At 43.0% G+C, this 72,089-nt stretch overlaps 2 protein-coding genes, 2 long non-coding RNA genes and 1 pseudogene across 10 annotated transcripts in view; 2 read left to right on the top strand and 3 right to left on the bottom strand.

The window, feature by feature from the left end:
* Window positions 1-22,765: 22,765 nt before the first annotated feature.
* On the top strand, window positions 22,766-25,562 carry LOC107279236 (uncharacterized). Its single transcript, XR_010737086.1, has 5 exons — window positions 22,766-23,164; window positions 23,271-23,414; window positions 23,676-23,770; window positions 24,046-24,159; window positions 24,625-25,562. It is a non-coding gene; the product is annotated as an uncharacterized lncRNA (long non-coding RNA).
* A 3,402-nt stretch (window positions 25,563-28,964) lies between these two features.
* On the top strand, window positions 28,965-33,412 carry LOC112936628 (uncharacterized). Of its 6 annotated transcripts, none has more exons than XR_010736894.1 (4): window positions 28,965-29,420; window positions 29,495-29,609; window positions 31,584-31,639; window positions 33,045-33,412. It is a non-coding gene; the product is annotated as an uncharacterized lncRNA (long non-coding RNA). The 6 variants fall into 6 exon arrangements; XR_010736892.1 differs by having other exon boundaries at window positions 28,966-29,420; window positions 33,106-33,412; XR_010736893.1 differs by having other exon boundaries at window positions 28,968-29,420; window positions 29,498-29,609; window positions 33,106-33,412.
* Window positions 33,413-49,163: 15,751 nt separating this feature from the next.
* On the bottom strand, window positions 49,164-52,704 carry LOC107279164 (disease resistance protein RPM1). Its single transcript, XM_066304484.1, has 2 exons — window positions 49,703-52,704; window positions 49,164-49,426 (listed from the first exon to the last, which is right to left on the bottom strand). Exon 1 carries the CDS (start codon window positions 52,702-52,704, stop codon window positions 49,954-49,956), a length of 2,751 nt encoding a protein of 916 aa, XP_066160581.1. The 3' UTR covers window positions 49,164-49,426; window positions 49,703-49,953.
* A 14,198-nt stretch (window positions 52,705-66,902) lies between these two features.
* LOC136353710 (zinc finger BED domain-containing protein RICESLEEPER 2-like) lies at window positions 66,903-69,476 on the bottom strand (annotated as a pseudogene).
* Window positions 69,477-72,056: 2,580 nt separating this feature from the next.
* The window catches only part of LOC136353793 (disease resistance protein RPM1-like), a 4,751-nt gene continuing 4,718 nt past the window's right edge, over window positions 72,057-72,089 (bottom strand). For both annotated transcript variants that reach the window (XM_066305022.1, XM_066305023.1), the window contains exon 2: window positions 72,057-72,089. This exon is cut by the window's right edge. The gene's annotated coding sequence lies outside the window, so the exon portion shown is untranslated.

Here is a 72,089-nt window from a genome sequence, read left to right as displayed (position 1 = left end):
TAAAAAAAATCAAATAAACCCGTTCTCCAAGTTTATAGTAGTATACTTAATTACCAATACACTAATCACTCATCTTGTTTTGCATGCCTATTTGATAAGATCAGGCAATCCTTCTATTTGAACAGAGCCTTAAACATCAATAGAGCCTAGCTAATAAACGAGGTTGTTGCGAGGGAATAGCATAACCAAAATGTGGTTAGCTTTTGGCCTTTTGCCGCCTTAGAGCTGCGGTTTGTTATACTATATATGTGGCATTTTCTTCGCGCAAAAACAAAACAGTCTTGAACAAGTTTAACACAATAAAACTGATATGGTATTTTAAATTTCGTAAAAAGTAAATATTGTAAAATAGAAATAAAGGTGGGCATACAATATCATACTATCATATGCACGAGAAGATGACATGACCATCGCTATGACTACAACGGCTGCAAAGAACACAGAATCCTATCAGCCTTGTGAAGTAGCGCCATGTGAGGAGATATATATGTGTGGAGATTATGGATACCCCATATCTACACGGCAGGTATAATCTAGCTGGGTACAGGGTACCAAATTTAGATAGAATATCTGTATGAGGACTCGGGTTGGTTTCTAAACTTGTATGTCGAGGAAATACCCAGGATCCTAGTCGGTTACGATTGTATTTTATCTGTAATCTCATATTCCGTTAGGGATATGGACTGTATTTTGTAATACGGACCCCTTCCTTTATATAAGGAGGGGTCCGGGTCCCTTTGGGACATGATTTTTCTCCCAGATCATACGTTCAATAACAGACTCAGCGGATCAATCCCCGGACAGGAGTAGGGTATTACTTCTTGAATAAGAAGGCCTGAACCTATATAAAATTCCTTGTCTCCAAACTCATCTACTATTCCAGCTTGATAGCCACCCCCTTTTAGTATTGCCGAAATCTTGTTTCGACAGTTGGTGCACCAGGTAGGGGTAGCGTCAAGTTCTTCGCCGACTAGTACGATGGGTTCTGTCTCCGGCATCGACGACTTCGTCTTCCCTCCCGGGCAGGTGTTCCGATTCGGCAGCCTCGACTTCATCACCAACGACTTTGGCAAGATTTCTCTCCTCGACTCGGATTCAAACCAGTCGGGAAGAGGTCGGATCTCCGCTCCGTTCGGTATCCCGAACTCAGCCGAGGTCTACCCCAAGATCATCTCTCCCAAGTTGGCTCCAAACCACTCGGACGAGATCCAATCTACTTCAACACGACCAGATCAAGATGATGGGTCCTATCCCCCAATCCTGATGAGACTCCCCGATGATCTAGCTGCTGTCTTCACGACCAAGGCGTCTCCAACCCGAAGACCTAGACGGGGTCCGGCTTCGGCACAGATCCAATCTAGCTCTAGGGAGGTCGGCGTCATACTCCAACCCCTCGGGACAGTCTTGACGGAAGAATTGGATGGCTACCTCAGCTCCCCCGGTGTCAGTTCCTGACCAACGGAGATCCTCGAGTACGACGACTTTGGCTATCACTACGACTACGGTGACTTCGACGACTTTGACGACAGCTACGAGGACGACTACACACCCCTTTTCTTTGGCGTATTCATGGCTGACAATGAGACGGCAGAATAGCGCCGAGCCCGAGAAGCAGAAGAAGAGCGCACCCGACAAGAAGCTGAACGTCGCCGACTGGAGGAAGAACAACAACGACAAGAGCAAGAATGACTACAGCGTGAACAACAAGATCGTGAACGGGCTGCAAAGGAGGCTGAGGATCGACGACAGCGCGCCTTGGAATCTGGGCGACGAGCACGTGATCTCATCGGACAGCAAGACGTCGATGGGACAGCGGTTTTCCGCACGCCCCAGCAAAACGCGGTTGTAGCAATCACCCTCCTCGACACCCTCCTCTAGGAAGATGCGCTCAATCAGGCTGATCACGTCGTCAACATCTTGAATCAGACGAAGACCATGATCGCCGCCTCAGTCCCGGCTAACTCCACAAGCACTCGCACGCCGACTGGTAGCTGAGTTCCCGCTCTTCGATCTCAAGATTATCACCAACCAAGCCTCAGCATCGCCGGTGCAGGATCCAGTCGTAGGGACAGGGGTCACGATGAGCGATCCGTCCACTCACCTCCCGAACGACACAGGTAGCGCCGAGTCGAACGACCTCACAGGCACCCCATCGATCTTCGCAAAACTATCAACCAGCGCCGTGCGGCAAGAGGCTATGCTCCCTACCGTTCACCAGACCGCTACGACGATGATGCGGATGGAGTTGCTGCCTTCACAGCCGACCTGCGTTGAGTGGATTGGCCAGCCGGCTTCAAACCGACTGGAATCGAGAAGTATGACGGCACCACTAACCTGGAGTCTTGGCTCACCGTCTACGGGCTCGCAATCCGTGCAGCAGGAGGAGATAGCAAAGCCATGGCGAATTATCTGCCTGTGGCCCTAGCAGATTCCGCCCGGTCCTGGCTCCACGGGTTACCGCGTGGCACAATTGGATCTTGGGCGGAACTTCGCGAACACTTCATCGCCAATTTCCAGGGCACCTTCGAATGCCCTAGTACCCAGTTTGATCTCTACAACGTTGTCCAGAAGTCTAGAGAATCCCTGTGAGATTACATCCGACGTTTCTCTGAACAGCGCAATAAGATCTCCGACATCACCGATGACGTCATCATCGCCGCCTTCACCAAGGGCATTCGCCACGAAGACCTAGTCGGCAAGTTCGGGCATAAGCCTCCGAGGACAGTCAAGCAGATGTTTGAAAAAGCTATTGAGTATGCCAAAGCCGAAGATGCTATTTCTGCGTCCAAGCAGTCGGGCACCACCTGGAAGCCGAAGAAAGATACGCCGACTACTGGAGGGAGTGGAAGTACCAGTCACAAGGACCGCAAGCGTAAGCCCGAGGAACTCGTGGCAACTACTGCACCATCCTCCCGACAACGTTCGCGCATCAACACCTTCGATAAGATCATGAACTCCCAATGTCCGCACCATCCAAATTCTAATCACGTAGCCAAAGATTGCTTCGTCTACAAACAATTTGCAGAGCAGTATGCCGAGAATACACACAAAAGTATTGACGGAGATCAAAGTACGTCAAAGAAGAAGGATGACGAAGATGATGCCTCGACTGGTTTTCAGGACTATTGCAAGGAACTCAACCACATCTTTGGCGGACCCCTGGCATATGAATCCAAGAGAAAACAAAAGTTGACTGAACGAGAGATCAATGCTGTCCAGCCCAACACGCCCCAATATCTTCGGTGGTCAGAAACGACAATCAAGTTTGACCGCTCGGATCATCCCGACCGAGTGGTCCACCCGGGGCGGAACCCCCTGGTACTAGACCCAGTGATTCGCAACGTCAAGCTCCGCAGATCCCTCATCGATGGTGGCAGCGCAGTCAACATCCTTTTTGCCAAGACCTTGGACGACATGCAGATCCCTCGTGAAGAACTATCTGCTACACTACTCGGCCAGATCACTCTTCCGGTTACTTTTGGCACTCGGGAGAACTACCGCACGGAAAACATTTGTTTTGAGGTTGCTGATTTCGAGACGGCGTATCATGCCATACTTGGTCGACCAGCGCTAGCCAAGTTCATGGCCGTTCCGCACTATACCTACATGATGATGAAGATGCCGGGTCCTCGAGGAGTCATATCCCTTCGGAGTGACATCAAACAAGCCGTCACGTGTCATATCCCAGACCCATGAGATCGCGCTCTCCCGAGAAGAAATCCGACTGGCCGCGTCCACAGCAGGCGAAGGAGAAGTGCCCGCAACCAAGATGCCCAAGAGCGGAGAAAGCGATGCCAAGACCAAAAAGATTCCTTTAGATCCCTCTGATCCAACTAAGACTGCTGTAATAGGCGCTGAGTTAGATTGTAAATAGGAAAGCGCGCTCATCACCTTTCTTCAAAATAATAAAGGTATCTTTGCGTGGAAACCATCTGATATGCCTGGTATTCCTAGAGAGGTGAATGAGCACTCTTTACACGTTAAGGAAGACGTTAAACCCATCAAGCAACGACTCCGCCGTTTTGCACAGGATAGGAAGGATGCGATCAAGGAGGAATTGACCAAGCTGTTAGCAGCGGGCTTCATTAAAGAAGTCCTTCATCCCGACTGGCTGGCTAACCTAGTCCTGGTTCGGAAAAAGACGGGGCAATGGCGCATGTGTGTCGATTATACCGACCTCAACAAGTCTTGTCCCAAAGATCCTTTTGGGTTACCTCGCATTGACCAGGTAGTTGACTCAACGGCCGGCTGCGAGCTACTCAGTTTTTTGGATTGCTACTCAGTTTTTTCGACTAAAAGAATCCAATTGCTTGAAGACCCCATTTATTACGCCTTTTGGGGCTTACTGCTACATCACCATGCCCTTTGGATTGAAAAACGCGGGAGCCACCTATCAACGCATGATTCAGAGATGTTTTTCAACTCAGATCGGCCTCAATGTTGAAGCTTACGTTGATGATGTAGTCGTCAAGACCAAGCAGAAGGATGATCTGATTGCGGATTTAGAAGAAACCTTTGCTAGCATCCGCGCTTTCAAGATGAAACTAAACCCTGAAAAGTGCATCTTCGGAGTACCGTCAGGGAAGCTGCTTGGATTCATGGTGTCTCATAGAGGCATACAGGCCAACCCAGAGAAAATCAACGACATTCTCAACATGAAACCGCCGAGCTCCCAGAAAGATGTCCAAAAGCTGACTGGTTGCATGGCGGCGCTCAGCCGGTTCGTTTCACGACTCGGAGAGCGGGGGATGCCCTTTTTTAAGCTGTTGAAAAAAGCCGACAATTTCCAGTGGGGACCCGAAGCAAAAAAAGCCTTTGAAGATTTCAAGAAACTTCTCACTACTCCACCAGTTTTGGCCTCACCACATCCGCAAGAGCCGCTGTTGTTATACGTGTCGGCGACTTCCCAAGTTGTGAGCACAGTCCTGGTTGTAGAGCGTGAAGAAGAAGGCCATGTTCAAAAAGTCCAACGACCAATCTACTTCGTTAGTGAGGTTTTGGCCGACTCCAATGCAAGATATCCTCAAGTTCAAAAGCTATTATATGGTGCCTTAATTACCGTTAGGAAATTATCTCACTACTTCCAAGGTCACTCGGTCACGGTGGTCACATCATTCCCACTTGGGGATATACTTCATAATCGCGAAGCAAATGGACGAATTGCAAAGTGGGCCTTAGAATTGATGTCCCTGGATATATCCTTCAAGCCACGAACTTCGATCAAATCCCAAGCTTTAGCCGACTTTGTCGCCGAGTGGACCGAGTGCCAAGAAGACATACCCGAGGAGAAGGTGGAGTATTGGACTATGCATTTTGACGGGTTGAAGAGGCTTTCAGGCAGTGGAGCGGGGGTCGTCTTAATCTCCCCGATTGGAGAAAGATTCAGCTATGTATTGTGGATACATTTTTCTGCATCCCATAACGTGGCAGAGTATGAGGTGCTTCTTCATGGATTAAGTATTGCGATCTCTTTGGGCATTCGGCGTTTGATCGTCCGTGGAGACTCTCAGTTGGTTGTCAATCAAGTCATGAAGGAATGGCCCTGCCTTGATGATAATATGGCTGCTTATCGGCAGGAAGTATGCAAGTTGGAAGACAAATTCGATGGACTTGAGCTCACCCATGTTCTTCAACACAACAACGAAGCAGCTGACAGATTGGCTAATTTCGGTTCAAACCGAGAAGCAGCTCCTTCTGACGTATTCGTCGAACATCTTTATGAGCCGACTGTACGAAGGAAAGAAATAATCGAGGCTACGGACACCCAAGATGTAAGCATGATTGAAGCCGACTGGAGAGAGCCCCTCATAAGATTTTTGACCATGCAAGAACTCCCTTCGGATAAAGACGAAGCCGAGCGGATCTCCTGGTGCAGCAGACTTTATGTCATACATGAAACCGAGTTATACAAGAAAAGTCCATCAGGAATCCTGCAACGCTGCGTGTCTTTGGAAGAAGGAAGACAATTGTTAAAGGATATACATTCAGGCATTTGTGGCAATCACGCTGCCGCGCGAACCATCGTTGGCAAGGCTTATCGGCAGGGTTTTTTCTGGTCTACAGCTGTATCCGACGCCGACAAAATTGTGCGAACATGCGAGGGTTGTCAATTTTTCGCCTGACAAACTCATTTACCAGCCTAGGAGTTGCAAACCATCCCATTGTCTTGGCTGTTTGCAGTTTGGGGGCTTGATATGGTTGGCCCGTTCAAAAAGGCAGTCGGCGGTTATACTCATCTCTTTGTGGCTGTCGACAAATTTTCCAAGTGGATCGAAGCTAAACCGGTCATTAAAATTACGGCAGACAAAGCTAGAGATTTCTTCATTAACATTGTACACCGGTTCGGGGTACCCAATCGGATCATCACTGAGAACGGCACCCAATTTACGGGCGGAGTATTCAAAGATTTTTGTGAGGACTTCGGCATCAAAGTTTGTTATGCCTCTGTAGCGCATCCCATGAGCAATGGATAGGTTGAATGTGCTAATGGCATGGTACTTCAAGGAATAAAACCGCGAGTTTTCGACCGGCTGCGTCCTTACGCCAGCAAGTGGGTAGAACAGCTGCTGTCCGTACTTTGGTCCTTGCGCACCACCCCTAGTTGAGCTACTGGCCAGTCGCCTTTTTTCCTAGTTTATGGAGCAGAAGCAATGTTGCCGAGTGAAGTGGAATTTGAATCGCTACGATTTCGGAACTTCAACGAGGAGCGCTATGAAGAGGACCGAGTAGATGATATGAACCGACTGGAAGAAGGCTGTCACGCCCGGAATTTCTATCCAAAATTCCAAACGCTTACATGTGTGTGAACCCTCGTCCAGGAATCAGCCGAGGCACACAATAACAAATTGATAATAGAGTACAATTATTACTCTAATTAATAAGCGAATAAAATGTCATTACAGAGGTAGATAGTTCCTCTCAATCAATAAAGATCTAAGCAGCGGAAAATAAAATAAACGGCGCAGACGGCTCCACTCCACAGGCAGCTTGACCAAGGCTACACCTAATCCTCCACGCCATCAGCCTCATTGTAGAACTCTTCCTCTGATGAATGATTGCAAGGTGAGTATATGACATACTTAGCAAGCCACGCAGCAAATATGCAAGTGCACAGGATAACAAAGGATGGCATAATAGGGTTTCATTTGCAGAAGCAGCATTTAGCAAACATTTGAGAATTTAATAAAACAGTTAAGTAATTAAATAATATTAATCCAACGCTATACAACATACCCTGTTGCATAGGCCCAACCATTCTGAACAACCATCCCGGCTGCACAGTTCTATCTCCAAACCAAAAATGTACCATTCCAAACCAGGAGCTAATCAAATTATTACCAGTTAAAGCATCTTTTATTATGATGAGAAGGGTGAGACTAATCACGAAAGACATTGTTAGACCTGCCCATAACCGCGGGCACGGCTATTCGAATAGTTTTACTCTGATCAGAGGTGTACCACTGTACCCACAAGACACAACTCCACATCATGTCACCATGTGCCTCAATACCACCACGGTACCTCGGAAAGGAGTTGTGACAATACCCCTTATACAACACAATCCACTGCAGCGCACCTTCCTGGATCATAATCACCCCCTTATAAACAAGGCATGGACTCCCCAGCGACCCCCGTGGGCTTATCTCCGCCACTTCTCAGTCTGGTGCCCCGCAATGAACCATGCTATACAAAAGATAAAGCCGTTGCCCATGCTGGCTTGTGGTTGGCACGATTAATGTTTCACAACCGAAACTCGTGAACCGGTCCTTAATTGTCATGAGCACGACCAGCAAAACCATGTGCTCACAACCCACCATTACCAGGTTTTAGTTGGCACATTAATTAATTAACTATTCACGATTAACCATCGTGAACTATCATTAAGCCATCATTAAATAACAGTGAGTCATTAGTTATCCCATAAGTGTGCTAATGTTTCTAAGCAGGGCTAAGCAATTATTTCTAATATCTAGTTGAACCAATATATAAAGCTCAACTAGTCAAGTTATAATAACCCAAGGTATCAAGGAATAAGGTAAACAAGAACAAAAGGGCTATAACAAACAATAGGTTAATTCCACCCAATGACATTCGAAAATAAATGCAATAGTTGAAAAGAAATAATAGCTTTAAATAGGATCAACATGCTCAAAGGGTTGTTTGGGATCTGTGTGACTTGCCTTGCTGGCCTTGGAACTCTTCAAACTCTTCTTCGGCGAAAACGGACTCTCCGGAAACGACGGAATCTAAGCAGAAAAGAACAAAATCACCAAAACAGCACATAAACAAGCATGAACAGTACATGTGGATATTTTTAACATGTAGATCTCAATTTTAGAAAAAATTAGAGACTTGAACCAACTAAAACGGAGCTAAGATGAATTAGTTATGAATTTTTAAAGATTAAATCAGATTAAAACACTTAAATCGGTTTAAATTGAATTATGACGTAATATTGAATTATTTTTGAAAAGGAAAAGGGGATTTATTGCGTCAGCGGGCTAGGGTTTCGGTGGACCGGGCGCACGGGCGGCGGTTCACGCGAACGGACGGCCGAGATCGAACCAATCCAAATCGGACGGCCGAGATCGATCGGGTCCACGGCGGCTCACGGCGGACGACCCCGATGACGTCGGCAATGACGTCACCGACGGCGGCGGCGGCTCGGCGGGGCAAACGGCTCGGGCGGCGCACGCTCGCCGGCGAACGGCGGCACTACGGCACAAACGGAGGGCACCAGCACGTAGAGGACGACGCGGCGAACTCACCGGTGACCAAAACGGCGGCGGAAGATCAACGGACGGCGACGGCGACGAGGAGGAAACGGCGAAGCTCTTCGGGTCGACGACGGCGATGTTGCTCCGATGATCTCCGGCGACGGCGAAGAGGCAGACGAGGACGGCGACGCAACGGCGACCACGATGACGTCCTTCCCGAGCGACGGCGACGGCTGGAGCGACGGCGGAGCACGGCTGGAGCGGCGGCGGCGACGGCGAAGCTAGGGCTCACGGCGCTAAAGCGATTCCGACGACGAGAGGCGAAGGCGAGGGTGGCGGCGGGTAGAGGAGACACCGGGGAGGCTTTTAAAGGGGCTCGGAGGCGAAGGCGAAGGCCCACGGCGGCCGGCGACGAGGAAGGAAGGTTCGGGAAAAACGAATCCGAGACGAACTCGAATCCCTCGATTTCCAAACCGATTTAGCCGATGATTCCAAAGGAGAAAAGGTAGAGGAGATCCCGGAGATTGTTTCCCCTCTATCAATTCGGCCGGAAACGGAAGGGGGCGGCCGGATTGGAAAGCGGCGGCGGCGGCGCGAAACTAGGGTTTCAGCCCGAGGAAGACGACGGGCCTGACAGGTGGGACCCACCTGTCAGCGACCGAACGCGCGCGCGCGCGGGCGGCTGCGGACTGGGCCGAACTGGGCCGAGGGAAAGAGAGAGAGAGGGTTTTGGGCCGGCTTTCGGCCCAAAGCCAAAAGAGGACTTTTAAAACCTTTTTCAATTTAAATTATTTCTTAAATGCAATTCCATTTATTAAAAATACTTCCTTAGCTCAAATAAATCCCAGAAAAATCTAGGAATTATAGAATTAAGCAAAGTATTTAATGAAATTTTATCTGGCCCCATTTTATATTGGAATTTATTTATTAAAAACAGATCTTCTCTTCTAGGCTTTTAAAAAAATTATTTCTAAAAATTCCATTTAAACAACAATTTATATATATTTTGAATTTTTGGGGTGTGACAAAGGCCGTGAAGCAGCTTTAATTCAGTCGGCTCGGTATTTGCAAGGGTTGCGCCGTTATCACAATCGCAATGTTCGCTCACGAGCTTTTTTAGTCGGCGATCTGGTTCTGAGAAAAATTCAGACTACACGGGATCGGCACAAGTTATCTCCTTTGTGAGAAGGACCGTTTATCATATCTGAAGTCACTCGGCCAGGTTCTTATCGACTCAAACGTGAGGATGGTACCCATATCGACAACTCTTGGAATATTGAACATCTTCGTCGTTTTTATGCATAGGCATTACTTCTGTATTTTCCTCTTTGACTGCTAACACCAAGCCTTTTCTTGACTACTATAATAATGGAGTGTGATTTTTATCAATTCAATTTGCTTACTTGATTTATCATTGTTCTGTTTGATTTTTTGGTTTAGTCAATGAGGACTGAAAGTTTTTTAACAACTTTTGCGGGTTTTAGGCTCAACAAAGTTTGACAAAAACTTTTAAGAAATCAGGAGCTAAGTTTGAAATATCATGCACAGCATAAATTCATCAGTATTGTACAAATTGTACCTCCATCATCATCATTTTTATCAGAATCACTATTACAATACAACATCAATCAGTATCAGTTTTTTCATCATCAGAATTGTTAGATCCAGCCGGCCGGAGGTCGTTGTCCTGGAATCTCCTAACTATGTCACCAGCTATCTTGTCGGCGGCTTTCTGCGCGTCATTGATGAGGTCGAGAGCAGCTTCTTCGCTTGTCCTGTCCGCAAAGCCGTCAACGGCGTCAATATCAATCTTCGGGTACAAGGACTTGGTCATCGCCAACGCTAGGCTTGCTCCCATACTTCCAGCCTCTTTGATATTCTTAAAATAAGTATTTGGAGCAATTCTCAGCTTGTCGAAAATTTCAGTAGCATCGAATGAACTCGGACCATTGTTATTATAGAACATGGCTTGGACGAGTGGTGCAGCGGTGTTGGCAACCTCATCTCTAACTCCCTCAAGCCTCTTGATTTTGTTAACCAGGACGTCAAATTGGACTTAGGACTTGACTTTGCGGTCTGCACAGATATATTCACATCAACAAGTGGTCACGAAGATAGGAGGTATTAGTCATCAGTACCTTCAACATCTTTCAGAGCCGAGTCTCTCTGCTTTGCCAATTCGGCTTTGTCCTTCTCCAGAGTCTGGACCCGCTTCTCTAATTCAGAAATCCTGGCAGCTTTTACTGTATTGTTTTTTGATTAATCGATATGACAAGGATGGTAGCACAAGTAGGCCAGGCAGAGATTGTGTTTACCTTTTGATGAACCGATTAGTTCGAAGTTGGACTCTTGGAGCTCAGCAACTCAATCTCTTAGATCATGCTCAGTTTTCCTGGCGAGCTCCTTAACTTCGTGCAGCTGGTTTCTGGTCGCCTCGAGAGTTCCGAGATGAGGAACTAACTTTTCAAGAGTTACGGTCTTCGCCTCGTTCCTGAGATGGATTCTCTGCAATACAAATTTATTGGCATTTAAGTAAAATGGAAAACAGGATAGTTGGAGCTGAGCATAGGGAAACTTACGTTTACAATGCGAGTGGCTTGGCTGAGTGCCTTTTTCAGCAAGCACACTTCCTCATCTTCTTTTTGCCTGTTTATTATGATTCCCTGAGGTTGCTTATCATCGTCCCACCACTTGATTAAAGTGGGTGGGTGTGAATCCTCGGCTGACTGGATCCTCAGGATTTCTTCTTCATCGCCGACCATTGGGCCTTAGGCATTTATAAATAAAGATGAAGCAATTGAAGAAAAGTTTGTTGATCAGATTGAGTTCGAAGGATGTATTTACCTATGATTATTTCCGGTCGGGGACGAGCAGGCCCTTGTACTTTAGCAGGAGAGCTGGACCCTGGGTCGACGTTGGCATCTTTTTTAGGAGGGTTGTCAGCTCGAGCTTCTACTTCAGGGATGTCCTTGTTTTGCTCCATATCCGACTGGTTTCCAGTCGGGGGCTCCTGATTAGCACCGATCCCAGCTTCGGCCCACTGGCTCCCAATCGGGGGCTCGTTGCTGGGATCTACATTGTCGGTCACCGGCTGTTCGTCACTCGGGCGATCCCCTGCAGTCGACCTGGTCTCTTTTGAAGAACTTCTCTCCATGCCAGTCGGCTTGGGGTCTTTTTTAGAAGGATCTATGTCGGATGGTTTCCTACAAGTTTGAATTATATTGTCAGTATGATTTTAATGAATGAGCTTCAATACAAGGAAGACTGTCAAATGATTTGTACCTGGAAGACTTTCTGATTTTCGGCATGGGACGACTGGATGTTTTTTTCTTTGGATTAGCCTGCCGTGGTTGTTTTCCAGCTGTTTCCTCGCCACCAGTTTTTTTAGCGTCATCGCCTTCATCATCACTCAAGGCTAGTTTCCTCTTGCGGAAGTCCGACTGGCTGGTAGGTTTTGAAATGTCCGATTGATCAACAGACCAAATTTTCGGCCCTCCACTAACTTGGCTAGTTTTCCCATGAGGTGAGCGGTGTTGAGCAATTGGGGGCTCAGATTTCATCAAAGCAAATTCCTATATTTCAAGTTTTCCGTCAGTTTGGTAGAAGATAAAGGCATGCTTTATAGAAAGGTTGAGATGATCGATACTTACCGGTGGAGGAGGGTTGAAGGCGTTGTACGGCACCACTAGCAGCAAGTGCGAATAGCTGACTACAATTGCATTCGAGAAAATTTTGTACATTCTCTCCTTCATGACCTTGAAATCAAGAGATTCAGGATCTTCACGGTTGGGGTCATGTTTGCCGTCGAATTCAAAGGTCGTGCGAGATCTTTCTTTGATTGGGGCCAGCCGGCTCTTAATGAAATGTCGGGTGATCTGTTCTCCTTGCAGACCTTGTTCTTTCAGCTTTATCATGCGGTCCATCAGTTCTACTGCCTGAGAAGCTTCATTCCCCATAGGCAGTGAGTTCCATGTGTCCTGATAAACTGGAGGGAGGCAGCAGTACTCGGGGAGTGTGGGCTCAGGATTTTGAACATAAAACCAGTTTGCATGCCAGCCTTTGTTTGAGGTTTTAAAGGGCATGGAGAAATATTTTTGGCTCAAGGTTCCCCTGAGTTGGAAACCAGCCCCCCCAACGACACATGGTTTGTTCTTGTTCGGTTGGGGCTTGAGGAAAAAGATGCGGCGGAACAAGGCAAAATGAGGCTTAATGCCCAGAAAAGCTTCGCAAGCATGAATAAAATTGGCAATGTGAACTATGGAGTTTGGATTCAAATGATGCAAGCTAATCCCGTAGAAGTTCAGAATTCCTCAGAAGAATCTTGAGGTTGGAAGAGAAAATCCGCCATAGAAGAAGTGAGAAAATACCACGATCTCGTGTGTATCGGGGGTCGGGAACGCTTCGCCGAACGCTGGTCGCCACCCGATGATTTCCTTCGCCGGAAGAACGCCGTGCGCCACCATTTTTTTCAGATTTTCTTCCATTACATCGGAGGGCGCCCACTGACTCTCGAAGCTTTCTCTCAATTCCGCCATGAATGTGAACTAGATGGTTTAATTTAGTCCGAGATATGGTTGGAAGGTGATGGGAAATCGGTGCGTTGGACGCGCGGAGAAATTTCGTGGAATTTTTGAGGATGGATTGGAGCGGATTGATGAACCCTAGCTTCGTCGGTGCGGTTTAGAACTGTAGCAAGGAGTGGGGAAATGGCGAGAGTCTCAGCGGGGAAGATGAAGTGTCACTTGGACTTCAGTGTTTTGTTAGGGTATCGGGAGTGCTAACAGGCCTGGGCCTGTACGGTACTTTAGCCCAATATTATTACCAGCGTGGCCCGTTGTGATCCCTAGGGACTTAGGCGCTTTTTGCTTTGTCAATTTGTGCTCACAATGATGTGACCCGATGCTGCTAAAATCCTTTTTAATGCGGTTAGATAATTCTTTGGAATTACTACGATGCAGATAAAAGGTACCCAACAGAAAAGTGTTATACTATTTTTGTAAGCTTTTTTAGGTTGCAAAAGCTGTTTGGGTTAATTTGAGATGACTGGTTTATTAGTAGTCATTCTCTTTATCATGTTATAAGCTTATTTTGGTAATTGTAGGAGTTATAGCCTAGGCTATTAGACTCGTTGATTACCATGATTTTTATCATATTTGGTGGATTGTCTTCAGAGCTTTTACTCGGATTCCTGCCAAATATGTCTATTTGTGGACCTTTTGAGTGTTTATCACTCGGGCCTTTTCATATTTTTCCTTGATATATTAAAGCTAAGAAGTAGTCGGCTGGGTGTCTTACTGGATACCACGCGTGCTTTGCTATATGATGTTTGGTTGTAAAACCATTTGGTTCTTGACTATATGTTTAGTTTTTAACTAACCACATAGTCGGGGGCTACACCTAATTAGGTACATTTGCTCGATGCGCCATGTTTTATTTTCGCCCTTTACAGTCTTTGATTTTAGTACTCGACAGGCTAAAGCAGGAGGAATTGAAGCACTCGGATTATTGTTTTTTGTTCTGAGAAGGCTATTTCGTCGACTGCAAAGGTCTCGGGGGCTACTGTGGAGATTATGGATACCCCATATCTACACGGCAGTTATAATCTAGCTGGGTACAGGGTACCAAATTTAGATAGAATATCTGTATGAGGACTCGGGTTGGTTTCTAAACTTGTATGTCGAGAAAATACCCAGGATCATAGTCGGTTACGATTGTATTTTATCTGTAATCTCATATTCCGTTAGGGATATGGACTGTATTTTGTAATACGGACCCCTTCCTTTATATAAGGAGGGGTCCGGGTCCCTTTGGGACATGATTTTTCTCCCAGATCATACGATCAATAACAGACTCGGCGGATCAATCCCCGGACAGGAGTAGCGTATTACTTCTTGAATAAGAAGGCCTGAACCTATATGAAATTCCTTGTCTCCAAACTCATCTACTTTTCCAGCTTGATAGCCACCCCCTTTTAATATTGCCGAAATCTTGTTTCGACAATATGTGAATTGCTGCAGAGAATTAAGCCATGTTTCTATTGAGAATGAAAAAAATATGCTTCTGTTGCTATGCTTATATGGAACAAAGAGACTGAACTAAAATTGGCACACAATTAATTCACAGTATTCCATTAACTTTCAGTTATCCATTTGTCTATTATTACCAACTACAATAGGCTAAATCTAACAGCTTCTTGTCCATAGATGTTATCCATTAGATAACTTCCATTTTTGCAGGCATCTATTTATTTTAGATAATGAAAGTACATTCAGGCCTCTGTATAATTGTCACAATCATTTATCCATTGCCATCTACTCCCTTCGCCCTTCTCCGCCTCCCTGAGGACATATCCGGTGAAAACGAGTTGAGTGTTGGAAACTCAAGAAAATCGTACCTAAAAATTTTGAAAATTCATGAAACAATTACAATAGATAGGTATAGATATGAAATACATTCTCACTAAATATCAGCTCTAAACTCAACTTCGGTAAAGAGAAAAAAAAAGACAAATTTCGTGTGAATAGTGTTATGTTACTATTCACCTAAATTTGTCTTTTTTTTACTCTTAAATAAAGTTGAGTTTGAGCTTGAAATTTGGTGAAAATGTATTTTATAATACATTTGCCATCCTAAGAACTTCCTCCAACACCAAGCATTTGCCATCCTCTAGCATGGCATGAATGAGAATCTACAAGATTTTCATAATAAGACAAAAGTTTCTTTAAAATTGTAAAATATGTGGTTGTGTTTTTATCATTAATCTAATCAATGATTAGATTTTTCTAGTTAATGTGAGGCCTCGTAGAAAGTCACAATTACCATAGGCATAGGTATAGATAGATAGATAGATCGGTTCTAATTCAATAGTTTAGCCATTGAATAAATTCAAACGAATCACTCTTTTGTCTGAATTTTTGGGAGCAACTTAACTCGAATTTTGAATCTTCACCTTGTCAAAGGAAACTAGGCTCCCTGCAAATGCTGCATTAAAATGGTCAGGCCTTAAAAACATTAATAAGTTTGGTCAATTCGATTCGGAGAAGAGAAAATGTTGAAAAAAAAATCCTGAGATGAACTCAAATCCATATGTACCTAAGTTTTTGTACCTTCATCCTCCCCAATTTTGTGGTCCACCTAGCAGCATCCCAGCCCATCTCTATTCGCGGGAACATGGCACAATACTCTGCATAACTGCACTGACCAGCCGCCCTCTTATCCATCTCTGCAGCATCAGGATCGCCGCCGCCACGTGATGCTCGCATTCTGGCAAGCACATTGCTCCTCTGGCCATGCCACAGCACCATCAGACTTGATCAATTCAGACCAAGGAAGTCATTGCCTGAGAGAACTCCTGACAGAGCACCAAGAATCGTGCACGAGGTAGATTGGCATCATCTTTCCCATCTCCAGTGTCCAGACACCAAGGGGCAACCCAGGCCGAATTACTGCACCATCAACTTCTCAACCCCAGCTGCAAAATGACTCGAGAAAATCCCTGATCCATTGGCAAAGTGAAGAGATCGTGAGCTTCCTTCCCACCTCTGGTTGAACGCCGCTGCCGCCATTCCATCTAGAGTAAATTCCCTGTATGCACCTCAAAACTGACTCAATCCTTTCCATATCCTTCAATTTTGATCAATCCCCTGCGTGCCCTCGAGATTTCGTTGTGATCCCTCCCATGTCCCTACCGTTAGTTCTCATAGCATTGAGTGGTTAATTTACCTAGAAATGTCCATTATGCCCTTAAGAGTGCAATTTGAGTTCTCAGTGACTGATTGTATTTGAGAGGTTGAGAAAGATTGAAATATCCATGAGTGCATCATATTCTATGAGACTGAGTAATAAGTGCACAGAAAATTTATAGAATGGTCAGCAATTTATAGAAATTTTGACAAGGCACTTCGTGGACCATCCATGCACTCACCACTATGTGGATCATAAGCATCATGGCCATAAAACGAATGCAAGTGACAAACTAAAAGAACAAGGCAAGTACTGTGTATGTTATGAGCATCGCTGGCATAGTACATCACCATTGCAAGCAATCCTGGGCATTACAGTAGCAAAATATGGCAGAGTACCTAACTGCATAACAATTCATGGCCATAGCAAGCAATCTTAGGCATCATTTCAGCACTTACAGGACCTCAGAACAACAAAATATAGCAGTAATATTATTATACCACTTATCTAGTACATGAGCTAATTTAATAGTACCAAAAGGAAACTAAATCAACTAGCTACATACATAGTTGCTCTATACATGCACATCTTGCATTCCCTTCTCAATATCAACAGTCAATAAGAAGGGAAGAAATCATACACATCTACATATGAAAGAAATCAACCTAGTCGGATGGGAGCAGTAGGGGATGGAGCTCGGGAACCAGCAGCAGCCACCACTGAGACTTCTCAACAAGGCGGCTGCTGCCTGGGCCACTACTGCCGAGATTTTGAGCAACCAGGATAGCACCTATAACGTCAATTCGCTGCCGTCGCTAGGGCCGAAGCCACCGTCGCCAGAGCCGAAGGGAGCCGAAACCGCCACTGACGAGAGCTCGAGGGCGACAGGACCACCGACGTCAAAACGACGGCGGGGACGGGAGCTCAAGGCCGGTGGCCACGGGAGGAACGTGTCACGCCCAGAAATTCACGAACCAGAATTACTAAGCTGAATGTGTATTAAACCCCTGTCCAGGACCAGCCAGGGTACATAAACGACAATTGTTGACATACAGATCCACGTCTTACAAAAATATAAAAGATTACAAATGCAGCGGAAAAAGATAAAAGCGAGCTAAGCCTGAAGACTTGACTCCTGCAGCGGGCGACTCCATTCCACAGGCATCCTTGACGGCAGTGACGAAACCAACCTCTTCGAGACATCTTCAACTGAGAAGGACTTCAACTCTGGTGTGGGGGAAAAGAGAGCAAGACTGAGTACTACCCACTGTACTCAGCAAGTCATACCGGAAGAGGAGGTATGATGCAGGGTATATCCAAGGGAGGCTAAAGGTTTTTTTGCATAAAGCTAGCATTTAAAAGCAGTTGTTGAAAACAGTAAAACAGTTGCAGTAACTAATCAATATTAACCAATCACTGCTCAACGCTACACCACGTTGAGACAGGCCCAAACCACCACCTGAACTAACCAGTTCCAAAAGCTAACTAGGGGTGAGACTAATCACGGTGAATCTGGTCGACCGCCCATAACCGCGGGCACGGCTATTCGAATAGTTTTACTCTGATCAGAGGTGTACAACTGTACCCACAAGACACAGCCTCACGACACGTTTCCGTGCGCCGACATGCCACCACGACATACCGGAAAGAGGCCGTGACAGGACCCTTCGCATAACCCCCTCTAACCGATCGCACCACACCTTAGGGTTCGCCCCCGTCCCCAGCAGGCAACGGGCAGCCCCCCTTTCGTGCCGCGGTGAATCCGGAAGCCGATCAACCGGACACCCCGGCCGACCCAACTCCATCACGCCCACCCTCGCCTGGGTATGTCGGCTAGAGAAAAGCTACACTACAAGCCCAGCCGTTGCCCACGCTGGCTTGTGGTAAGCACGATAAATTCTTCCAGGGTTTCCCGCGAACCGATCCTTAATCGCCATGGGCACAACTAGCAAAACCATGCACCCACAGCCCACCATGTAGTGTATTTTAATTAGCCAACACCATTACGGTGGCACTAATCCAGAGCTATTGCCAATAATCAAAGTCTATGCTTTAATGTGATTCCCTTTTTGTGTACTAATAGAACTAAGCATGGCTAAGCATTTCCTAAACCAACATCTAGTCATTTTAATACCCGAGTTAGCAATGGCATAAGGTAAACAATATATGGCTGAGTAGTAGGACCCATCCCACGTGATATTGTAAAACGATGCAATATTTAATAGAAAAGCGGGACATTTGTAAATTGGGTACAATATGATCAATTATAATGCATGACTTGCCTTGCTCTCGCACTGATGAGACCACAGCAACGTCTTCGAGAAACCGTGGATCGACGAAACGGCCGAAATCTACGCGACAAACAAAGCACACAAGCAAAACAGGCTATAAGACTACTGAAACAGGAAACAAAACCAATTTTAATGGATTCTATGCATTTTTATGAATTTACTGAGACTTGAATGGACTTAATCGGAGCTCGGATGAATTAGTTATGATTTTTAGAAGATTCTCTGTGTTTTTACTATTAAAGAAAAGCCTTAATGTATTTATTGCGCAATATTGCCCTAGGGCTGACGTCAGCAAGGGGGGTGCGGCGCCGACACGCGGGACCCGCGGGTCAGTGACTCAAGGAGAGAGAGAGAGGGAGGGGGTACTGGCAGGCGGGGCCCACCGGGCGGCGGCTCATGGGGAAGAGGTGGCACTGGCCGGGCTCAGCTCGGCTGCAAGCCGGCCGACCGGTTAGGCGAGCGGCGGCGGCGACCGGCGAGAAGATGGCGGCGGCCGGTGACGCGGGCGACGGCGCATCGTGGCGACGCGCATGCGGGGAGCAGCGGCGCGCGCGAGAGGAAGAGAAGGGGAGGGAGTTCTCACCGGGGTTCGGCCGGCGCGGGAGGAGACGACGACGAACGGCGACGGTGAGCGACCGGAGGGCGACGGCGAACGGCGGCCGAGCTCCAGGACACCCTAAGAGAGAAAATGAGAGAGGTTAGAGGGAGAGAGGGTGTCCACGCGAGTGAGATCCATGGCCGACGACGGCGGCTATGGAAGGGCTCACCGGCACGCGACGAACGGCGGGCTCCGATGGCGGAATTCGACGGAGGAGGGGTGGACGATGTAGCCCTCGGCGATGCGAACCCGAAGACGACGACGATGCGGCTCGGCGGCGGCGCTAGCGGCGGCGAGCGGCGGCCGGAGGAGTGGAAAAGGCGGCGGCAACGGGTGTAGCGGCGCGGGAGCGATAGAGGGCACGAGAGGGAGTGGTGGAAAGAGGAAAAAGGTGGAGGGGAGTGCGGGGAAGCTTTATTGGGGCTCGGGAGAGACGGACGTGGCCGGGGTGCTCCCGATTTCGCCGGCAACGTGGGAGGTGGAGAGAGAGAGAGTGGGAGGGGATTCAAAATTTGAATCCACCCCTGGTGGGCTCGCGGCGCGGGCGGGAAGGCGAGGGCGTGGGCGGCGTCGCGGCGACGTGGGCGCGGGGCGTGGAGTGGGCGCGGGAGCAGCGGGATACGTGGCGGCGTGGGCGGTGGTTTCGGCGGCGGTTGGTGCGGGCGTGGGCAGCCAGAGGTTAGGGAAAGGGCTGATAGGTGGGCCCCACCTGTCAGCACCCGAGAGGGAGAGGGAGGCCGGGTGAACTTTGGGAGTGGGAGGGAGGAGCGGGCCGGCGCGGGAAGAAATGGGCCGGCGGCCCAAGAAAAGGAAAAAGGAGGGAAAAGAAAAGATAAAAAGGAAAAAGGATTTTCCCAGGGATTTAATATTGCACTTTGCTTATTTTAATTGGTTAAAATTATTTCCAAGGCTCTGAAAATTCCACTAAAATTCCTGTTAGCATATTTTGACATGTAGAACCCAAGAAAAATTCCATATGTCGATTTCGATTATTATTTGCATTTATTAATTTGAGGAATTAGCTCTAGGTTAAATTGAACAATTTCTTCAGACGATTTATTTTACAAATTTTAAAGCTGGAAAGGGGAACTTCAGGGCGTGACAGAACGGCAGCGACGGCCGCGAAAGGACGGCGGCGGCGCACAGCGCTGCCTGCGTCGACGGGAGACAAGAGATTGGATATTATTTGGGGATTTCTCACTGTTGCTGCCTTGCTGGTTGTTACCTAGGGTTTTGCTGGGCATTTTGGTCTTTTTTGAAATTACTGACAATGTAAGAGAAAATCCCCTATGTACCCATGAAAGTTCACCTAATCCCTTATATATCCCTGAATTTTGCTCAATCCCTTACATACCCCTGAATTTTAGTTTGGATTCCTTCCATGCCCTTTCCGCTAGTTGACCGTTAAATTCTTTTGAAAAGGTCCATTTTGCCCTTTGCTATGAAGAAACATAATAAATTAATGAAGCATATTATTGGAATGTAAAAATTTGTTGGATGAGACTATTATATTTATGAGTATGTGATGCACCATATTATTTGTGACAAATTTACTTTTACATATGATATAAAAAGTTAATACTTATTTATTAGTTATTAAAAGTTCTTTTATGTAGCATATGTGTTTTCATAGTAATACAACAGATTTGTTTATTACTATCATAACACATATGCTAAAAAAAATCTTTTAATAACTAATAAATAAGTATTAATTTTTTTATGTCATATCTAAAAGTACATTTATCGCAAATAATATGGTGCATAACTATCTCATAAACATAATAGTCTCATATAACAAATTTCTATACTTCAACAATATACTCTATTAATTTATATGCTTCTTTATACCAAAGGGCAAAATGGACTTTTTCATAAGAATTTAACGGTCAACTAACGGTCAACTAGCGGAAAGGGCATGGAAGGGATCCAAACTAAAATTCAGGAGTATGTAAGGGATTGAGAAAAATTCAGGGGTACAGAAGGAATTAGGTGAACTTTTAGGGGTACACAGGGGATTTTCTCACAATGTAATGGATGTATGCACTAACAGAACTAACAGATGCCTAACGGTAGGGACATGGGAGGGAACACAACAAAATCTCGAGGGCACACAGGGGATTGGTCAAAATTGGAGGGCATGGAAGGGATTGAGTCAGTTTTGAGGTGCATACAGGGAATTTACTCCTCCATCTGTTGTATTGATCTTATGTGGACTTCCTTGCACCTATAGAAAGCCATAGTGTAGCCTCCCATCTCATGGGTATGTTGTTCTGACCATCGCACCATTGTTGCTGCTGGAGCTGCCCTGACTTCGCTAGCCCAAATAGAAAGCTCGGTGAGCCTCCTACAACCCTCATGGTGGTCTTGAGATAGTGAAAGTGAAAACAAGTGGTTCTTATTTGAATACAGTTCAGGAACTACTACCAATGTATAACCCCACAGACATGGACATACCTCGGTAGGAATACCACATACCTGTTATGTGCAGAGACAATACTCAAACAAGAATAGAGTACGTCTACAACAAATAAGTAATAAGTCCTTGATAAGGATATGAGACCTAGTCCAACATAAGCCCTACCATGATTGCTCTTATTCTATCATAACATTTTCCCCAATTTCTATACCGCTACCACGATAGAAGGTTGAGCCTATTCAGATGTCAATACAAAACCAGACAACTAGAGCAGAGAAGTCGAGTCGTCAACCACAGGACAACTCGCTACAAGTTTCCAATAAGTGGATCCCGACAAGATAGTTGGTTAGATATTTACTAGAGCTTTTGCTTCACATGTCTTGTGCTTTGTACACATCCATATACATATAAACACAAAAAATAGAATGTTAGTTTATTACCCTAAGGAGGCCCTAAACATGTAAAAAGAACATAGTCTCAACATGCATATGTGAGGGCCAACGAAACCAAACTCTGACACCACCCCAAGTATACACTACTAGAGTCATAAGTTTAGTAGATGACAAAAACCTTATTTATCGAAGGTTCCAAACGAAGTAAAACTTAATTATGGATAAACAGATACGCAGGATCGAACAATAATAACTAAGCCTACAAGAAGGAGGGTGAATGGTAGGAACACCAAAAATCGAAAACTTTTAGTGGAATTAAAAGAAAAATGCAATGCGACTTGTTTTATTTCATACGAAAAGCACAAGCGCTTCCATCACAATTTATTAATCACAATGGTTGAATTATCACAAATTATAATCACCTCTTGATCGATATCAAATCAACATATATCATTGCAACCAATCATATCATTCGTGACCCACTACCAACAGTGTTGCGATTCATCTCAGGCCAGAGAAATGCTGCTACAGTACTACAGTCCCTCGCCATGCATGTGCCGTCAGATGTCCAGCTGGTGATTCCATCCAGCCGTCCACACGGTCATCGCTCCATCCCTCCATCCCCTCCGTCCTCGCTATATTTAGTCCACGCAATCACCACACCAGCCACCGCCTAGACATCCTCGCTGCCTCCCTGCCAAAAATCCCCAAATCCTCCTCTTCTCGCCGCCGCCGCCGCGCTGTCTTCCTCCCGCCACGCCGCAGCGCCGCCTTCCTCCCGCGACGCCCGGCCGGCGCCGTCTTCGTCCCGCGGCGCCCGGACGGCGCCGTCTTCGTCCCGCGGGTCCCGGCCGTCGCCGCCGCGCCGTCTTCCTCACGCGGCGCCCGGCAGTCGCCGCCACGCCGTCTCCCTCCGCGACGCCCGACCGTCGCCGCCGGCACCGCCTTTTGCGGATTCATTCCTTTGGCCCGTCGCTGCCGGAGCTCGGTGACTGTGGCGGCTACGAAGCACGGCGCCACCACCACTATCCCGATCTGCCTCTCTGTCCCCTTACCCAAGTTCTCAAGTTAATTCGTGAAATGATAACAAAGAATATAGCTCTTGATTCAAAAATCATTTCGACTATTGCCACTTCTTTGGTTGCAAGCAATGAAGGCAAAGCATTGTTGCAGGTCTTGCCTGATTTCAGTGCAGAAATATCGAAAAGCGACATCAATTCACCCCCGGAGTTATTGAAAATGTTGCATAATGTGTGTCCCCAAACAACTTGAACCTGGCGTTGCTTTGTGAGTCTCATTCAGGAGCTTTGCTTGCAGGTAGCACTCAGTTCATATCTGAGATCTAATACATGTTCCTTTGTTCATGGTCGGCCTATAATTTGTGCTCTCCATTCCCAAGGCATACTCTATATCACGCGAATGTCTATGAAGTGTTCTACAGCAAACTCTTAATCTCACATAGAACGATCAGTTTATACTCTATTACTTTTTTTTTGGTTGTTAGCTGTAGAAAATGAATCACATTACCTATTTAAAATTTTTAGCCATTGGACCACTTATATATACATTTCTTTACAGCTATTTGCATTATGGGTTACTGCATGCTAGACCAGAGGTCTTAAAAGCCAGCAATGGCAGAGGTTACAGCTGCTGTACATTGGGGGGACATCAAGGTATTGGCACCATACTTGCTTCTTTCATGTTTTGCTGCTAAAATAGCTCCCTACCATGGCCAGCCTATTCGTAAATATTCAATCAATTTTATCATTGTCTTATTGTCTTATGCTCTATTTCGTCGGCTATGAGAGTATATTTACTGCCGCTTAATTTATCAATCTGTTAGTGCTTCTAGCCAAATATTGCATATGTATATACTTTCCTTTAGATATATTGTATCCTGTGTATATGTGTACTAAAGCTATATTGCATTGGATTATTATTGTTTCAGCAAGGCCTTGTCACTCTTCATTGAGCTTTCACACGATGTCATGCTCTTCTGGGCCATCGACAACTACATCACAGCATAAACGAAAGGAGCCTTTGCCGGACTCTCCAGCTTCAGGTTAGTGTGCTAGCTATAAGCTGCAGACAATATATTCATATATGTTTTCCACAGGTCCCATTCTGTTTGTGTTTACATGTTCAGTCCTATCTCCACTAAGGTTTGTCAAATTCACTTTCTTCCTGCTGTATTGTATCGCCTACAAACTATTTTTCATATAATCTTGCCATACGCTTAATTACATGCATATTCTACGTCCTTGCCTCACATAAGCAACTTTGTTTTGGTACATATGGCCCCGTGCCTCTATGAGCAGCTCAGTTTATTACTAGAGCAAATATGTGCAGTGTGATTTTCCTTTTTCTTAAATACCTAGATTCATATGCCCATCATGCTATATCAACATTTCTAGCGTACACAACAACACACTGCATATTTCATTTCATTTATTTTTCTCACAAAAATGCTCTTGCTTCACATGGGAGGCTTCATTTGCTAATTCTTCTCCTTTTATTCATACTTCAGGTTCAAGGCTTGTAGGTTCCAGCTGCATGGCAATTGCTCTTTGGTGTTCCTCTACCTGTTATTTCCTGGTATTATTTCAGTTATTTTAGTAGTTCCTTGGGAATTCTTATTTGTTGTCTAATCTTTATCTCCGTATACATGATCATCATTTAATTGTACTGGTAAACATCATTCCCTACTCTATTTTTTATTGCACCAAGTAGTATGCATAAACTGTTATTCAGTTAAACTATAGCATATATTTTTGTATGTGTCTATGTATATATATATATTTGGCAGTTTCTCACTAGCCATTTTCGTTCTCTGGGATTGCAAAGAGCACAATAAGAGGCAAGCATTGGACCTTAACTAACAGGATAACCAAATATTGTGATAGCATTTTAATGGTTTGTTCCATATTTTGTAAATCATGGATTTATGGTTTGATACACGTTTTCATTGATTCTTCTACGACCACCAGCCAGGTAATTTCAAGCTATTATATATATACTGATGCTACATATTACTCAACATGATTTACAAAATTAGAAACTGTTTCATTCCGTTGAAAATATATTTTTAACAGTTACGTGGGATATGCATGGTGTTCATTATTTTATATATCATGTACTAAGAACATATTGATGCTCTTCATCAAGGTTAAAAGGTGGATCTACTTCCCTTTTTCTTTTATTGGTGGCTAAAGTAGATTGATGCTAATTATTGACAAGCTGGCAAGAATATTGAACTCTCATATCTGCAGAACTGGCTACAAATTCATAGGTTCTGGATCATGGAGAAGTAAACCTTGATTTCTATTTGTTTTTTTTTCATGGCCGTCTTAGTATAGATTGTAAAATATGTACAATATAAGTTGCAATTACTACCTGTGATGTGCTGACACAGTTTTGATTGACTATCCTTCCAATTAATCATCGCCCCATTGGTCTTCCTGGGTACAGCTAGGTATTGAAATACAAATGTTGTTTATTTTACTCACGTTGTTGTAATTGTACTATGCACCGAGATACCCATTGTTAGTGTAACATTGATTATAAAAAAATTATGGTACGATTACATCAATCAAAATTTAGAACATCGTGATATTCTATCGTGATATTCTTTTTCTGATCGAGTTGTTGTTGTATAGCACTGTTGCAAGCTATGTTGTTTTCAATCATGCTTTTTTTTTCTTTTATGATTAAAGATCTTGGATGATGCCCGCGCATCGCGCGGGGGGGCACGGCTAGTTTATAATGTCAACGGGACAGCAGACGGCGTGCGCCCACGCTTTTGTCGTCCCACGTGCCGCAGCAGCACGTGTCATAGTAGTCGGAGGGTGGGAAGCTGAGCTTGCATGTCACTTGTGGGTTATGTACACCCAGCTTGATGCAGTAGTCGTTGCATGCTGGAAGAGTGCATCTATATACGGTGTAGCACTTGTCTGCAACTGTAATATCAATAGCATCAGCAGTGACGAATCCACAACAAAACTTACAGGGATCCTCTAAATTTTTATGTAATATATTATTACGATTAATGTGACCTAAAACACCTAGAGGTGCTCAGTACACCGAGTAGTTACGTGTAGTAATGCCACTAAATCAGTATGTTATATATTTGCGTATAAATGCATGCATAGGCTGAAACAAAATTTTATGCCTGTAAATAGGATAAATAAGTGTTGGAGTACGTTTTATACATAGATATAAGAAATAAATTAATGGTGCATAAAAAGACTCCATTATTTTTAAATTGAGTATCATTGTGTTTGAATATAAGATGTTTGTAGTATTTACAGTTTTGTGTATTATTAGAAATTAGTGCAAGATAGAAATCTGAAGAGAATAGATTATTGTACCTTCTGCGTTACAAGGTGAGAAGATCATCGCCATGACTGCAATGGCTGTAAGTAAGAGAACCCTAGCATCCTTCTTGAGATGCGCCATGGGAGGAGATATATATAATGATGCAAAGGCCAAAGCAAACCTTATTATGTTTTGGTGTGGGGGTTGAAACATATGCCTTTGTGGGCGTGTTTATATAGAGTTAGAAGGCTGAACCAAATTGGGTAGTTATTAATATTCTATCTACTCAATTGTTTTCTAAAAGAATTTTCTACTCAATTATCGTTTTATTTATCTTCCAACTGTCATTCATTAGTTGGATATATTCCTTTTCTGTCAGAATGTATTTATTTTTTCTAATTTGGTTTTTAGATGAATGGATAGTTGTGGTAGCAGAAGTGGATTAGGCCACTAGGGTAAGGCGATAAATGTGTGCAGATGCAACATTTGAATAATATCCCCTTTGGTGCTTGTTTGGAGAGTCCTAATTAAGTCGCAGACCATCCAAGGATAAGTACGTCTTTATCTCTTCTACTTTAAAACAAAATCTGGCAGTAACGACCAATGCAAATCTACTCATTGTTAAAAGGGTTAAGTTTGAATATTTTTCCCCCTCAACTACCACAAAAGTTCAATTTACTGTCATACCAGAAACTCTACACTCTCTTTTCCTCTATACTCTCTCTTCTCTCGCCTCCTCTTGTGTGGCCTTCCCCTCCATTGGCCATGAGCCCACCTCACCGCCAGTTGCACAACCATGCCCCCAGGTCCTACACGTACAAGTTCAACCGCTTACCATCAAGCGTCCTCCACGAGCTTCCCTTGCGGCTCCAGCCTCTGTGAGTTGGCGCTGCCATAAGAGAGAAGCAAATTGCGGAGTCAAATCTAGGTGGAGGCAAACCTTGACGAGGCGGTAGCACTCTAGGATAGCATGGGGGCCTAGTGAAGCTAGAGGTCAACGACGAAACCGTGGCAGCAGTGAGCATGCGTGCATCTGTCGCACCACGATGACTTCGACCTCACGCCATTGCGCCCCCCTCCCCCCCCACCACCACCCCCGCCCGCCCTCCCCCCCCCCCCCCCCCCCCGAACTCACCTATGAAGATCAATGAGGATTGCGATGGTGATGACGATGATGCGGACGCTGCCTCTTGGCCAACATTGAAGATGGCGGTGTCACCTGTGTGCTGGAAAAGATAAGGTGGCCATAGCAATCACCACAACCACATGTTACCGTCTCACCTCGTCTACCATCCTCAAATCCGTTCTCATTCCCCCCCTCTCTCTCTCTCTATCTCTCTCTGTCTCATACTTTAGCCTCATTCATAACCGCCGATGAGCTCCCCCCTTGTAACATACCCGAAATTTTAGGACTTAAAAATTTCTAGACAAAATAGATATAGGCAAACTTTTACAATTTTGAGAGCCAAAAATTTCCGTTTTAACTTAGGTGAGACCAATCTAAACCATTGCATAAATAAAATTTGACAACAAAATAAAACCTTTTCATTCCTAACATTAGACCATAAATTCCACCAAGCAAATGAGCATACATGTGCATAATGCATGCCTTGACTCGAGTCCCTTGTGCATTTGGATTTTGGTCTCGCATTTTACAATAGGTCCCATGAGCATAACTTAAAAGGGTTAAATTACTAAATAAACTTATAGTTAATCTTGGGTGATAATATGTGGACATAATATTTACTCAAATATCATCTTCTCAGTTCGAAAGAAGTTTAAAGTAATTCCTATAATAATATTAGATGCAATTATGAAGAGGGAACTCATATACAAAGAAAAGGTCATCCTAATTCTCTAAAATATTTTGTACAAGATAAAATCATGGGAAAATTTATGTAGACAATGATTAGCACAAACTATTCACTGTAATTTTGGTCAGATATTAACACTCAAGTTGATACCTCAAATAAATTAATCAAAACAGTCACATAGTAGACTAATTAAAATCCTTTATTGGCTAAAACCATACTTCACCCAAAAGTGAATTAAAATGCATAAAAGTATATGAGGTAAATAATTTATATAAATACTATATTATTTATCATATCTCAATATAATTTTTCTAGAATTTTATTCCTCTGTTTAAGCCTCCTCAAAATTCAATCTAGCTCTTAGATAACCGATCTTTGTTTAATTTCTGTGATCAATCTATCCATAATTTTTAAGTGCAACCAAAAAAAATGGCAACTAAGTATAAACATCTACTTCCAGTAAAATCAACACTACTTAATCTGATCCACACATTAAGCTATGAAGCTACAAAGTTAGAGGAGAAAATAATTCCGAAAATTCATCCAAAATCAAGTTTACCCATGTATTTACCCACACCTCTCCCTTCCACCTACTAGTATACTTCGTCCTTGCCCCACCTGACAGCCACTAGAGCTAGCTCTAGCTCTGTCAAACCACTTCTCCACCGCTCCAGCCGATTGAACAGACGAGAGAGAGAGAGAGATCGTTGGCGGAGGGAGTGCTCGACGCGTGGAGCTGACGTGCCGACGCCGAGTTTCACCTTCAACTCCGCCAACTCAGTCGCCCTTCACCATTCAACACTCTAGAGCCGAAGAAGCCGAGGGAGAAAGGCCCTCTGCCTCTCTGTCATCCTCATTCTCGCCGGCGGCCGTGGAGACGACGACCGTCGCCATCGCCATCGTGCCGCGGTCGTCTCGACTCCTTTCCCGATCTGAAACCTCCTATCAATGCCATATCCATTCCACCTAATCTCTCCTCTTGACATGCAGTGGTGACGCCGGAACGCGACCGTGCCCACGGGAGCTTCGGAACGCCGCCGCTTCGGCATCATCGTCGCCCGACCACCCTAGTCCATCCCGGAGCAAGCCGCTGCGCCATCGTCATCGGCTCGACCCCAGGAGCCTGTACACTGAGATCACCGATTTCTTCCCCAACTCCGGCCGCCAACGTCGATCTTCGATTCCTGCCGCTCCGGTGAGCCATTGTTCGATTCCTCGCGCAGACACCATCTCTATGACCTCACAGCCCTCGTGCATGCCTACTTTTAGCAGCTCGTCGTACCGTTCGAGCCGTCGCCGTTCACCTGAGGAGGAGCGCCGTCGCCGAGCCGTTCCGCAAGTCGACGCTGCTGCCAAGACCTCGACAACCCTAGCTTGACCCACGGTGAGCACCCTGTAGTCTTGAAGACCTCATGCATGCTTTGCATTCGCTTCTAAACGACCTCCATGCACACATGCACCACCACCCCGAGAACCACCGCCGCTCGCACCGCCGTCACCATTGATTCCGACCACCTCTAACCTTGAGACAACCACGGATAGATGCGCAAGAAGCTTAGGAAAATCTTCTCTTTTGGTCACATCACGAGATCGGCCGCCGTTCATCGCCGGCGCAGGCGAGGAGCTCGCCAAGCCGCCGCTGCTCTGTCTGCCCTGTCTCTCCCAGGCGCTGACTCGCTGACGAATGGGCCCCACGTCATTAGGCGCTAGGGATCTCGTTTAGATATTTTAAAACATGTAAGGTTTAAAATGTAAAATATGTTAGATTGACATGTGGGACCAAGAATCTATTAGTAAAAACTGTAAAACTCGAGGATTCCTAATAAATTTGGTTAAAACACGTTCTAGGGACCTCACGATCTAATCTCTGGAACCCTAGAGGCCTTTTTGCATATTGATCTCTCACTAACAGGTGGACCCATCCCTTCTAAAATCTGAGAATATAAAAGAAAAACACTTAAAACATTATATTTTCAACAGAAAAACACTCAAAGTTGAAAATTCATATAAAATCAAATATAACTCATTTTGAGATGATTCCAGTCGCTATAGATTCACAAAGTTATGAAATTTAATTTAGAAATATAAAACTTGACACTCACTGTTCAAACTTTGTCTCAAAAATTTGTCTAAGGTAAAGCATACGTAACACATACACAAACTTATAAAATGCATAGAAAATTTAATTTAACTTGTTTTGGGACAAACTCAAATTCTACAAATTCATCATCATGCACTCTCTGGTTAGCTGAAATAAAAGTAATCACTTGCTTTGTATCAAATGCCTCTAAAACTATTATCTTTAAAATGACTAGTTTTAGATAAGCTAAACTTTATAAATTCATACAAAATTCAACTTAGCTTTAATTTGAGTAAACTTAAGTTCTGTAGGATCACCAAAACATGTATTTCCAATTGGTAAAATAAAAATATATATTTTTTTATAATAAAAGCCTCTAAATATTTATGTAAGGAATAACCAACATAGAGCAGCCTTTAATTTGTAAAATTTGTAGAAAATTCATTTTTAGTCCAATTGGAATGAAGAAAGTTTCTATAGAACCAGAAAATAGTGAGCTTCAATATAGTAAAATAAAACTTGACACCTTTTGTAGAGAACATAGCTCAAAATCTTAACTTAGTGAAATAAGAATTTAAACACATAGTGTTGTTAAGGTAATACATAGATATGTATAAGTATATATGCACTTAGCTCTAAATAAACCTAAATAAAACTTGATAGACCAGTGAGGCCATAGTTCCATCCCCATTCACCAAAACTTAGAGGAACTTAGCTCAAATGATAATTCCTAGGTTGATATTTATAAAGTCATCCATATAGAACCCCTCTATATTATAAAATATGAACTAAAATAATAAAGGCCCTAAACTTGTGAACTAAGGATAGATTAATTAACAAAATTATTTGCTTCATTCATCGCAACAAAAGTAGAATAAATTCTGAACCTCAAATACCAAAGGCATGTGCATGTAGGACACTATACACCTATAACATGTTATAACCTGTAAAATGCATAAAGAATTCATAATAACTCTAAAAATTGTGAAACCAAATGTGTTAGTATTATAAAACACATCTCTACACCCCTGAGAAGTCTAATCTAATAAATACCACTTTGCAAAAATACTTGGTAGCATTGCCTAAACCTATACTATTATATACCGACATAATTTCTAAAATTCATAACTCCCAAATAAAAAGTGATAAAATAGAAATTCTTTCACCTAAATTCATTTTAAACCAGTACCAACACACTGTGTACAAATCATGCATTTTAGAGCATTTTGGATTTTTACCTATTTCGGTGTTTAATTGCATAGCGTGTCCTTTATTTAGGTCATTGCATAATCGGTGAAGGAGTGGATTAGGCGCTAACATTTCTTAGTATTAAGGCAAGTTTTCTCCTCACATCCTTTGAACACATTGAATCCCATGATTTGATAAATGAAAATATTTGTTTGCAAAGATGCATATGAACTTAGACTATATCGGTATTTAAAATTGGGATAAGGTAGTTATTACCTATTTGTTGCATTCCTTACCTTGAATAATTGTGATCCTTGCTGCTTGAACCCCTAGAAATGGTTAGAGTACACTCTTTTGTGCTCAAATGGGTTTATATATGCTCTATATGCAACTACTTGCTTAACCATGCTTAGAAATATGCAAATGCTCATTCCACCTATGATTAAAATATGATTTTGACACATGAACCTTTTCTGGAATAAAATGAATGTGATGGGTATTTGTGGACTAAAATGTGTAAAATGTGATTTTAGACTTGGGCGGCAAGTGGTGTGCATATGGTGTTAGTTGCATACCGATAGGGGGGAGTGTTTGCTCAAGTCCGTAAGGACCGAACTTGTGTCACCAACTTAAAGTTATTCGTACATCCACATGTGCTAGTATGGGATGGCCTAAGCTAATTAATCTATTTAGGACTAGCCTTGCATTCTGTTTGGCCGGTGTGTATTAGTTAGTCGATAATTCTAAGGAATTAGTCGATGATTCAGAGGAACTTCCTATTTACCCCGATGTGGTAGTTTAGGTGACTAAGTCTGTCCAATACAACGGTATTGTGCCACGTGGTGGGTTCCTGTCGTGTCCGCCACCACGGCCTTAAGTTTAAGGCGTGGGCCCGCCACTTAACGGTTCTAGACATATTTCCAAGTATGCCTAGGATGAACACATATCGTGCTGGTGCAAGGCTAGATTCTAAGTAGTGTAAAGGCTTCATTGTGACCTCTAGTCCGCACTCATAATGTAGAGTGTGGGGTGCTTGGCCGGCACTGAACCAACTAGAGTGTAGCCTCCGGGCTTCTATCACATTATGTGGGTAAACCCGTACAAACTCTGCAGGAGTTCTTTAAACTAATCGATTAGCCGTTCTCATGGTCATGAGCGCTTTGGTGAAGTGTCATGAGTATAGACTATGTTTTAAAAATGTGAACATGTGACTTGGTTTGAAATTGATAAAATGTGTTGAGTTGTGTAAGTGTGATGATATATTATGACTTGTTGTCAAGGATGACATCAAGAGATTGACTATGATGGAATTATGATGAACTAAATGTTACAAACTTAAAAACTTATCTTTGTTAATTGAAGCATCAACTCCTTTACAAAGGATTTGCGAAAATAAAACTTGCTTTATGGTGAAATTGAACTACATATTGCCTTCCTTTGAATATATGCCTTACATTTACATGTAGTATGTTATGATTGACTTGTGCTTGCCAGTACATTAACTTGTTTAATGTACTGACTCTTGCTGTTGATATAACCTTTTGTTTGCAGGTTTAGACTTAGTCTTTGAGTGATGTGGGTTCTTGCTGTTGATATAACCTTTTGTTTGCAGGTTTAGACTTAGTCTTTGAGTGATGTGGGTTCTGATTGCTTCTTCTAGAATGAGAACTTAATGGGGTAAACCCCTAGTCGGTGTGCTTGTGATTGGGTAGTCAAGCTTCCGCTGTTATCTAATATTTATTTGGCCGATCGGCCTATGTATCTCTAAATTAGTTGTAAATTTTAATTGCTCTCATCTTATTGTGTTTGCTATGTGTAACCATCCTTAAGATGAAAGTGTGAATCTAGTGCATATCTTAGGAGCTAGATTCACATGAGTATGAGTTAAAAACATATGAGATGTTGTAGATCTTTAGCCATTTTTGTCAAGTCTCCTGAATGTGTAACACATCTTGTCGCCGCCTTCGAGTAGTTTGACGGGCACATCTCAGACTGAAGTTAGCTGGCAGACTAAAGGCCCAGCAATGTCTCCGATATTCCTCTCTCGAGACGTTTGATATTTCATTATACTTGTTTGATGACTTGAATTATTCACTTCATGTCTCAATTGTAATGGAAGGTCCGGAGAGCCTACGACACCCCTATGGTGGTAGCGTGAGGCAAACAAGGAGTTTCAAGTGGTGGTAAGAGGACAAGGATCTAAATGCGGCCTAATGGTGCCCATTGGCGGATTTTTTCATGCTAGGCCTTGTTATCCCCCAGTTTAGGAAACTGGAAACCTATTAAGTTTCCCTATATCAATCCCTCAATTATTAGGTGGTAAAAACAAGTGTAACCAGTAAGAAACATATAACAAAATAAAATTAAACTAAAAGAGTTTAATACCTTTAATAAGGCTAATAATGCCACATCCTATCACATAAACAACAATGGAAATCCAGATTAATGCTAGACCCAGGCAACATGCTCACAAACCGTTGATTGGGATCATGACTTAGTATCAACTACCACTCCGATCATCCCACTAAGCAAGCGAGCATGCTAGCAAGGTCTTCGCTTCTAACCTGCTCCAATGCTAAAAATGTAAACGAGCAACAGTGAGTACAAACGTACTCATCAAGACAACACTACAAGATGTATCAGTGTATACTGGGATTCAAGGATGGCTTAGTTTTTTTTTTTTTGCATAAAGCTAATTTTCGCAAATTAATTCATAAATCTATGACTTAGTTGTTTTAACTGAAAACAACGTTAAGTTCAAGTTGTTAACCATCAACGAGAGCTCCATTCACCTTCCCAAGCTTCTCTAGGTTCGTTTTACCCTCGTATCCAACTTACCATATATCATCACCAATGCCAACCTTCCCGCATGCAAAGAGTGGATAGGCCACATAGCTTCCAAATCCTAATGTAAACAAGTTTAAAATATCTAAGGCTGGTCAGGAGTATTACAAGTCTCGGAGATTCTTTAATCGCGAGCACCGCAATTCGATAGATTTGTTTTATTCACATAGTGGATGTATGATTTACTCACAGTCAGTAATGCACCCAACGCATGACACTATAACCCTCATGCACTCCAAGTGCCCATCCCTAACTCGAGCTAGCGGTGAGAGGAGACCTCAAACCCGGGCATCCAGATGGTTACATCCTATCTTTCTATAAAGTTAAGGCCCACTAAACTTAACATGCAAAGCTATCACATCCACTAACAATTATTACATCTCAAACCTCATGCAAGCATGCTAATTTATTAAGTTTTAGAGCTTTAAAATACAAGCATGTTAATTAAATTATCATCCTACATAATTCACATAATATTTCAATATATCTTTCCATCACTTCTTATAATATCCTATATGCATATATAGTTCATCCTCACTTAAATTTTAGAGCTTTTAAAATCCAAGCATATTAAATCATCATTCCATGTAATTATCAAAATATTTCAATATATCTCTCCATCATTTTGTATAATATCTATATACCTACACAATTCATCCTCACTTAATTAGTTAATGTTATTTCTCTCTTATCTCATTAAGCTATATCACCTCAATTGTTTCTAGCTCTCAAATGATTAATCTATCATTGGAATGATCTCCCTCATTTTCTTCTCTCATAAAGTCACATCACGTTAATTTTACATTTGGATCATCATTCTATATACTATTTAAATTATGATAAACCACATCAAATTATGCAAGTTTCTGTCGTCTAGCTATCTTACACATTATTTCAATTTATTATTATCATACCAAGCTCCCGCAACAACGTGCGGGGTTTCACCTAGTTTTATATATAACTATGGTGCATTTTAGGTTTGACATTGATATCACTACGACACTTGGATGCAACGTCACAACAATTTGAGTACAGAACCAACCATGTATGGGATGTCGCCCCACTCGGATTACTGAATCCACTGGGTCTATACCCATTCAAGAAATACAATTGTACTCTATTTGTTTACTGCATAGCTTAGAAGTCAGTCCTTGACTGACCAAGGTCGGTGACTAGCCATTTCGTAGAGCCATCCAAATTCCATCTGTGCCACCCTAGTAGAAAACAAATCATTTGATTAAGTGTTTGGTTTCCCAAAGGTTTTGAAACATCGGTTGGTGCCCATGTCTCCATCCGCTTTCTGATAATCACCCACGCAATCCACTTTCCGATAATCACCCATCCGAGAGTAATCATTGTGTTCACATCCATATTTCAAGCATGGAGTATACGAAAGTCTAAACTATCATTGCTAAGCCATATCATTAATTGACCAATGCATAATATAAGACGAACGCAACAAGGAGTTTGGTTAACACTTTCAAGGTGGCTTATAATCAAGTTTTGGGTACACATTTTGTAAGTAACATGCAATTTTATTTGCAATCAACACATTTATTAAAAAGGGATACACATGCTCAAGGAGGGAAGCATATACTGACTTGCCTTGCTCATGGCGTCCTATTGATTAAACAACCCGCTTAACCTTGTTCAAGCTTTCTCATTCTCAGATGGCACTATCACATTCCTCATGATAGTAATACAATCTAGCTAATCGTGCCAGAAGAAGAGAATGCCACAGTCAATAAACATAGAAAACCAAGACGATCTACGGCAGAACTAGCTGACTGCGGATTATGTTCTCTGCTTTAGAACTAAAGGGCCTCTTGGGGCTTGAGCACAACAATACTAGGGTGGATTATAACCTTAGCTTATTGTTGACGGTCGTTACAGACCAATTTCGACCGTCAGTATATCCGAAAATAAGAGAAAACTAGCAATGCTTGCATGCATATTTATTTAAGAATAATCTATTTTTACTTGTACTTGGTAAAATATAATTTATACGAGAAGTTCACATAATCGGAGGAAGAATAAAGAAAAATAATATCAAAGACACAACTCTGACCAATCAGGCGCGCCGTCTTTGAGCAGTTCGAGTGGCTGGTGCTCCTGCCCTTCTCTGTCCCCCCTCTCATCGACGGATCCCGCCGCCTGTCCGCCCCCCATGCGCATGGATCCATCAGTGATGGCCATGGGTGGGGCAGATCCGGCGCCCGCTCGGCGACCAGGAGCTCACCATCGCTCTCCTGCTCCTCCCCTGTCTCCTCGTTCTCCCTCTACCACTCCTCGCGACGGTGCGACAGGCTCGAGCAGTGGGCGAGGCGAGAGCGGCGGCAGCGGCTCGTCGACGAGGGCGGCAGTGAGCTCGGGCGACGACGACAGCATACAACCGTGAGGATCCTCCGGCGTCGGCGACGGGAGGGGCAGATCCGGCGCACCCTCCTCCATCCTTGCAGACCGCGTGTATCCCACCACCTCTCTGCCCCACACGTGCGCGGCCGGAGACGCTCCCCCTCTCACCGACAATGTGGGCCCACAAGTCAGCCTGGCAGTCACGGGAGCAGACACCACGGTTGTTGTCTTTTCAAAATGGAATAGAATAGCAGTGGTTAGATGTCAACTAGGGTGTATACTGACTAAGCCTATTATTAACTATTAATAAGTTTTTAATCCCATTAGCACAAAGTAGTGCTCACTTCTGCAACCATCAGTTGTTTAGAAATGCCATGGGATTTCCAAATAAACCATCAATTGTTCTGTGGCATTGTGGGAACAGGAAGGAACTACTATGGCACTAGTGCACCCTATCTGCTTAACTTGAGAATAGGTGCTACAAATGCATTATAAATTACTTCCTCCGTTTCAGGTTATAAGACTTTCTAGCATTGCTCACATTCATATATATGTTAATGAATCTGAAAGTTTTATAACCTGAAACGGAGGTAGTAGTACAATTAAGTTCCAATAAATCTGATAACCCGATTAGCATTGGCCGGCGAATGATAGATTGGCGCTTGTGCTGAATCTATCATTCGGGAGAAAGGAAGTAAGTGCCTAATCTGCTCAAATCCGGCAGCGGGCGGCAAAGGGGCAAGAGCTGGGGCCTCGTCGCCACCTCACCTGGATTACCCCATTGAGACTGAGAGGATGGATGTACAGGTCAGATTGCGCGCTGTGTATAGAGAAGAGAAGCCGGTCACCCGGTCATTGGGGAGGGTGGTGCAGCACTACAGCAGTGTCACGAACTCTCGGATTCCGGCGAAACGCTCGGAGATTGAAGGGGAATCAGGTTCGCGATTGAGGAACGAGAGGAGGAGTAGAGCAGAACAGAGGTATACGATGAGAGGTTGTTGGTTTGAGTTTTTCTTATTTGATAAATGCTTTACAGCTCAGCTCGCCATATAAATGGCCGCACAACGCACATGTGTCCGATGCCACCGCCGAACCAGCACGGCATATCGATACACATACACGCAACCGGCCCATCTACGGCCCATCACAGAATACAACCCAATTCAAAGAATCACCGACGAAGTATCTAATAGACTTAAGGATCACGACATTTCTCCCCTCCTTAAGTATCAGCTTGTCCCCAAGCTGGTGATGACGGAAAACGTGCTTGAAGTTGACGAAGATTTTCCCAAGTCGCCAGAGAAGCAGGAAGCCCCGACAATTGCACCAAACCATATGGAACAGCTAACTTGCCACGTTTAATCAATTGTCTCCGTAGAACTGCTTCAGGTTGGACAGTATCAGGATTATCAAAGCAATTTAAGGGTAAATCATTACTTACAGGTATGTTGGGTTTCAGCACCTTCTTCAGCAACGACACATGCACAACAGGATGAACTGCACTGCCCGTGGGTAATTCCAATCTATATGCCACTGCACCAACTCGAGCCAGCACCTTGTATGGTCCAAAATATCGAAAACAGAGTTTCTGACAAGAGTGTCGAGCTACTGACATCTGAACATAGGGCTGAAGTTTCAGAAAGACCATATCACCAACTTCAAACTGACGCTCTGAGCGATGTTTATCTGCTTGTGCTTTCATTCGTTGCTGTGCTCTTAGAAGTTGCTGTTGGAGGATGTCATTGAGATGGACTCTGTTTTGAAGCCAAACTTGGATACCAGGTACTGTGCTTTCTCCAAGATTCACTAGACCAAACTGATTTGGTTGCTTGGCAAACATTACTTCATATGGAGATTTGCCCAAAGCACTGTGGAAGATGTATTATACCAATGCTGAGCCTGGACTAACCAGTCTGCCCATTTTGTGGGACAAGCATGAATTGTACACCTCAGATATGACTCCAAACACTGGTTAAGTCTCTCTGTTTGCCCATCTGTTTGGGGGTGATAGGATGAACTCATGTTCAGCTTCACATCGGCCAACCAAAATAGCTCCTGCCAAAGTGCACCGGTGAACACTCTATCTCTATCTGAAATTATAACTTGAGGCATTCCAAACACATCGTAAATATGGTGAATGAAAGCTTTTGCTACTGTGAGAGCTGTAAATGGGTGAGTCAAAGGGATAAACTTGGCAAACTTGGTGAATTTATCTACCACAACAAGTATAGTATCATATCCTCCAGATTTGGGCAAGCCTTCCACAAAGTCCATGCTAACTGTGTGGCAAGCCTGCAAGGGAACAGGTAGTGGTTGAAGTGTACCTGGTGTCTTGCAATGTTCAGTTTTAGCCTGCTGGCAGATTGATCAGGTTTGCACATACTCAATGACATATTTCTTCATTTTTGGCCACATGAACAGGTGCTTGATCCTTTTGTAGGTAGCCTGTATGCCAGAGTGACCTCCAATCCCACTACTGTGCAATGATAACAATACTGCCTGTTTGGCCTCATGATAGTTGCCTAGCCAAAATTTTCCCTTAAACCTAATCACCCCATCCACCAAAGCAAAATCATCCATGCCCTCAGGCTGAAGAGCTAGTTTCTGCATCAGCTGCATAGTGGCTGGATCTTTGTGATAACTTTCCACAACCATCTCCAACCATTTAGGCTGACTTGTTGAAATTGCATAGATTTCTTGCTGCTCATCTTTCCAAGACAGATCATCAGCAACCCTATCGTCTTCCCCTTTCTTGTATCTGATCTTGTATTGTAAACCCATCAATTTGATAAAAGCTTTGTGTTGAATACTTGGTGTCAGCCGTTGCTCATTCAGATGGATCAAACTCTTGTGATCAGTGTGAATGACAAAGGGCGCATGTTGCAAATACTGCCTCCACTTATCTACTGCCAACAAAACAACCATACATTCTTTTTCATAAGTTGACATAGCTTGAGATCTGGGACTGAGAGCCTTACTAATGAAAGCTAGTGGATGCCCACCTTGCATCAGGACTGCCCCAATGCCTACACCACTAGCATCTGTCTCAACCACAAATTCTTTAGAAAAGTCTGGTAATGCCAGAACTGGAGCTTGAACCAATTTCTGTTTGATCATGTCAAAAGCCTGTTGTTCAACTTTAGTCCACTTGTATGGCACATCTTTCTTCAATAATTCAGTACGAGGTTTTGCCAATATGCCATAGTGTTGTATGAACTTTCTGTAGTACCCAGCAAGTCCCAGAAATCCTCGTAGTTGCCTCTGAGTCTTTGGTGGTGACCATTGCTGGACTGCCTGAATTTTGGCTGGATCAGTTGCCACTCCTTCAATCACAATAATGTGCCCTAATTTCGCGACCGAGAAAATTGCCTTTTCCCAAACGCTAGTGTATTAATCCCTGTCCAAGGAAAAGCCGGGGTACACCAAATAAACATGATACAAAACGCACATCTTTATTATATCGATAATATTTACATTATTACAGAGGCACTTCAGGCTTGACAAACAAAAATAAACAGCAGCGGACTAGCGGGCCTACGGCTCCATCTTCACAAGCGCTCAACTGGGGTATAAGCCAGGACTCCACCTAAGACATCTTCTCCAAAGCTTCTCTTACTGAAGGGGGAAAGATTGAGCAAGAATGAGTACAACCACAGTACTCAGCAAGTCACACCGGAGATGCATAATTAATGCAAGGGAGTACAAGGGGATAATAATATAGGGGTTAAGTTTTGCAGTAAACAGCATTTAAAAGTCACTTAGTTGCCCAAAGCCATTTTATAAAGATGATCCTAGTGCTATACAGTATTATTAATCAAGGCCGTGAACCCACACGAACCTGCCTTAACCCAAGGCCTACGATGATTCAGACCGAACTGGCAACCCGACCCTGGGTCCCAGCTAGTCCCAAGCCAACCCAGGCCAACCATTCCACATTTTAGTTGTTAAGCAGGTTTTAAGAATTTAAAACACTAACTTGGGTACATTGCTAGGCTTGCCCATAACCGAGGGCGCGGCTATTCGAATAGATTATACTCTGATCAGAGGTGTACATCTTTACCCACAAGACACGTCTTCCTCACGTGTAACCACGTGCCACATACCACCACGGCATACGGACGGAAGACATGACATAGTTTCCAACCCATCCTAGCCATATACAAGAGTACCGTCCCAACCCCACCTACGGCCGGAACCTCCGGGACAGGTAGGCAGGATTGAGCCCCTAGCAGCAGGACACCAGCCCTGTGCCATGACATCTCGACTACCGGGCCGCAGCTCGTGTAGCCTTCATTTGTCCTAGAGATGTCCATCGACCCCTGACTTCGTCCATCTCCATCCGTGTACCTTTGTTTATAACCAGACTGAGCCACAAACTAAGCCTTACCCACTAGACATGTGGAAGTACGGTAGTGCTTTGCAAGAGAGGCCCGAGCTTAATCCTTATAGTACCCGAGGTACGACTAACAAAACCCAACCACGCACCTTGTGCCCAGCCTAAAACCGTTTTAGGGGTTTTGAAAAGAGGGGGAGGTGTGTGTCCAATTCCAACATAAGCCAGCCATTCCATACTGTCCTAATGATATGAGAATTCCCAAAGTCTAAAGTTATAAAACCACCTAATGTTGCATAATTAATCAGCGAAGCATCTACCTAAATTCATACTAGTGGAACCATAAATAGAGTACCCACTAGTTGGGGTTTTGTTTATTCTAGGGTGAACAAGGTAATAATAACAATAGCAATAATAATAAGGTCATAACAAAGGTAAATAGGCATGGCTAAATAAAACAGTGATAATGCGGGAATTTAAATAAAGCGATAATGCATTAATTTAAATCAAAATAATTTCACAAACTGGGATCCAATATGTTCAAAGATGATGTGACTTGCCTTGCTCAGAGAGAACGGCCTTCCGAACCTTCGGCGACGACCGCGAACCACGCTTTGGGAACCTCCGGAACGACAGAAGCTACGCGAAGCACACAAGCAAAGCTACAAGCCTATAAAGAAGCAATAACAATACATAAAAAGAAAGCACACGGTTCTTTAGGTTTTAACAAACATTAGGAGACTTGAACGGGTCGATTCGGGGTTCGTATGATCAAGATATGATCATCCGAAGTTTAATGCTGTTATATGAAGATTTGCGGATTATTATAATTAAGCTTTGCAACTATAAAACATGTGTAAGCGCTAGCCTGGAAAAGACAGGAAGGCTGCACTGTTGACATGCGAACTCCACATGTCAACCTAAGGGACCACGGTGGACCGGGTACACAGAGACGGTCCACGGGTCGACAGAAACAGATCCCGTGTGTCAACCGAGGCGAGTGGCCGACAAACGGACTCCACTAGACACCACACGGGCTGCACACGTGGAAACCACGTGGCTACCGAGCGGGCACACTAACATGGTCACCACACGCACAAGCGAACGACTACCGACACCGGTACACGGGTACCGGGGTCGACAACCGCACAACGGGTACGGGGCGACACCGAAAGGACGAGGATGGGGCAGCGAGAGGACGGATCCTTACCACCACGCGACGAGGCGTGGGAACGACAATGACGAACGGGCGCGGCAGAGGCGGCCGAGAACGACGGACGAACGGCGAGGAGACGACTTCGGCGGCGATCCTTGGACGAAGGCGAGACGCGGCCGGCGCAACGCTTGACGACGCGGAGCCGAGGACGAAGATGATGACGGGGCTGCCGCGGCTCGCTTGACGGACGCGGACGATGGACGAGAACGGCTCAACGGAGGGACGAGCGCCACGACGACCGGGAACGACGAGAGGACGACGACGATGACGACCGGGGCCGGCGAGGAGGCGACGAGGGAAGCCGGCAGCAGCTGCACGGAGGCAAGGACGGCGTGGAACACGCCACTGCGATGCCAACGACGGTGGCAGCGCAGCGAGACGACGAGCCGGCGAGGACGAACGATGACGACGACGACGAACACCGGTGGAGTTCGGTCGAAGGGGAGGCGAGGCCGAGGGCGACCTTGCCGCTGCGATGCCGGAGGTGGTGGTGGTGCACACGACGGCGCACGGGTGGAGGAAGGGCCGACCGGGGAAATTCCGGCGAGGTGGATGGAGAGGCCGACACAGCACGGCGGTGTTCCGGCGAAATTAGGGGCGACGCCGTGGCCTGGCCAGGGAAGAGGACGGCGTTCCGGTGCCGGGAGAGGTGGTGGCGACGTCGGCCGACGCGCAGGAGACTCGGCAAAGGCGGCCGGAGGCGGAACAGTGGCGACAACACCACTGTTGCCAGCGGGGGCGCACCTCCGGGGGTCTCCACGTGAAACGGTGGGCAGGCCGGGGGAGAGGAGGCTGCTGCGACGCCGGGGAAGGCGACGGCACGGCCAGCCGGCGTGCTGACGCGACGGCAGGGGCGGCTGGAGGTCGGCCGGCGCCGGAGAGAGAGAAGGAGAAGGCGGGGAGAGGTGGTGCGGGCACGGGAAGACGTGGGAGGAGGCTAAAATGGGAGAACAGAGGATGGGGATTCCATTTTATAGGAGAGGAGAGGGAGCCGGCCACGGGAGAGGCGGGGAACGGCGGCGGAATTTGTGGCCGGCAGCCATGGAAGGTGGCCGGGGTTGGCGCGTCCGTTCCCGGCGGTTGGGGGCACGAATCAAGGGGGAAATTGGGGGGAATTGAAGAGGAATCAATGGGGATTAAAACCCCCCAATTAATTTCAGAAACCATGGTTTGAATCGCGTGGATTTTGGGGAGAATTGGCGCTAGGGTTTGCACGGGAGAGAGAGAGGAAGGAGGCCGGGCGGGAGGAGGACGACGACCCGGGGGTGGGACCCACGCGGGGCGCGGTCAGCGCGCGTGACGGGCGCGTGCGCATGCGGGAGGAGGGCGGCTCGGGCAGGGGGCGCGGCTTGGGCCGGGCGGCCGGCCCAGGAGGAGAGGAGGGAGAGGCGGCCCGGGAGAGAGAGGGAGGAGGAGGGAGCTGGGCCGAGGGGGGAAGGGAAGGGCGGCCCAAGAGAGAGAGGGGGAAGGAAAAAGAGAGGGAGAAGATGGAGACTTTGGCCGCAGGCCAAGGGAGAGAGAGGGAGGACTTTGGGCCAGACTTGGCCCAAAGGAGGAAGGAGGATTTATTTTTAGGTTTTTCTTTTTAATAAACTTTGATAATTGTTGTTGTTGCTTAATAAATATTTCCGGTGCTCTGAAAATTCAAGTAAAATTTGAGGGCTCATTTTAGACCAAGGAGAATTTAACAAAAATTCTTCGGGCCACATTCAAATTTTTCTTGTACGTATTTTAGTGTTTGCCAATTTCTTTTCGAATTTTAATTAATTCTATTATTCCTTTTAGAAAATGATTTTTATTTTGGGATGAATTTATCAGGACGTGACACCTAAGTACTTCAGGTGTGGTTGAGCAAAGGAGCACTTACTAATTTTAACAAAGAGTTGGTACTGCTGGAGCCTTGCCAAAACTGCCTTGAGATGGGACACATGTTCTGTCAGATTTTGACTATAGATGAGTATGTCATTAACAAAAACAAGAACAAACTTCCTGATCATGTCAGCAAAGATTGTATCCATCAGCCCTTGAAAAGTTTGCTGGTGCATTTGTAAGACCAAATGGCATCACTTTGAATTCATAAAGACCCTGATGTGTCGTAAAGGTTGTTTTGCATTCATCCTGCTCCAGTAGTCGAATTTGGTGGTATCCAGATCTTAAATCCAGCTTAGTAAACCATTGCGATCCTGCCAATTCATCTAGCAATTCATCCACCACTGGCATGGGATACTTGTTCTTGGCTGTAATGTTGTTGAGGGCTCTATAATCCACACAAAATCTCTAGGTCCCATCTTTTTTCTTCACAAGCAGAACTGGAGAGGCAAAGGGGCTTACACTGTGTTGAATTATGCCTTGTTGCAGCATTGTCTTGATTTGTCTTTCAATCTCATCCTTCTGTGTTGGGGCATACCTATAAGGCTTGATGTTAACTGGTTTTGCATCAGGTGTCAATGGAATACTGTGGTCAAAATCCCTCTGGGAGGCAATTCTATGGGTTCCTGAAAAACCTGCTGAAACTCCTGCAATAACTGTTGAACATCAGAGGGCATCTTCTCTTGCTGCTCAATCTCCTCCCTGATTATACAGAGCTGAATCATCTGAGATATGGCCCCCCTCTTTGCCATCCCTGCCAACTGTCTCCCTGAGATAAGTCTACAATGATCTGTCTGATCCTTCACCCCTGTCAAAGTAACATTGTTTCCCTGATGTTGGAATCTCATCCTTTTTCTCTTCCAATCAATCCACATTGGACTGAATCGTTCCAACCAGTCCATCCCAAGTATCATATCATGCCAAGTCCCAACACCTTGAGTACACTAGCAAAACTTTGCCCCTGTCACCACCACTCAACATTTGGAACCACCTTTGTGCAACATAACTGCCCCCCATCTGCTATGGTTACCTTTGTGGATACAATATCTTGAGTTGACAACTGAAGCTTATCAACCACATGTTCAGCTATGAAACTGCTGGAACTTCCCGAATCCACTAAAATCAACAACTCTTGGTTCTGAATTATCCCTTGAAGTCGTATGGTTTTCTTACCAATCACCACAGACAGTGCACATTCAGACAACACAAGTTCCTCTTCCTCACTACTTTCATTTCCTTCTTCCTTCTCCATCTCATCACTTTCTTGAAGCTGTAATACCTCCAAAAGCTCTTCCAGCACATGTAATTGTACAGACTTTGGGCACTTTTGTCCGGGAGCATATTTTTCACCACACTTGAAACACTCTCCCCTAGCTCTTCTTGCAGCTTTCAGAGAGTCAAACCTCTCTTCCCACTTGGGTTTTTCTTCCAACTTCTTACCCTCTTCAGGAGGTGCACCCAAAATGCCTTTCCCCTGATATGGAGTCTTGTTGAAAGTCTTGTAGCTCTCTTTAAATGTCTGCTTCGCTGGTGCCTTCTTGTTCATTTCCCCCAAAAGCTCCTCCTGTGTTTTTGCAAGAGACAACGCAGCATCAACAGAACGAGGCCTGTGCAGCTTGATTGCTGCCTTAATTTCTGTTTTAAGCCCTCCCACAAATTTTGTAACAAAGAAAGTCTCATCATACCCCTTGTTATACACTAGCACCTTATGCATAAGCTCTTCAAACTTGCTGTAATACTCTTCTACACTACCCATTTGGCTATGACCATCTAGTTCCTCAAGGTGTTGCTGGTACCTATCCCTCCAAACTTACTATGCACTGCTACACACAGTTCATACCAGCTTTCAACACTATGCATTTCCTCATAAGTCTGCAACCACAAAGCAGCATTCCCCGTGAAGTGTAAGGTGGCAAAGGCTGACCAAGTTTCATAGGGCACATGGTACATACTAAAGTATTTCTCGCTATTGGTTTTCCACAATTTAGGATTATTGTTAACGACCAAATTTGGTAATATCAGCATCGGAGATGGAGATTAGATTGAAGTGGAATCGAAGATAAGGGTTCTCGCGGAAACAGAGTAAGAATCGGCTGGAGTCCGGATTGGCTACGACTGAGATCGGCTAAGTCTGAGTCAGACTGGGTTAAGTGATACAGCCGATTCCGACAATATGACTCGTATACGACATCGGGTTTGAGTTGATGTGCTTCAAGATGATTGCCGTACATGGATAGAGTCCTGAGAAGGCAATTATATTTATTAATTAGGATATTTTATGTAAATTCCTTAGAGATAAATATGTGCAAAAGTCTGCCGCAAAGACTTATGGTATCTTAGAGTTTGTTAGAGATAATAGTTGTGTCCGATATGGACATATCTTGTAATTCTTGGGTATAAATAGACCCCGAGGCCTATGTAGTAATTTACACACGCGTTCAATACAATCTCGGTGCATCGCCACCCTTTTTACTTTTGTTTTGTTTCGACGAGTTCTTGCTTTCGGGTTGAGCTGCATCGGTTTCGATCTTCAACAAGAGGTAAAACTTGTTATGGCGGCTTGCGTTCTCGGGATTAGTGCTTCCATCTGTATGATACTCTAATCTTGTCTATGTAATTCGTCGAGTTATCATATATCTTATATAACCTCTGACAATATCGTCATCTAACCTACAATCGGCTAACATCTGTTAATAGAAGGCAGCCGATTAGGTTAAATAACGATGTTGGCTTAGATTATATAGGATATCTACCACTCTATGACACATCCAGCGACTTGATTGTCTAGATATTGTTCTTCTTTTCATACTTAATGCTGCATCAGTTGAGTTTGATCTATTAAGTCGTGCTTAGAATTTCAATCTCTAGCCTGCCTTCTGGTTGCCGATTAGGGTAGTATCGGAGTTTCAGCCGATCTTATCTGATTTAACTACTTTTACCCTATATGCTTGACTGATATGTTAAATCAGCCCTTTATATTAAATATCTTGTTGCATCTAAATATATTAGGCTTCTGTTTTAGTATATTCTACTTGCTTTAATATCTTAATATAGAGTGGTATCGGAGTATTAGCCGATACATGCTAGATCTATCTGATCGGCTATGCTATGAATATATATATAATCTCATTATTAATATATATTTCGATCTAAGTGATTTATACTGTCTCGGCAAGGTGACCGATCTATCCCAATCATTTGATTTAAGTATATATCGATATAAGGATTATATACCATTAATATCTACAGCCGATCGAGTAGATTTAGTTCTGATTTGTTTATTAATACTTGCTGATCGATGTACATATGACATCGGCCTAAAGATAAATGATATGTCATCGGCTCCTAGCTAATCGGCTATCGTTTTTGGATTTAACCACAGTTTCTTTGTCTTTGTTTCTTGTTGATTACAAGATCAAATCAACTGGCACGCTCATACATCCGAAGGTGAGTTTTGGACCTGCACTGGAGTTAAGCAGATCTCCCAAGCCTCGTGTTTTCTGTCAACAATTATCACCATCAAATTTTGGGAAATCAGTTTTAGGCAACCTAGAATTTCCAACTCGTCCACCACTCTGAGATCCCGGAGCCCCACGCTCAGAACTCTCCCCAATTTCAAAATTAACTGGCGAATTGCGAAAAATTGGCTTACCCTTCACCAGGGTTCGATCCTGAACCGAATTGGCTCCAGAATCAAAACCATGGTGATGTTCTTCTCCGCGGTGCCCATCGGGCATTGGCGTCGCCATTGCTGATGTCGCCTGGGGCCTTGCTTCAAGATCCGTCACGCGAGCGGCAATTCCTTCCACCGTGCTCCGCAGGTCCTTGATCCCTGCATCAACACTTGGAATCCACTTCTCGAGCCCTTGCATGGTTCCCAGCAAGATGTTGATGTTGGTGGTGAGCTCGGTGACGCGCTCTCCCAACGTCTCGATCTCTTCTTCCGCCGCCCCCATTCTCTGAGTAAGAGTTGCTTGAGATTTCTTCCTCGCCAGGATGCGCCCAACCTGAGCTCTGATACCAGATGTCACGAACTCTCGGATTCCGGCGAAACGCTCGGAGATTGAAGGGGAATCAGGTTCGCGATTGAGGAATGAGAGGAGGAGTAGAGCAGAACAGAGGTAGACGATGAGAGGTTGTTGGTTTGAGTTTTTCTTATTCGATAAATGCTTTATAGCTCAGCTCGCCATATAAATGGCAGCACAACGCACATGTGTCTGATGCCACCGCCGAACCAGCACGGCACATCGATACACATACACGCAACTGGCCCATCTGCGGCCCATCACAGAATACAACCCAATTCAAAGAATCACCGAAGTATCTAATAAGGATCACGACAAGCCGGTGGCCGTGGGGCGTACAGGAGGAGCCAAGAGGACTGTGCTGGCGAGAGAGAGAGACGCGCGGGGCGAAGACCGCAAGACAACGGCAGTGGCGCGAGGAGGAAGATGACGGTCGATGCCCCTGCTTGGCACGGCACAGCCCACTTCACCAGCTGTGCAACGACGCCTTTACGGGATGTGCCGCGCGAAACATTTGGGCTGCACTATGGGAGAGGAGAGAAGTGGATTGATATACACATGAATCTTCATGCTAAATACTCCCTCCGTCCCTAAATATTTGACGCCGTTGACTCTTTTAAACATGTTTAACCGTTTGTTTTATTCAGAAACTTTTGTGAAATATGTAAAACTATATGTATACATAGAAGTATATTTAACAATGAATCAAATGATAGGAAAAATAATAATAATTACTTAAATTTTTTAATAAGACGAATGGTCAAACATGTTTAAAAAAGTCAACGACGTCAAACATTTAGAGACGGAGGGAGAGGGTTTTATAAAAAAGAAATAAGATAACACTTCGAATTGTGTAAACCAACCGGACTAAGATCTGCAGGGGTGACTGTTGTTGTACTCATTGCCACCGACATGTGAGCCCAAATGTCATTGGTAGTGACTGCACAGTGGTCACCGCACTGGATCCTACCCAATAAACCAACATATTATGTCTAAGTGCCACTTAAAAACAATTTGATTGTGTCCCATTTTTTTTCAATTTAGTTTGTATTGTATTGCAGTGAAGGTTTTACAAATCATATTACTCGACCTATTTGCACTCACTACACACAATTTTGTATACTATGATCAATTAACTAGGCAACATTTTAAACATAAACATATGCTCAGCATACAACATTCAATGGTCTAGAATTAGCATGTTGTCCCAGATCCCTGCCCATGCTCTTCTGGAGTGGTAAGACATTTGGTGGTCCATGATCGAGGTGGAGAACAGTCCCCCATGCGTCATCTGCAGTCGGACAAAAAAAAAACTGCATTTAAATTTCAAAGTTGCGTGATACGGGACATCTCTAAATTTAAAGTACACTTTCAAATATACATTTAAATTGCAAATATATGTGATACTGGACGTCCCTAAATTAAGAACACTCTAGTCTAGACTAGACTAGAGGTGCGATAATGATGTCAGAGTAGAGACTTCAAATAAATAACAAATGATGCCAAAATTTTTTTTTACAGGGGCTAATTGAGTTGGGTCACGATTTAAATCTCATCGTATTCGTACCTCGTTTGCAAAGCAGGCAGCAGAGCAACCTCATCAACTGTAATAGCTTACGCTCTCTCTGTATCTGCCATATCCACCGTGAGCACTCTCCTTGATTATCTGTAATCACAAGATCACTCCGGTTCACCTATTTCTGAAAGGATAGCTGCATCCACATTGACCAATTAAACAATAGTAATTGATGGTCCAATCCTAGCTATATACTACAGAGAAAACAAGGATTACCTTAGTAAGAAGGAACTTGGACCTGTTCACCGAATTCTCTCCCAAATATTTTTGTGGATTACTCGAACAGTGACTTTCCTTATGTAATTGATCTTCAGAAGATCTTTACTTGGTTCCCCACCTTTTCGCCGAAGCTTCTCTATGAGATCCTCGCTTACTTGTTCAAGATGAAGTTCCTCCAGAGCTGCTAGGTGCTCAATGCCATCAGGAATTGTCATCAGTTCTGGACAGTCACGAAGTGTTAGCCTTGCAAGGCTTTGCATTGCACTTTCTTCTATTTCAATTTGTCTGAGATTTGGAGCATCCCACACTCGTAATGTCCGGAGTTTCGGGAAGGATTCTGCACAAAAATGCAGTTTCTCCCCTTCAAAAGCTCTCATAAGGTGAAGAAAGCATAGACCATGCAACATCTGAAGGCTGTAAAGAGAGTCTTGGTCAAGCTTTGAGAATGCCATTACCAACTTGGATAGGTTGTGGAGGTGTGATAAGGATGATAGACTCTGATGGATTGACTCCTTCTCCAGCTGCCCCTTCAGTTCGAGAATCGAGAGAGTTGGAGGCAAACGAAGTGCTTCCACTTTCAACACTTGTTCGTCATCTAACGCTGAAATCCTCAAATGGACAAGATGGATCATCTTCATGATAGAGTTGCATAATCCAGAAAAGTGTTCAGTTCTTGTGTTGGCAACACCAAGGTTTCTTATCTCTGTGAAAACACCGAGGTGACTCAAAATTGTTTCATTTGACTCAACATACTGAAGTGAGTGCAATCCTGTCAAGTGCACTATGCCTTCAGGAACCCTTGTTCCAGTGAAAACTGCGACTTTGTACTTGTCCTCTAAAAATAAATTGCCAACATACAGGTATCGCAACTTCCGGAGCTTCGCTATAACTTTTGGGATAGTCGATAATCCAGCATTAAACACATCCAAAACCTCTAAGTTCTGCAATCGTCCAATTTCCTCGGAGAGAATTTCAATACCAGTATGCCTAAGGCACAAGAAACGAAGATTAAACAAGTTAAATATCTCATTCGGCAGTGACTTGATACGAACACGTGACAAATCCAAAGTAGACAGCATGTTCGAACATTTCAGGAAGGAATTCAACAGGTGAATGCAGATATCGTTATTGAAAACATACAGTGCACGGAGATGATGAGTCGCCCCTGATAAACTCAATTGTTCAATGTCTGCACATTGGATTGATAAGCGACGTGCTCCCTCTACTGAAAATGTTCTAGTTCCATCAAAAATTGTACAGAAGCATTCCTCGTTTGCTTTGGTGATGGCAAGAATCCGGATAATATCATGCATTCTACAACCGGTCACTTTCCCAGCCACATTCATGTCCACTACCTGAAGTAGGCTTCGATTTACAAGTTCATTAAGGTATCCCTCTGCAACTTCTTCAAATGTCTTATTCTCCTTTTCCGGTATAAATCCAGCAGACATCCAGTGCCTTGTTACCTTACCCCTTTTTATTTTATAATCCTCTGGATATAATGCACACAGCAGAAAACAATTCTTGAGATTGTATGGGAGGTCCTCTAAGCTGACTTTCAGGATAATATTGACATCAATTATCACATTATTCGTCAGCTGCACCTCCAACTCATTATACACATCTTCCCACTCAGAATAAGTAGGGGTTTTGCACGATAACAGGCGGCCGATGCATGCAATTGCAATGGGCAAACCTTTACACCTGTCCACAAATTTGTGAGCTAGAGTCTCTATATCTGCTGGGCATATTTTCTGTTCATGTTTCCAAAATGCTTCCTTGCAAAACAGTTGCCATGAATGCTCCTCTTCTAGAGGTTTCATTTCTATTATACAATTTTTTGTTGCTAGCAATGCTACCTGATGATTTCTTGAGGTAATAACAAATCGGCTGTTTTTATCCATAGGAAATGCATCCCTTATATTGAACCACACATCAACACCCCAAACATCATCGAGAATTAGAAGGTATCTTTTACCTTGTAAATGGTTATGAATATTCTCCATCAACTTGGTAGCATTGGAAGGTATGCCAAATTCACTAGTAATATGCTTCAGCAAATCCTCAACTTGGTAGCTGTTTGAGACAGTTAACCATGCAGTAGCATCAAAGTCCACTTTAATAGTGTGGTACACATGGGAAACTAAAGTGGTCTTACCCACTCCACCCATCCCCCAAACTGTTGTAATCATACTACTCTGTTCCAAATCATCTCCGAGCCAATTCAACAGCAACTCCTTATTCGTCTTGATCCCCACAAGGTTGTCTTCTCTTGCAACATAAAAGGCTTCATATTTATATTTTGAATGATCAGTGCTCCTCCTAGCTGATTCTTGGTCAAAACCTCTCATGATGTACCGAACATTCCTCCTATCAGCTCTTTCAAGCTTGGCCTTGATCTCATGCAGCTTGTGCGCAAGACGGTGCCAGGTCTTAACATGGGTGATCCTCTTCTTCATCTTGGCTGCAATCCCTCCATGCCTGTCGTTCAGCTTGTAGGTGAACTCATCGACGACATCCTCGATCTCGAAAGTGAGGCCCCGCATTTTCTTGACGAAAATGCCGGTTGTCTCATCCGTGTCCTTGAACCGCTCAACGCCATGGAGAAAGGCTTGCATGCTCTCCAGTTCCTCCTTGACCTCATGGATCTCACCAAAGAGCCTTGCAAGAGCAGACGCTTCATGGCAGACAATTGATGAGGCGAAGCTAGCTGCCTCATTTGCTAAGGCAGAACCCAACTTCCCAATCAGGGCTCCTACAACGCCTTCAGCCATGGAGTTATGCTTCGACCTGAGAGTTGAGAGTGCTAGCTACTTCAAAGTTCGGTAGAGCCAGTGTTGACAGGAGGAAGATGACACAGTGAGGGGGCGCTTTTCAGGACTATCAAATACCAAATGCGAATCATTATTGAGGAAGTTTCGTAGACATTTCCTGAACAATTATTCAAAAGGGGTATCTTCTATTCAAATGTCATATACCCCAGTCTTTAGGATACATGGAGACGTTATGTTAAACTTCGGAGAGTATTGTGCTCCATTCATTTGTTCAGTTTACAAATGATATCATTTTCAGTGCTCTGACGTCTTGACAAGGATTTAATTTTCACTTGGCTAAACCGTGGTGACGTGGTGGTCGGCATGCAGAAATAAGCAAATCAATGGTACACAGGATGCTCTTTGACGGCATTTTCATCTACACGTTGCTGGAATATTTGGCTGCAGGGTAACGACAGGATTTTCAATAATAGTTTTTACTCCTTAGTAACAATAGTTTTTACTCCTTAGTTTTTACTCTTTTTAGGGATGCCGTACACTGAAAGACGAAAAAAAAAAGTAACACAATAGTTAAAGGAGCATGGTAGTACGTAAATATTTTTAGAGGCACCAAAAGAGACAAATTAAAGCAACTAAAAAATGAGAAGCCTCGATCCCAACCTGAGTCCATCATGTGATCGGAAGGGCCTCTTGTCTGGCAGCAAGCTAGAATCATCTGTTTGGTATTGTCACTACAAAAAAAAAAAGAAAAAAAAAAGAAAAAGCAACATTGTGCCAGCTGGGGAAACCACATAGATACTAGATTTCCCAGCCGACGCCCAGCAGACGGCACGATGAGGCAGAACAAAAGTGCCAGTTTTTAGAACCGTCACTTTTGAGCTTCCATGCATATAAAAAAAAAAGGCCAGTTCAATGCATCGGCTTGATTCGAGCGGATGCATCAAGCGGCTCGAGTAGCTCCCGATCGCCAACACCCAAGAACACAATCACATAATCAACATTGAAAAAAACAAAATCAATATCCAATGCCATCCCCAGATACCACCGTCGCCTCTGCTCCCGTCATCGATGGTGAATGCAGTCACCCACTGTTAGTTGATTTTATCGGCTAATGCCGGTTAGTTAGGAGAAGGTTAAAATCCCACCGGTTTTCTTATCCTAACAAGAAACAAACTAAGAGATAAATCTGTTTTGTGTGATCGGTACAAAATAGATTCGAATTTTAGATTGAGATAAGCCCTCGAGCCCCACCAGTGTCGCTTATATAAAGAAAGAGAAGGAGGGAGGCAGGGTGACGACTCGACTCTCTCTAATCTCAAACCCTAAATCAATCGCCCGATCGATTAGACAATGGAAGAGGTTCGTGAGGTATCTCTAGAAGAAGAAGAAAGAAGAACAGCAATGGCTTCAAACACAGGTCAGTAGATCAATTAATTTCCACATAAGCAAGAGGTGATCATGTTTAGGCTAAGACTCAATGAATTAATTGGATTAAATTCCAACATTGTGATATCAGAGCTTAGCTTAGCCTTCATGTTCCCTCATAATCACATGATCCCTGTGATTAGAAGCCACCCTTACAAAGTTCAAGATTGATTCGGCCTGAACAATTTTGAATTAGATTAGATTAATTTTTTTAAGTCTTGGTTGCATATTAAGCCATGCTATACTGTTGGTCTCGGTCAACAGTAGAAGAAGCAAAGTTATTGAAGAATTTAATTTCGTTGCTTAGTAGTAGAATTTAAGAGAAGAAGAGGATTGGGATAAGCGAGATTGAAATTCCCAATTCTCACACTAGGAATTCCTAGACTGAAGCTAAGCTTTCGGCTAGCACTCAGCAAACAAGAAAGAGGATAAACTAGATTGAAATTCCCCACTATTAAGCAAAGGGAATAAACAAGATTGAAATTTCCCGAAATTCCCAATAAGGCGGAGCAAATCGGCCCAAAATCCCCAAAATTCGAAGAACCCTAATTTTTGTTTTAAGAACCCTAAGACCAAAACCTGAATTAAATCCAAATTAAACTCAAGATTAGGGTTTTGAGTTCGGGAATTTACCGGATTTTGAAGCCCCTAAATCCACCGGAATTTTTCCGGGAAGCGGCATCGCCGCCACTTCACCTCCTTGCGGCCGCGTCGGTCTTCTCGTGCGCGTGCCATCTTGGACCGTCCCTCGCCGGGAATGGGAAGCATCAGCTTGGCGTCGCCTCCTTGGCTTCTTCCCCCTCAATTTCCTCGCAAGGGGAAATAAAATTGCCTCTATGTCCTATGTATGCTACTCTTGAAATTTTCTTGTGTAAGTTCTTTGCAAGAAATAGGGACATGCTTAATGTCCTGATTCAAGAAAGTAGTTAAATAAGAAGATTAATAGCATTATTTTGGGTTGAATCATTATGAAACGTTGTCGAAATTATGGCCTTATTTTTCGGCCATATTTCTAGGGGAGAATATACGTCTCATTAAGGTCGAGACACTTCACCCATAGAAATTTTTGACATCTATCATTACTGAGATGATAATTCGCTAAGAAAAGCTAAAGTAAAATCAAGTGATTCAAGTTCATAAGGTATTATGCTTCCATTACATAAATTATAAAATCAGTGGGAGCTCATCAAGAGCTCTAATAAGAGAAGATTATTCTACCTTATTTATGACTCATAGCTCCATTATGTGGATGCTAGAATTTTGTATCTCTTAATTTGTGACTTGCACAATTAAATATACATAACATAGCTTGAGAGTTTTGTTATGGAAAGACAAGTCACATATAGGGTGCAGACACAAGAAATCCATTTGTGGACTTAATCAAACATTGATGATGTTTTAAATTCCGCTGTGTCATTAGTGAACTAAGCTTAAACAAGAATGAGGAGAATAATTATTCTATAATGATGGAAGTAAGACGTCTTTGAATTTGTGTCATTGTCGCTTATGTCACATAACTAGGGGAGTTTGAAACGTCTCATGAGGTAGAGATATTCTTTCCCTTAGATTTTAATGGCGTTGTTTAGCTTTAAGTGAAAATTTCACTAAGTTAAGAAATTAGCCAACAAATGATCATTTATGGCTATGTTTACCCATAAGCGACCTCCCATTTCCTTTAAGAAATTTAAGACACTAATGCTAAAATCAAATGAAGTTATGAGATTGGATTATGGTGCTAAACACTAAATAAAGCTTGTTCACCTTATTAGACATTAAAAATAAACGTTCATCCAAATGGTTTTCGAACCATGTAAGAATAAATTGAGATGGATGAACAAAATAAGACATTAAAGTGTTCATCTAAATGGTTTTCGAACCATATAAGAATAATTGAGATTGATGAATAAAATAAAGAATTTAGTAGAAGTTTCTAAATGAGTCAAAATGTTTAGGCTATGACTCAATTAATTAATTGGATTAAATTCCAACACCCCCAAGCACGTGGTGGCAGATCGACAAGCCCCGAGCTCGCATTGGTGGATCTGCCCAGGCCCGTGCTCATGGCGACAAATCCGGCCACCCTAGTGGGTGGAGGAACAGGTGTAGGAAAGCACGGCGTACAAAGAGCGCACCAGCTAGAGCCCGCGCCATTCACCGTGCCTTCAAACCATCTATATCGAAGAGGTGGAATGAAGAGGGCGGGGGGGGGGGGGGGGAGAGAAGGGAGCAAGTCGGTGAAAACACGTGAGGGGGAGAGGATACGCTCGAGATAAAGCGCTCGGCTCCTCTTCCATTCACTCGACAAAATTTCTAAATCTCCGGTTCGGTCAGTTTATGTGCCGGATTTTTTAAAAAAACCAGCACACACATTTATAATGGTCTTTTCATCTTGTGGATTATGTAAGCGTCATCTAGACCAAAATTTGGCACCTTTGGTTCCCGGTAAACAGCAATAGCGAACTCTTGGGTGAATACAAACATTTCCATGTTCATGTACGGTGTAGATCAGAACATCTCCGGTCTGAGATTGGACTGCGAACTTTCTAATGATTTAATTCATTTTGGATAATTTTTAGACCAAATTTTAATTAAGTGATTTGAATAATCATGCACAGTATAGTGCTTCAATGAGAGAGGGAGACCACCTTCTCAGGGATTGTAGGGTCCCCCGGAGCAAAGGTAAGTTAGTTGTTTTTATGGATGCAAAAAGCTATGTTGTTCCGTGGGAATCTTCCATTGATTGAATGGATTGGTTGGGTATAGCTATTCTTTAGTCTAATATGTAAAATTATCCTTTAGTAAAGTCAAACTATCTGCAGCGAGGTAATTTTAGATAATGAAACCATTCTATTATCTCTACTATTATAAAAGTTTAAGATGTTTTTGCATAACTTTTCGTACGTCAGCCAATTCCGAATCGGTGTACGTCTGGGTATTTTGCCTTGTGTTTTTCGTCTCCCTCGGATCAGCTTACTATCCGATTAATTTCCATATCCGTAACTGCGCTCGCGTATGAAAAAGCCCCGCCTGGCCCAAGCTACCAACTGGGCAGCCCATGAACTGCTCCTGTCAGGCACAAGTTTGCAGTCCGCACACCACAGCACACGTGCATATGCAAATCGACATCTTAGGCCAATCTGCCGTTGTCCTCAAGTCAGCCCGTGCATGCACGTTGACCAAGTCATTAGGATAAGCACCAGTAACCTAGACCAAGCCGTCCTCTTGTTTATCTTTACTATTATAAAAATTGAAAATATTTTTGTCGGTATTTTGTTATGTTATCTGTGTTTGAGTCAGTTTTTAAATTCGTGCGCGTTTGAAAATATAGATCCATATTTGAGTTGGATTTTAAGCTTGTTTGCTTTTGAAAATATAAAAGGAGTTGTATAAGAAATCTCTTTAAAAAAAACTCGCATGCTAACTTAAGATGAAATACATACTCCTCATTGCAGCTCATGATTTTCTAAAAAAATATATATCAAAGAGAATTCCTACAGTCAATTTTGCCCTACCTAAACCGTATAACAATAACAAAATTAAAATAGCATTTACCCGTTGCAACGCACGGGCATTTTTTCTAGTTACTACTAATGCAGAAAAATACGACCTCTCTATACGAGACAAGACCACCCCTCCGGACTCAGCAGAACCCTAATACCTCAGTTGTCAAAAACAATCTAGTACTTGTTTTTTCTTCATGCCTAGGGTTATGTTAGTAGTAATGTAGTTCTCTTTGTTGATACGTTTGTTAATCATCTGTTCATTTCCACCAATGTAATATACTCCCTCCGTTTCATAATGTAAGTCATTCTATCATTTCTCACATTCATAGTGATGTTAATGAATCTAGACATATACATCCATCTAAATTCATTAACATCAATATGAATGTAGGAAATGCTAGAATAACTTATATTGTGAAATGGAGGAAGTAGTTCTCTTCGCTGATACTACCTCCGTTTCAGGTTATAAGACTTTCTAGCGTTGCCCACATTCATATAAATGTTAATGAATCTAGGCACATATATATGTCTAGATTCATTAACATATATATGAATGTGGACAATGCTAGAAAGTCTTATAATATGAAACGGAGGAAGTATGTCCTAAAATTCATCCATGCAACTTCACGAGAGCATGATAGCTATCAATTCTCATATACTAGATGATACCCCGTGTGTTACTACATACTATTCATATGTGCAATGCAGTTATAAAATGTTAATGCATAGAAATAAGTAATATTATGAACCTATAAAAACATCTCACATATGAAAAGTAAAATACTTCTTATAGTGATTTTTATAGCATACTACACTAAGTGGTGAATGAATGTTGAGTTGCCTCATAATAAATGAAAAATAATAACCGTTAATATTTAATATCCTATTGGATTAATCATGAAAATGATCCAATGGCTCTTGTTTTGTGGATGATGTGGCTCAATGCATGTTTAACTTTTATGTTTAGTTTTTTTGCCAACTATATAGGATATATAGATTGGTGAGTTCTCGCCATTCTGACATACTGTGAGGTGTCATATTTTGTACGATAAACTCGGTTTCTCGATACCTTGTAAAATTTTAGTTTTGGTTGTATTGCTACTTAAGACTTAAGGACCATAAACTTTTCTCGTATATATACACACACGCAAGCATTTAACTCAGGAAAAGTTGAACGATTTGAAGCAGCGGATGTACAATAATTTCAAATTGTTCTGATTTAAGCAAATAAAGAAACCAGGGCCGGCAATCAGTGTTGCATTAGTCTCCGTCGAATGCCGAGTAGATGATCGACGACTTGTGAGGCCAGGTGTCTCGTTGACACACGAAGCAAGGACACCCTAATATCTTAGAGAAATATATTCTGCAAACTACTCCATCCGTTTCTAAATATTTGACACCATTGACCTTTTAGCACATATTTGACCGTTCGTCTTATTCAAAAATTTTTGTGAAATATGTAAAACTATATGTATACATATAAGTATATTTAACAATGAATCAAATGATATGAAAAGTAATTATTATTTGAATTAGACGAACGGTCAAACATATTTAAAAAAGTCAATGGCGTAAAATATTTAGAAACGGGAGAGTATATAATATGCGAATGGGGCAAAATATATTATTGCACGAGATAACGATATGTACTAGGCCAGATGTTAACTGCACATAGGATGATATTTTTAAACTCTCGACGATTTCATTCATGCCAGCGATCGAAGTCGACCTATATTTTAACTAGGCTAATTTAATCATGAGAAAACCTCACCTAATATGATTCAAGTTGCACAAAATCACAGTGATATTGGGACGTGACATATAACTTGCGTATTATGGTCATAAAGTTTTACAAGACCACACCATTAATCATTTTGACATATTTCTATATCAAAATACAAAAGGATAGATATAACATTTATACTATATATGGATAAACATGCCATAAATTTGAGATGTGATTAATTTTATACCTTAAAATATAGAAAAATTATGAATAATGCGGTTTTGTAAAACTTTATGACTATAATATCTATGGTTTTGTAAAACTTTATGACTATAATATCTTCAACATTGGTTTGAAGTTTATGAATTCATCAATATAGGAACATTGGGACAAGCTAAACCTCAATGAGAGGGTATAATGCCACATACACGCATGTATTGGACCTAGTTGTTGCATGGATTGTGTAAGACAAAAGCATTGACCCATCTAAAGGTTATGCGAAGTTCGAACTGATTTGAACAGAACAAACATCTTCTTCCTAAAGTCATTCTCTTTCCTTCTCTCCCCTAGCCCCCTTATTCCCTGCAGTGTGTAAATCCCATATCTTTTTTGAGAATTACACAGTACAACGCAGACACTCACAATGCACGCACACTCATCCCTATGAATGCACGCACGCAACCCTACCCCTATGAACATCTTCGAAGACTGGGCGGCAAATCCTGAAGATTGACGAAGTCATCACAGGCGCCTCGTTGTCGACGGCAAACTCCTATTAGTAGAGTTTCGTGTTACTCATGTTAATTATATGGTGTTGGCGTGTGGTCAGTTCTACAAAGAGAGTTTAAGATAGATTCAGACCAAAATACAAACTTATGTGTTTCGAAACCTTTGGTTCAATTGTTATTTCATATGAAGCTTGGAACGAAAATGTATTGTGGTGCAATACTAACGAGGGTTTATTCATCAGAAGAGATGGGCTTCTGCAAGTTAAGGTGTTACAGAACCACTAGTTCTTATTTTGATATTGCATTTCTCCGACTAAAGGGTTTCGGGAGGTAAGGTGGGGATGTTGTATAACCGTTGATTCTTAATGGTAGCATGTCACACACCAATATGTTATCTTTACCGAAATAGAGATGTGAGACAAGATGTAAAATCAAGGAGTTGATTTAGATTTGTGTGATGAAAACATTGGTGGTATGCGATATTCTTTATGTGAAAGACTGGTCTCTTGTGATGAGATTTCGGAGTTTAATAGATGATTGGTTTTGTCAAGTGATGGTTGCTGTTGGCCTTGGCGGTCAGACTGGCCGGGTGCCATCAGTCATACCGCATGTTATGCGGCAGTCAAATCAGCGAACCTGACGGTCTAACCGGCGGGATTCTATTCGATGTCAGTTTCAGGTTGTCTTGTCGGTTTTGGATATTACCCATTTTGATGTAGATCGGTCTAACAGGAGTAGATGTGCCGGTCTGACTGCTTGAAGACCTCCTGTCTAACTAGTGTAGTTGCTCTAGTTTGTCCGCCTGTCGCCGCCGCTGGTCTGACCGCCATGGAGCCGTCGGTCTGACCGGGCCGATGACGTCGATCTGACCGCCCATGTCCCACCGATTGGACCATCGCACCTGAGAAAACACAAATCGAAGATCTCTCAAAAGTAGATTGAACTTTATTACTTCTATTCGTGTTTACAAAGTGCAATAATAACACTCCTCTCAAAACTCTCAACTAAACTCGAAACCCTAACTTTTCTCTAAGCTCAACTCCCCCTCTTTCTATTTATACCTGAGGTAAGTAGCATAAAGCCACGAACCCAACTTGTACAAGAAGTCCTATAACTTAGGAAAACTTTCGTACAAGAAACAATCTTTTGAAACTCCAATCACATCAAATTTGGACTTCTTCCAAATTCGACTCCACATCCCATATGCACACATTATCTCCATCGTATACCATATGAAATCTTCACCAACCACGCATATTGATATTTAGCCTAAGCATCTCGCATGATATCCTAATCATCCAGACGTCATCTTCTCCCAAAATGACTCCCGATCCATCACCGGCAAACACTCTCCGGAGGTATATCAAGACTTACCCACACATGAATCAACCAAGAAACCATATCTGAGCACATGTTCTCTCCAACTTGAGTCAACATTAGCACACAATTGTATCACATACGCATAGTATCGATCTAGAAGTCATAAACATGAACCAATCATGAGTATCCAAATAAACAACCCGAAACTGAAACTGACACAGAGCCGGCCGGTCAGACCATCACGCCGGCTAGTCTGACCGGCCTAGTCCATCCGATCTAACCGGTTACACAATCAGCAACCCATTTCGCCAATTATCTCCAAATATTAAAATCCAATCATCACGCATGCTAATTATTCATCACAAAGTAATAATCAAACACACTTTGATTCTACAGTTTTCTTCTCTTACAAAGTCATATTTACCTTAGTTTTATCTTTCCATGATTAATCTATGTTGTCTACCTTCTTTTCTTTCTCTCATTGAGCCATATCACCTCAAGCTTATTTTTGAATGATCAATCTATATATGATTTAAGTGGTTATAAACCACATCATCTTAATTGCTTATAGATTTCTCTCAGTAGTCAATCAACTATGAAAATTATAAAAATTACATAAAGTTACGTCGTCTAGCTACCTTACATGTTATTTATACTATTGTCATACAAAACTTCCGTAGTAACGCATAGGGTTTCATACAGTTATCTAAATATCAATGATCATCCAAAATAAGCTAGAATCATTTCTCTAGCAACGCCATGTCATCCTCAATGAGTTCACTTTTATGTTCATAGAGTACAATATAGTTGCAAGCTAATAAGTTCTAACTTAAATAACAACCAATGAAATTATCTTGAACCTTATCCACCCATGGTTACAAATAAAGTAAACATTAATGATGAATTAATAGCTGTCATCTCGAGCATATTCATTTAATTTCTGTCATTTTTAGTCTTCCGAAGTACTATAAATAAACATATTTTGACCCTGCCTTCCTACCCTCAATTAGTCACTCAAGTTTTCACAATGGTTTGCAAGATTGTAATAGTTGTCTACGTGTTCATATTCGCGCTCCTCTTCTCCCATGGTAAGTATTCAACACTTGTTAAATCGTCGTTTCTACCCACAGGGCTCTCCCATGCATGATATAATATATCTTCTCCCATGCAAAGATATCCGCCTATGTAAATATATTTTCCCGATGGGTTCTTGATGCACTTGCAAAAATTTAAGATTTACATAGTCCCTGGTTGTAGGCAGAGAGGAAAACTCCGTGTAAACATAGGTGCATGTACTTTTATACCCTCATCAATCGATATTTAATTGATGCTTGTTCCAACACAGGAATGTCGCTCAACGAGCATTGCGATAATGAACGCGCCCCCACTCTAACTGGCTGTCCTGGAGGACACTTCAACTGTGCCCAAGTTTGCATGAGAAACGGGTACAAGGGTGGGCATTGCCTAGATGATGGCACTGATCAACCTCATTGCTACTGTTTTAATAATTGCTGGCAAGAGAAGCTGCAGGTCCGCCGAAGCAAAATGCTCCTTGAACGTGCATGAGAGGATGGATGTAGTAGTACACCACCTTGGAAATAGTTGAAATTTCAGGGATGATATTCTTTCTTTGTATGTTGGTATGTAATTGTTGGTTTGTTTGTGATTGATAAATCCAAATTTTGATTATTATGTTGCTAGTCGATTTTTCAAACTGCCGTGAAACTAGCTCGTTCTGAGAAGAATTCATAAAGAGCAAAGTGTCACCAGTGTATTGAATGATTGGGAAATCATCATCATGGGTTGGTATGTTGCCTCTACTGGTCTGAAAGTGAATTTTCACAAATATTTGTGATGAAGTTTGTAACCTGATTTTATTATATTTATCATGATACATATTTAATGCATGTTTCCGTTTAATTTGTACCATGATAAAGCTGAAAACTTAGCCGACGACTTTAGCTATTCACCGGGCACTTCCCCTTCACTTATGTGGGTATTCCTCTTTGTACTACTAGTCTAAAGGTTATAGATTTTGCTTCTCTAGTTGACTAGGTTGAAACCATAATTATTAGGATTGAACCAGATCGATGGTCTGGCTGAAAAAAAACCGAAACCAGGGCCTCTAGACTGGTGGGTCCGCACGTGGATGATGAGAAGGATGGCAGGAGGGAACCGAGAGGAGAGAGAGTTGAGAAAATGGGGGGAAAAAGGTTGGGATGGGGATTCGAACCCTCCACCTTCCCTTGAATAAAAGAACTACATCACAAAGCTATCCTACGGTTCAACCGGTTGGACCAGAAAATCCCTGAACCGAGGCTTGGCCGCTTTGTTTTCCGGTCCGGTCCTAATAATTATGGTTGAAACATGGTTAACTTCAACATCTACACCATCGTCCATTCAACATAGGCCCTGTTTGGATCCGGAGGGTTATTAAATAGCCCTCCGGAATCTTGCTATTTAGGAGTATTAAACGTAGATTACTGACAAAACCCATTCCATAACCCCTAGGCTATTTTGCGAGACGAATCTAACGAGGTATATTAATCCATGATTTGCTACAGTGATGCTACAGTAATCAGCCGCTAATTATGGATTAATATACATCATTAGATTCGTCTCGCAAAATAGTCTAGGGGTTATGGAATCGGTTTTGTCGGTAATCTACGTTTAATACTCCTAAATAGCAAGATTTAGGAGGGCTATTTAATAGCTTGGAGGATCCAAACAAGGCCATCGGTACGATGCTCGATGAGCATTGTGATCAGGGATGGAGCTAGAATTTTGAGTCATTGGGGTCAGACCTGTACAATATACAAACGTTGTGTTTGGAAGGTATTTAGTTTGGGAGCATTGTAGTATAAAGTCACGTACACTAGATTCAAAAAAATTAGCTTAGAACTATGAGTGGTTTAAGATTATTTCAGTGAGGTTTAGTTTAAGATTATTTCAGTGAGGTTTAAATTACTTTATTTAAAACTATCTAAGAATTTGTGAGTGGGAGCCATTGAAAAGTTGGGGCTAACAAACGCTTAGGCTGTGTTCGGGAGGTATGTTTCTCACCTCCTATGCATGCAAAAGGGAGCAACGCATTTTCTTATAATTAATTAAGTATTTACTAATTTTTCTAAAAAATGAATTAATATGATTTTCTAAAGCAACTTTTGTATTTTTTATTTGGCAAAATATACACCGTTTAGTAGTTTGAAAAGCGTACGCACGGAAAACGAGTGAGATGAGTAGGGAAAGTTAGGCAAAGAACTCAGCCTTAATTCCTTCGGCAATTTTTTGTTTGCTAATTTAAAGGCCTAATGTGTAGTAGTTGATTACTAGCAAATTAAACTACTAATCTAATTGCATGGATCGATCGGATAGACACAGTACATAGCTAAAATTGCTAACTTGTTAACAGATCAAATATGGTAAAGCTGGCTGGGCAACGATCCATAACCTACATGTTAGATATTAATTAATATGCGCTGATACACCAATTTAATTGGGACTCGGGAGTAGTGAGTGCATAAATTTTCAAAGAACTGAGCAAACTGTTTTAACGTTTTCCTCTGTGACTGAGATTTCTGTTCGGCAGGCTTCAGCTTCTGGGGTCACCGCCTACAAAATGCTGACGAATACACAGGGTTGGCTAAGTCCATCAGGGTCATCTGACCCAGAGCTACGTACAACTGTGGATCCGCCCCTGATTGCGATAATGAACGTGCACCCGCTCCAACTGGCTGTCCAGGAGGACACTTCAACTGTCGCCAAGTTTGTATCCAAAACGGGTACAAGGGTGGGTATTGCCTAGATAATTGCTAGCAAGAGAAACTGCAGGTCGGCCGAAGCAAATTGCTCCTTGAACATGCATGAGAGGATGGATGTAGTAGTACGCCACCTTGGAAAGAGTTGAAATTTCATAGAAGATTTTTTTTTTCTTTGTATCTTGGTATTTAATTGTTGGTTTGTTTGTGATTGATAAATCCAATTTTTGATTCTTATGTTGCTAGTCGATTTCTCAAACGGCCGTGAAACTAGCTAAGTTTTGAGAAGAATTCATAAAGAGCAAAGGGTCATCGTTCTTTTCTTCCATGCCTTCATACTTAATGTGCTCTCTATCTTTACCTGAATTAAATTTGAAAATATACTGTTAATTCAATTTGTTATTAGAAATATTCGGGATGCAAAATCTTTCGCACAAATATACCATCGGTCTCGCACAACCATTGCACGAAAATAATGTTGAAATGACGTCGTGACCGGTATCGCGCAGCGGTCTCGCTCAAGCAAACAGCGATACCACTCAAGCAATCAACGCTATCGCTCACGCAAAGAGCGATACCGTGCCTTGCCGATTTAATTAGCAGTTAATTATCTTGATTAGCGATTAATTAGTTAGGATAATTAAACACTAATTATTATTAGTTAATTGTTAATTATGTACTTAATCACTAATCAAATAGATCCCATTGAACAGTGTCGCTGATGGCTTCTGCGAGACCATTCGGTCTCGCTCTTCCATTCCGCGAGACCGCACGGTCTCGCACTGCTGCCGCGCGAGATCATGTCTCGCGCTTTCGCCGTGCGATATCGTCCACGATGTCATCCCCACGTCATTTTCGTGCAACGGAATTGCGACACTGATGATATATTTCTGCACAAGTTTTTGCATCCCGAATATTCCTAAGAAAAAATTGAATGAACAGTATATTTTTAAATTTAATTCATCTCTACCTCACTCAGTCATTGATAGTGTTGGCAAAGCTAGAAGATGCAGCCTGTGGAGGGGGTTAGCCATAAATTCAAGAAATCCATGGATAAAGTTTGTCAACCACTGAGAAAAGCGGTTTAGGGAAACCTAGGGCTGGATATCGAGCTGGCTCGGCTCGGCTCGGCTCGGCTCGGTCAGGCTCGGTAAGATAACGAGCTGGCTCGGCTCGGCTCGTTAACCCTAACGAGCTAAAAAGCTAGCTCGGCTCGGCTCGGCAAAAAGCTCGAGCTAGCTCGTTTGGCTCGTGAGCCAGGGACAAAAAAATGTAAAATGTAAACTACCATACATTTCAATGAGTCATATAACACATATTTATCCATCATGCAGGCTAGCAGCAAGCATCATGCGCATACACGCAATAGAGTACAAATTAGGTCCATCGTCCATGTCTCCATCACATATTCATCTATCAACTATCATCCATGCAAATTGCAAAGTACGACTACATCAGCTAGACAGGAAGGGCGCATAAACATAACTACATAAGTTAACATAGCAGAATGACACATTGTTTAAGTTCCATCATTCTGTATTTCCATGCAAACACACAAAAGGCATGGTCAGTTAACACTTCTCATCCATGGTAAAATGTCTCTCCTTCAGTCCTCCTCCCTTTCCTATAGGGTCAATAATAGTACAACAAACAGCACTGTGTTAACAAGATGATAAGCAACAACAACAAGCCAACAAATAACAAAAAAAGGACAATAAGCACATATACCCACTAGACACTAATTGCTTGCCACCACGCATTTTGGGAATTCAATAGACTCAACATCATCTTCACCATCTCCAATCTAAATAAATATAGACAAATATTAGTATGTCACAAGACAAATAAAGTCAAACAGAGAGAACAAGTTTGTACCACAAGAAGAGGATGATTGTTGTCATCATAAGGGCCCCTTATCCAGCTAGATGCACATACTAATGCCTGAACTGTGGCTGGCTTTAAAGAGCTTCTGTAGTCATCAAGAACTCGACCTGCAGTACTGAATGTACACTCTGATGATACACTGCTCACTGGAACAGTCAAGAACCTCTTTGCCAAGCTAGACACAACTGGAAATCTATGACAGTTCACATTCCAATATCTGAGTAAGTTGAAATGCTTGTTATCTATGGCCTCATTTGCTTCATCTAGATAAATCAGCAGCTCAGATTTTGAACTTTCTGTAACAGTAGATTGCAAAAATGACTGGAAATCACTTGCAATAGAAGCCATTGAGCTGGTTGTATCAACTGAGGCTGAGGTTGATTGCCTGTTCGTGCCATTTTCACCCATCTTTTGCCGATGTAATATCTCATACTTGTTATAGAGTCTTTCCAACTCTTGGTTGATGTCATTAATCTCAATTTCACACCTAATTGGGTCAAAAATCTATGCAAAACACCATTTAATGTACCTCATCTTGAACCTAGGGTCAAGAATTGTAGCAATAACCATAACATTGTTCTTCTCCTCCCAATACTTATCAAATTTGTCCAACATAGCAGCACCCATGCTCCTCAAATATGTATCTTCAGATTTTTGCGCCTCTATCAAAGCTCTCTTAACTTTCACTATGTAAGGATAGAAACAATTGGCAGTTGGATAGAGTGACCCAGAAAATGCAGTACTAGCCTCTGCCATTGTTCCCAATATTGGCCTAATTTTTCCAAACGAGACCCAATCTGAATCTGAAGGTTTCCAAACATAGCTGGTGTCTACTTCTTTGTAATAGCCAAAGGCATCCTTATAGTCAATGCACGTATCTAGCATTTTATAAGTTGAATTCCACCTTGTTTTAACATCCAGAGCTAAACCCCTGCCCACTTTGACAGAATAATTGTTGCATACTTCCACAAACTTATACATGCGAGATGGAGACCTCTTAAAGTATTTCACTGTGTTCCTCAAGCAACTTATCAAATTATCTATTGGTTGAAGGCCATCATTAACAACCAAATTGACTATGTGAGCAGCACAACGAATATGAATGTAACTAGGATCAAATACTGAATTCTTTCTAGCAAGAAGCTTTGCCTTCAAATTTGTAACAGCAGTATCATTGTTTGTAGCATTATCAAGAGTTATTGTTGTGACCTTGTCTTCTATTTTCCATTCTACCATACATTCAAAAACAGCCTAAGCTATGACAATTCCAGTGTGGGGAGGATCCACCTCGATAAAGTTCAAGACACGGCATTGCATAACCCAATTCTCATCTATATAATGTGCCACCAAACACATGTACTGAAGGTTTTGATTAGACGTCCATAAATCAGTGGTTAAACTTATTGATTATGCCTCTTTCAAACTCCTCTTTTGTTGATTTTTTTCAGATTCATAAACCCTCATGCATTCATTTTTTATAGACTTCCTACCAATAAACTCGTAGTTACCATTCATCCATTTCATCAAGATATTAAACCATTTATGTTCTACCATCCGAAATGAATACTCATGAGCAATTATCATCTTGGCAATCAGTTCTCTAGTGTGCTCATGATTATACTCAGTAGGATTAACAATAAGAGAGTTGTCATCTTCTGGACCAAAGTTTAGTGTACCTTGAGCTTTAGCCTTTGTCAACTTGTTCTGATATTGTGTGCAACCAGCCAGGTGCCGGTTCAGAGTTGTTGTAGCACCACCTGGATGATACACATAGCTTCTATGGCAGAACTTACACTTTGCCTTTGTCACCATGACACCTCTCTCCTTCTTGGATGGGACATTGATAACCTTAAAATGTTTCCAGCACTCAGCTCTTTTGCCTCTTGCTATCTTGCACTTGGGAGACACTGTAACACCAGCTTTTTTCCCTCCTGTCTTTGCCTTCTTAGCCTTTGATCCACCATCATCAAACTCATCATCACCCTTCTGGCTTCCACTTCCACCATCAACTGTAGGTAGGCTTTCAGACATATCATCCCTATGGTCGAAGCTGTTATCATCGTCTTCATCTTCTGAAACTTTCTCCAATGGCTGCATAAGGAAATATACATGTATTAATGTATAGCTGAATCGTTGCCATTGCATTAAAATTAAGTGTGACATTCTTCATTTTTGGGGATAAATTCATTATCTACATCTACATGGAAGTAACTAAATAATCTGGACAGCACTCTGGATAGCAATAATTAAATCAACATTCAAGTCTATACTGTACGAACTAGCAATTTTAAATTAGATAACATACCACCACTTCCAAGGACACAGTGGGATTCGATGAAGACCGAGTGCTTGTTCCTCGTCGTCCACGAAGCTTACTCCTCGACTCCAAACTTGGAGGATGCGGCGATGCATTATTCTCACCCTCCATGGCTGCGACCCCGACTGAGGGCTTGGACCTGGAGCATAGTAGTCAGCAGTTTAGTAGCAGTTCGGCAATCAGCAAATGTAGATCTATCTAGAGGAAAAAGGAAAGATGAGTGACCGAGTGAGGATCGGAACCGGACCTGCTCGTGGACTCACGGACGGAGAGGCGCTGGTCGCGGCGCCGGCGCGCCGCGTCGCGTGCTGGCGCTGTTGCAGTAACCCTAGCCGCAAGCTTGCGGCGGCCAGGTGCCTGTGCGGCCACGCGTGAGACTCTGAGGACTGAGGAAGTGAGAAGGGCAAGAGGCTTAGGGTTTTTTTTTCTCCTATATGTGCGTGTGGGCTGGGGGGGCTTTTGGGCTACTGGGTTGTGGCCTGCGGACACAGGTGGATGCGGCCTGCAGTCCAGAAAGCGCAGCTCGTTCAGCTCGCGAGCAGCTCGCGAGTTAGCTCGGCTCGGCTCGTTATACTAACGAGCTAAAATCTTGGCTCGGCTCGGCTCGTTATCCTAATGAGCCGAGTCGAGTCGAGCCGAGCCTGCTACGAGCCGAGCGAGCTAACGAGCTTCGAGTTTTCCGTCCAGCCCTAGGGAAACCAATCTTGGAATGCAAAATAATGCTGTTCCTATGAAAAACTTGCATAAGTTATATAACAGACTTCCTCTGTCCTATGTGAAGCTTATATGGAGTAAGTACTTTGGTAACAGAATTTCTCATGTAGGATTGATAAGTTGCATTTAAATTTCAGAATTTTATTTTAGGACTCCTTCGGATTGAAGTATTGAGAAAATATAGAAACGGAAAGACTTTCAAAAGAAATGCATATGCAAAATAGAGAATTACAAAACACAAAAAAGAAATACGAGATGTTTAAACAGGCCGCGGAAATACAAGGTTAAAGCACTTGCTAACTTTCCTCTAAAATCCACGAGCAGTCAAAATGGAAAATTTTCAGTAGGATTTAAATCCTACAAAACTTATCTGCAAATCCTTTGTTTCAAAAGGACCTTGGGGGTTTTATTATAAGACTGCAGCAGGTACAAGCAGAAACGAGACAAATGAAAGTACTCCAAAAGCTACCATCAGTAACTGATAATTATAGGCGATCTGAAAGCAATACGTGTGGTATTAAAGTTTCAGGATTTTATTCAAGACCAAATTTCATAAATCAGGTTTTTTGGGCGGGGGTGCTTCACAAAAGCACAGTTATATATATATATATATATATATATATATATATATATATATATATATATATATATATATATATATATATATATATATATATATATATATATATATATATATATATATATATATATATATATATATATATATATATATATATATATATATATATATATATATATATATATATATATATATATATATGACACTCATATGGGGCACCATGGTGCCCGGGCACCATGGTATCAAATGCACAAAATCACTCAAATTTTTCAAAATTTTCAAATTGTGAGTATATACCTAGTTATAATAATTTGATTCATACCTATACTTATCAACAAAACAACTCAAATTTAACTTTATTTCATAATCCATGATTACATACCTAACTAATTATATGTATAGATACTATATACCTAGAATCAAAATCTAACAAAAACAAGTTCAAATTCAGTTCAAATTTGTTTTGAACTAGTTAGTAAAGTAGTTAATATTAATACCTAAGTAATTGAAAAAGTTTCATACTCATTTGAATTGGGTATATGCTCAATTTCAACAATGGTGCCCGGGCACCTTGGAGCACCAAACAAATTTACTATATATATATATATATATATTCTCACTTAACTACATTAACAAAGCCTAAACAACAGGTAGCATATAAATCAGGTGCAACAATCAAAATTTGTTAGGTCTTATAACACGAAGCTTCACAGCTTTATATAAGGCCCAGTTTGACACTATACAGTTATAACTCCGAACTCCAACTTACCTAGAGCTGAAGCTGTGCCAAACGGTACAGATTCACTATTTTTTTGGAACAAAGTTGGGAGAGCTGCTCCACTAATTTTTACTATGGGGGTGGATCTGGGTTTTTACTGCTCCACAGCTTCACTTCACCCCAAAAGACCAACTAGCCTTTTATTTTTTAGTCTATTTATACAAAAATACCACTCAACTCCCCCTTTCACACCCCTGTACTCTTGTTCTCTCTCCTCACTGCAGGCGCACTGGTAGCGGAGGCGTGGCGCGTGTGCAATGGCGGCCGCCGAGGAGGCAGGCGGCGCACGGGAGGGGCGCGAGCGGCTGGACGAGCATGCGTGCGGGTAGACCTGCGCGAGCAACGGGGTGGTATGCGTGCGGCGGCCGCGGCAGCCCATGGGCTAACCGCCGGCGGCGGGGGACGGGGGTGAGCGGCGGCGTGCGGGTTGAATGGTGGCGGCAGCGGCAGGGCGACGCCAACTAGGTGTTCGATGAAATGCTAACAAGGAACGTGGTGGCGTGAAGCTAGCCAATTTATCCAAACACTTTCACACCCACTTCAGCTCCTATAAGAGTGTTCTAGCTAGAATTGAAGTTAGGAGCTAGGAATTGGAGTTTGGAGCCATACCAAACGGACCTTAAGAAGCAATATATGTAGTACACAAACAAGA

The sequence above is a fragment of the Oryza sativa genome, chromosome 10, assembly GCF_034140825.1.
Source record: "Oryza sativa Japonica Group chromosome 10, ASM3414082v1".
Lineage (NCBI taxonomy): Eukaryota > Viridiplantae > Streptophyta > Magnoliopsida > Poales > Poaceae > Oryza > Oryza sativa.
The sequence above is the reverse complement of the archived record's forward strand: the minus strand, read 5'-3'. Positions and strand labels throughout refer to the sequence as shown.

Excerpts from the sequence above, each read along its gene's own strand:
- LOC107279164 (XM_066304484.1), bottom strand. The coding sequence starts at position 52,704 with ATGGCTGAAGGCGTTGTAGGAGCCCTGATTGGGAAGTTGGGTTCTGCC.